This window comes from Gossypium hirsutum, chromosome D07 (assembly GCF_007990345.1).
Source record: "Gossypium hirsutum isolate 1008001.06 chromosome D07, Gossypium_hirsutum_v2.1, whole genome shotgun sequence".
NCBI classification, from domain to species: Eukaryota; Viridiplantae; Streptophyta; class Magnoliopsida; order Malvales; family Malvaceae; genus Gossypium; species Gossypium hirsutum.
Genome location: NC_053443.1, coordinates 18271221 through 18343309, shown reverse-complemented (window position 1 = coordinate 18343309; position 72089 = coordinate 18271221). Strand labels below are relative to the sequence as shown.

The 72089-nt window shown below is 32.9% G+C and overlaps 2 protein-coding genes and 2 long non-coding RNA genes across 4 annotated transcripts; all 4 read left to right on the top strand.

The window, feature by feature from the left end:
• Positions 1-26140: 26140 nt before the first annotated feature.
• Positions 26141-30185, top strand: LOC107954333 (ABC transporter F family member 4). Its single transcript, XM_016889869.2, has 2 exons — positions 26141-26389; positions 27768-30185. Exon 2 carries the CDS (start codon positions 27779-27781, stop codon positions 29927-29929), a length of 2151 nt encoding a protein of 716 aa, XP_016745358.2. The 5' UTR covers positions 26141-26389; positions 27768-27778; the 3' UTR covers positions 29930-30185.
• Positions 30186-35510: 5325 nt separating this feature from the next.
• LOC107954334 (uncharacterized) lies at positions 35511-38072 on the top strand. Its single transcript, XR_001699503.2, has 4 exons — positions 35511-36094; positions 36363-36428; positions 36523-36890; positions 37000-38072. It is a non-coding gene; the product is annotated as an uncharacterized lncRNA (long non-coding RNA).
• A 7541-nt stretch (positions 38073-45613) lies between these two features.
• LOC107954335 (dihydropyrimidinase) lies at positions 45614-56403 on the top strand. Its single transcript, XM_016889870.2, has 13 exons — positions 45614-45887; positions 46220-46387; positions 46704-46755; positions 47464-47733; positions 47880-48091; positions 48816-48936; positions 53410-53497; positions 53584-53662; positions 53925-54012; positions 54096-54136; positions 54240-54292; positions 54457-54613; positions 55994-56403. Exons 1-13 carry the CDS (start codon positions 45810-45812, stop codon positions 56183-56185), a joined length of 1599 nt encoding a protein of 532 aa, XP_016745359.2. The 5' UTR covers positions 45614-45809; the 3' UTR covers positions 56186-56403.
• A 3471-nt stretch (positions 56404-59874) lies between these two features.
• LOC121219452 (uncharacterized) lies at positions 59875-61394 on the top strand. The gene is made up of 3 exons (XR_005916216.1): positions 59875-59952; positions 60425-60509; positions 61144-61394. It is a non-coding gene; the product is annotated as an uncharacterized lncRNA (long non-coding RNA).
• Positions 61395-72089: the final 10695 nt, after the last annotated feature.

Genomic DNA, 72089 nt, shown 5'->3' with positions numbered 1-72089 from the left:
GGGAACACCCTTTTTGCTTCATCTCTTCCTGACTTGACCCTTCTATTGTGCCAAGGCTTCTTGCCTTTTGCACTCACACTCGAGCCTTCACTGGCTTTAGCCTGGAAAGCAGCTTCAGGATTCTCCTCCTGCCTATTTGCCCTCCTTTGCTCAAGTGCATACAGGGAGTTTATCAGCTCAGACAATGAAATGGCTGATAAGTCCCTCGAGTCCTCAAGTGAAGAGATTTTAGACTCAAATTTCTCAGGGAGAGTTGTAATAACCTTTTCAACAACTCTACTCTCTGTGAAGTCCACTCCCAGGAGCCTAATGCTGTTGACAATGGCCATTATCCTGTCTGAGTACTGCTTGATGGTCTCAGACTCCTTCATCCTCAAATTTTCAAAGTCTCTCCTAAGATTGATCACTTGCTGTTGCCTTGTCTTATCAGTCCCCATGAACTCCTCCTTCAGCTTCTCCCAAGCCTGCTTTGGTGAGTCACAGGCCATGATGTGAGTAAATATCACATCAGAGACTCCATTTTGCAAGCAGGCCATAGCCTTATGCTTCTTGGCTCGCTCCTCAGTATGTTGCCTCATCTTTGCAATGGTGGGATTGGCTCTCAATGGAGGTGGTTCAGCATCATTCTCGATCACACTCCAAAGATCATGTGCCTGGAGATAAGTCTTCATTTTAACTATCCAAATGTGATAGTTTTCTCCAGTGAACACTGGTGGAGGTGGTGGAGTGAAACTCATTCTGCTAAACTGATTTTAAGTGCTTCAATCTTACCAAATTTTGAACTTGCTGTTGGTTTTGATTCGAACACAACAGATTGCATACAAAGGCCCCTCAAAGACTCGGGCTCATGATACCATTTGTAGGAACAATGGCAGCAGCAAACATCAAACAAAGTTACAACACAGTGTTTGCAAGACTGAAGCAAGAAGAATCGAAGCAAAGAAAGAGCAAAGCAAAGCAAATATTTGATCAAAATTGAATACTCAGCAAAGTTGGAACTGAACATTACCCATTTTTCATTCAATATTTAAAATATAAAAGAGTTACAATGTACATTGACAGTTACCTAATGTATTTAACTGCCCCAACTAATACAAACCTAATCACTAGCCAAAAATAATCAAATATAGCTGACCAATCAGCCATTACATCAAAAGATCTTTTCATTAACTTAAGTTTAACTAGTATTACAAACAAACTCAAATTGAACTGAACCAAATTACATCAAAACAAAACAGCAAAGTTGGTTGCTTCATTCGGTTCAAAAAACCATTCGTGCGCACCAAGCAAAATGAGCTGAGCTCGATAGCTGCTGGTCTCGATAGTAGCAAGCTTCTGGCTCCATGTTGCATTGCAGTCCAGCTTTCAACAGCCTTGTACACTAATGGTGTTCATCTCACTTGGCCACAAGCAACTGAACTATAAGCCTCCACTTTGGAGCCTACATATGCTGGCATGTTTGCCATTGCTACCGAGAATTGGATTCCCAACATCTAGAGGAATATAATCACCAAGAAGATGGTCACTCTCCTACGAAAGATTTGTGATGTGATTCAGTTCAATTTGGGGAACTTACCTTTTAGGAGATCATCAAGCATGCAAACTGAGTGTACCCAGGCTACATCTTCCTTTCCCTTTTTCATACCCAATGTGTGAAGCAGTTCGCACTAGTAAGCATTGTTTTTGGCATTGCTCAAATTTTCTTGCAAATATCAATTTTCTTTTAATATCATTTTTTATTAAATAAATATAAAATTCACTAAAACAAACCATTGATGAACCATATATAAATAAATTATTGTAATAAGATTCAATTGTTCGTAAAAAAAGGTTCAATAGTTGTTCAATATGTTAGATCTAAGGTATAATAAAAATGAATTTATCATAATTTTACTAAAAATGAGAGTAAAAAATATTAAAGTAACTAACCTAGTAAAAAAAATTTCTATGAGGATGATAATTTAGTATATTGTAAAATTTGTTTAGAGGAGAATTAAGATATAATTTATTGTTTGCTTATCTCGATTTGCAAAGCAAATTCAATATTTTGAGTATTTATATATTGTTTTGCATTTATGCATTATTTTGCAACTATTTCACTTGATTCGTATGCCGTATTTGTTATTTTTTTAATGGATTAAGCTTTTTTAATAGAGGGAACAAATCAAGTTCCATCTTGATTTGGCATATTAGAAGATAAACAAGTTACTGTTATCGACTTAAAGAGTGAGGAAGAGAAATTGAACCATAAATAATGAGAACGGCCAAATAATTTGATTATTATATTTTTGTGAATGACTACTATCCACTACAGTTTCACAAACTAAAACTGTAAAAGAATATCTTATTCTGCAGTGATTGTTCTCTACTCATTTCTTCTTTCCTACCTACATCTTGATATCTTCGGTTTATCTATTTCAAAATCACATGCTTTTTCACTAGACAACAGCAATTTAATTAGGTTCGTTTTGTTATCCCATTACCTTGCCATCACTTGTTTGCCTTTCTTTTAGTTTTGTCTTAATAAATAGATGAAGTGTTACTGAATTTCGAAATTTAGGATATATTCCAATTTGATTTACTCTCCATGGTTATACTTTCTTTTGATCTTATATGATTCCATTATATGACCATGTCAGTGTTTTTTTTTTCATAGCATTATTGTTACTTCCTCAACTTCCGAATTTGAAAGAAATCTTTGAAACTATTTATTTCACACCATTCTTTATAGTTTAATTTACTCGTAGCCAACCATGAGTTATGAATCCTTCAAAATAACTGTCACACCCCAATCTAAAAATAAAATCTGGATAATTGAAGTTCCTGGGTTACTTAGTTTCTTTTTATTATTATTTTACTTTCCCTATGGCAATTATTTAGTATCAAGTTGTAAATATTTGGGTTGAAGTGGCCTTAGAGTAATCAGAGGATACTTATGTGGCTGGTTGGGGAATATTTGAAGTGGAATCGAATGGTTGAGATGTAACTACACGATTTTCTAATGGAAAACATAATGGTGAAGTTATAAAATTTTATAATGTTTACTGGGTTCTAGAGAGGAAGGCAGAAGGAGGGGTATAAAACGGGGACTCTTTCATTCTCTTAGGGAGGATTCACGATCCTTCTTCCATTTCTTCTCTAGTTTGTTTTGCAAGCGATAGAAAAGGGAATAGATGAACAGTCTGCATGTGGGTAGAAACAAACATTTTAGCTTGAGTAATGGAGATTTTGGCAAGCCGCTGATAACAAAGGAGACGGATCGAGCGACAAAGGAGAAACTAAACAGGGGAAGGTGGTATCCACTTCCAGGTATTCTTGTTGGTGAGTTCCTAAACTCAAATATTTAGTGTTTGTCTTACATGCTTTGTATTGTGATGTTTAGGTTGGGTGTTATGCTTATGAAGAAGTGTTACCTTGTCGTGGGAATCACACGGTAGCATATTAAGTTCATTTCAGTCTATGAGTAGCATCCTCATTTGGTTGATCGTTCGGCTAAAAAATTGAGGTGTTACATGTGGCATCCTATAACTCGGGCCCAATGATCGAGTCGAGCGAGCGGTGTTACAATAACCAAAACAAATCAAAATTATAGTGGTCATGCTTTGGGAGAAATACAATCCTTCCAAACCAAACAAAATACTCAGTGTGAATTTGTAGGTATTAACACATAGGTATTTCAAGGTTATGAAAATAAAAATTATTTCTATATTATTAAACTTATAAAATAATTTTTGAAATAATTATTATTAATTTTCACTTGTATATCTTTAATGCTTCATTGCAAAACAATGACATGCATTTCTATATTAAAGGTTTTGATGCACTTATATTTGCCCCACTAATAAAAGAAGGTTGTATCCAGTTTATTAGTAGATTCCAAGTGAAAAACAAGTTCAACTATAATGCATTCATCAGAGATTACAACATACATCTAACTAGAGCAACCCAACTTCACAAACTTCATAAAGATACAAGTTTGTTCTCTCAACACTATTTTTACTTTACCTCATAGCTCTATGTATGAACGTATTAAGTATGACAAGTATTTAACAAGTTTTCTTCAACAACATTCATTACCCTCCCTTATATAATATTGGTAACATAATTCAAGTAATATAATTAATTTTTTTATATAGATGTTATTAAGATCATTTCGTCCATTACACTTGTTACAAAAATCAGATTTGAGTAACAAAGCTAATGATGTAGGGAAACATGACATTTTTTCATTCAAGATGGGAGGTATGAGACAAACAAAATTAAAATTAACATTTTAGAAAAACAATTTCCGAATATTCCAACTAATACTCTACCTTACTTATCAATGACTTGAAGCCTCAAGTTGTTAAAGTTGTGTGGCCCAAATTCTTGTTAAAATAAAATACAAATGACAAGATAGGGGGATTTGCGAGGGTGAAGGCCGCAGCCCATCGTAGATCCCCCAATAAGTAAAATATTGGATTGGGGTCGCAACCAGGAGTGTTTTAACCTTAGTATATTACTTCTATTAGACTTTGATTAGAATATGGTTTTACAAACCTATAAATAGGCATAGTCTATACTCCCCTTGTATCATTCGAATTCGACATAGTGAATTTTCTTCTCCTCTACTCGTGGTTTTTTTTTCGAAAGGGTTTTCAAGTAAAATTTTGTGTGTTCTATTTTCTCTTTTTCTTTGCGTTTCATTTTCATTATCGATGTTCAATTTTCACACAAGTCCTTATATGTGCAAGGTTATTGGTGAAAAAGTACATGAGTACATTTTGTTCAATTTCATTATTTTACATTTTCTAACCACATCCAACTTTATATACTAAATAATTATTCAATGAAATTAGGTGACAAACATTGCCCCAAACTCAACCTCTAAAGTTTACCTAGACCATGATATTCTTGAATTAAATAAGCTCAAACAACGATATATTTTAAAAAAAATTTTACAAATTATTTCACCTTTATATGTTGTTATTCATAACTTTACCTTGCCATCATCAAATTAGTTTAAAAGATGATCCAATTGAAGTGAAATTCGTTCCTCAAAAAGAAAATCATCAACAAGCGTGGACTTAACAAATGCGAAAAAAATTTGTAATAATAGTTGAGTTACTCAATGTACAAACCAACAATAACAAGGTGCACTTCCTAATATTTGATTACTTGAATTCAAATCTTACTCATAAATCACTCATGATAACAAAAAAAAAATCAAAGATAAGCTAAGTTTGTCTTTAAATTTTGCCAAACCTAATTGTGTTACATTGCATTAAAATAACATTACTAAATCTCAATTAGTTATATATGTTTCCAACATTTAGTAGTTCCTTACCATTTCTATAACAATCTTTTTCATTCTTGGTTTAATAGAACCTGATATTCTAGGTAGGTATCATATTTACTAAGAACTAATAATATACTCGCTACTTCATCAACTTCATCCATATTACTAGCAATGTTTATTGTAAACTTATTGTGTTACCATATTGATTACTCCTTTTCACTAGAGCTCTTCTTACCTTTTTACTTGGGCATACTTTACTATTTCTATCCTTCAATATACCCTTTACTATCTATTACATTGCATAGCCTGCAAAAGTATTCCAAAAAAGGAAAAAAAGTCATGTTCACTTTAGAGTTTTTTTTGACACATTGAAGTTTTCATTTGAAGCACTTATTTACAATTTGGGTAAATTACTCTTTCACTTCTTGCCTTTTTGTGATAACTCAATTTTTAGTGGTGCTAGAAAAGGTGATTTTGGAACCCCATTTTCGTAAATTGAGTTTGTAAATATTAACTATGAATATTTACAGAGTTTTTATAACAATATATTAGAGTTTGGTCTAATAATTTTGTTGAGTTAATAATTAATTTAGGTGTAGGGACTAAATTGTAAAAGTCCAATTGTTATAGGTTTTTAATTGGTCAAAGACATAGGGACTTAAATTGAAATTATTCAATGGCTCAAAATGGTAAATAAGCCATTTTGTTACATCAAATAGTGGATGATGATGTTAACTTCCACTATTTTTTATTAATGGTGATTACGGTTTAATTAATTAATTTAGGTTAATTAAGATTTAATCCAAGTATAAAAAGGTGAATTAGTGCAAATTTGTCATGTTTCTTTCTTCTTTTCCATCATTTAAGCTTAAAAACCTAAGTAAAAATCATTTTTGAAGCTCAAAGCATTTGACCCTTGATTTGTAAGCAATTTTAAGTCTTTTTCTTATATTTTTTTTATGTTTTTGAGGTCATGTGAGCTTGATTTAACTAGCCCATATACCAATTTGTAAAACTGTTAAATTTTTTAAAAGTTTTCATTGTTGATTTCTTAAATAATTTGGTGTTAAATTGATAGATTTAATCTTAAATTATGAAAAAAAGATTAGATTGTAACATTTATTTGTTAGTTTTTTACATAAGAACTAAAGTGAATAAAATGCAAAATTGTTGTGAAATTTTAGTATAAATAGAAAGTATAGGGTCCCTGATGAATGAAATTGAAGTTGATTTTTAAATCGAGGCTCAAAATTGAAAGTTATGACTATTTCGAATTTAGAGACTAAATTAAATAAAATGCAAAACTTTAGGGGTATTGAAAACTGAGATTTCATAGGTCCATAGATGTCATGGCATAATATCTAAATGTTTGGTATTGATGGATTGTATGGAACAATTGTATAGATCAAGAATTGGATCAAACTGGAGGTAATCGAGAAAAAGCCAAAATTGTTGATTAGTCCCTAAAGAATCAACTTGTTTGGTGTTTTGATCAGGTAAGTTCATATGGTATTTATTTGCGTAGTTTGTTATGTGTTTTAATTGTATGTGTGTGTGTGTGTGTGTGTGTGTGTGTGTGTGTGTGTGTGTGTGTGTGTGTGTGTGTGTGTGTGTGTGTGTGTATGTGTGTGTGTGTGTGTGTGTGTTTGGTTGTGAATTGGTACAATCAGGCTAGAATTGGACTAAATTGAAAAGTGATATTTATATGTGTAAAAGATGCCCATGTGAACTTAGTAAATGTTAGGATACCATTGGCATGCCAATAGGGTCTAGTGCGCGCTTGTATGAGATTGATTACATGTGTTACCAAGATCCATCATTTGTTGAGGATTCTCAGATATGTGTGACACATGTTTAGCTCGGACGAGTAACCTGATGAGTCATTTTAAAGGTTTAGCCCAAATGGGTAACTTGACATGTATATATATTCAGCTCGGACGAGCAACTGGTGTAGTGTAGATACCTTTGTATCCAAGCTCATTTACTAGGGTTCATTGGGCAAATCAGTTTACATGAAATTGAGAAATTGAAATGGGATGAAATGAACTTGATATTCAAATGGGATGTTATTGAATGAATTGTGTAAGAAAAATTGATTGGAGTATTGCCTTTGATATATATACATGTGACTGTAACATCCTTTGATTGAGTATGAATTTGAGATTATTACCTAATGTGACATGAAATGGCATGTTAAGTACTTGTGATACCATATGATTTGATTATAAGTTAATGATCACCTTGTTGATGTTTTGAATTGTGATGTCTAGCCAAACTATGCCAAGTTATGGTAGCTTGTTGTATTTAGATAAAATATAAGCTAAGTTTTGTTTAATACCTATGAACTTACTAAGAATCTTATATGATTACCTAGTTTGTTTTCCCTTTTCCTTGTATATCGTCACCTTGCAAAACACGTCAAGTCGGGCTGTCTCGAAGCTTACACTATTATTAAATCGATAGTTATTTTTGATCATTTTGAGTCAAGGATTGTGACATGTATATAAGTTTCTTAGTTTTACCTTAATTTCTAAAAGTCTTGATGATTTGAACTTGTAATGAATATGGTATATTATGATGATTTTGAATGTTGGTTATAACATGTGAATGAATTAAGTTAATGCCTAGTTGAAAATAGTATGTTTGATTTTCATGCTTGAGATTTGTGTTGGTGAATGCTTAATTTAGTCCATTGACAAGGTTATGAAGGTTTGATGATTGAATTGTATATGTATGCAATAGTTGAGTATGGCTAAAGATGGTTGACAAAGTTGGATGGTAAATGAGATCAAATAGACTTAAATGTTGAATAGACGAGATATGTGATTTATTATTGATTGTTTAAGCTTATGCTTAAGACATATAAGCCATAGGTGTGTATATTACATAAGTGTTTTTAATGAAAGTGTAATGGCATGTTTCAATATGTTTTGGCGTAGGTGAAGTTTGGTAATTGAATGACTTGGTTGGTGTTTGGTTCGTGACTTTGTAAAGTTTAAATCTAATTGAATAATAAGTATTATATGTTGGATAAGAAGTTGAATGTGAATATTTGAACTTGATTGGTGTGTTTTTGTAGGTTTTGAGTCAAATGGAAGTGAAAATTTGATGAACATATTGATAGGTATGGTTGGAAGCTTTGATTTAGGTACCAAATTGTGCATTTTTGCCAAAAATAGGGGTCACATCTTGACGACCAACCTTCCTCGTCTCAACATCAACCAAAAGTAAGTGATGTCGCGATGTCGAGTAGCCTAAGGTCGTGACGTGGCTCACTATTTGAAAATGTTACGACGTCAACCCTAAATTTCTTAAACTTTGCAATTTGGTCCTAATTCATGATTGGGTTGACAAAAGAGCTTTCATAAGCTTGATTAAAACTCAAAATTGATTGTTAAGCGTAAATTGAATATGAATAATGTTTAATCGCATGGATGATTGATTGATTTCTGTATATTTGACTGTTGTTGCTCCAACAACGAATGTAGCATTTCATAGCTTGAACCTGGCGATCAGGTCGAGCAAGGGATGTTACACTTTTAATTATTTTAAGTTATTCCATGCCTTTTTGTTTAACTTTTTCCTTCATAATTTTTTATATGTTAAATAAAAAGTTGATTTTAAATAAATTATCTCTCTATTTTAAGATTTTACTTAATTGAATTAACTTTTAGGGTAAATTACACCAACAGTCACTCAACTTTGGGGTAGCTGACAAAACAGTCACTTAGTTTTCAATTCAGTCACTCAACTTTCGAAAAATAGCAAAATAGTCACCTCTAACCATTTTCCATTACGTCTGTAACGGAGCTACCATTTTCCATTATAAACTTAATAGAAATACCATTTTCCATCCCTCTCTCTTTTCCCCACCATCCCTCCCTCTATCACAAGCCCCTTTACATTTTTGCAGACCTTCCCACCCTTGCCCTCTCCCCCTTTTCCCCTATTCCTTCTTCACCATCATCCCTAAGGAAAATGAACCACAAGAAGGTAGCAATATAAAGCATGGCCACGAAGATGCTTAAGGGTTTAAATGTGGCCACAAAGACCGACCCTTTACGTCGTATGCACCATGCTTGCACGCCGAATGTTACCACATTTCCAACTAAAGCCTGAAACAAAATTGGTTTTAGTTACTAAGCTTTAATTTTCCAAAATGAAAAAGCTAACATGGGGAGTTGCAGTCTACTTACTGAGTAGACTATAGAAATGAGCTCAATATCATGACTCAACATCCAAGCGTTTGGGTCTCTTTCAATAATCAAAGTAACCAATGTAGATTGAATGGTCCCAAAAAGGCAATATAAGGAAACCAATGTTATCTCCGATGGATACCCTTTCAGAATCACGGAAAATGGTAGCTCCGTTACCTATGTAATAAAAAATGATTAATGGTGACTATTTTGTTATTGTTCGAAAGTTAAGTGATTGAATTGAAACCTAAGTAACTGTTTTGTCAGCTACCCCAAAGTTGAGTGACTATTGGTGTAATTTACCCTAACTTTTAATGTTATTATATTAAAATTAATGAATATTACACTACAACAAATTTATTAATTAGTGACAAATTTTCTATGTGACACTTAAAATAACGTCATAGAATATACTATAAGCGTAACAAAAACATATAATCATCGTGTTTAATAATTGATGATACATCTTATATGAAAATTTTTAAAAACGTCGTAGGTTTATGTCACTATATGTTTGGCGCAAAAATTTACATCTAAAAATATTTGGTGAAAAATGTTTTCGTGACACCTTAATAAAATAAATTCTCATTGTGACAAATTATTATTAAAATAATTTTTTCATCATTATATCATTATTACTAATAGGTTTTATTTTTGACAAGTATATTTGTCATATTTATAATATATAAAAGTTTACATATTATTTGTCACAAAAAATAAATTTAAATGGCAAACATAGTTTTTTTATCACTCTTTGTTATTTTTCTTATATTTTATATGACAATTTTATATACGAAAAAATATATAATATGCATGTATAATATATTAAGAAACTAAAAATTAGACTATAAATATGTATATATAATATATCAAGAAATTAAAAATTAGACTATAAACATATATATACGCAAAAATATTTAAAAACATCGATAAACTCAAAACAATATACCACATGTTGGTACTTGTATGTACCAATACCAAGACAAAAATAGTACACCCATCAGTACGATACTGTCTACCTTGCTAAAAATGTTGATCTCGCTTTGTTAAATGCTTTTTATAGTAACATGATTGTTACCTCTAGGGCTAAAATTGTCATGGGTACATTGCTAATGCATTTTGGAGTGACGAGGTAACTATAGCAACATGAAAATATGACCTACAGTGACAAGAATTCTTATTGACAAATAATTAAATCACCGTAAAACGGTAATTGTAGCAACAAAAAAATTAAAAAAATAGAAATATGTTGTTATAAATATTAGCTATAGTAATGTGACATTAACCTATTCTAAAACTATTGTAGTGACAAATTTTAAGTTAAAAAGTAGAATTCATATGTTCTTAAATTGTAATTGTTACTTTTAAGTCTACTAAATTTTAGCATTAGTGTACGAACCTTTTTTACTTAAAATTTGTCACTACAATAGTTTTTAGATCAGGTTAATGGCACATCAATATAGCTAATATTTATAGCAACAAATTTCTACTTTTAACTAGAATTTTTTTGCTGCTACAGTTACCTTTTAAGTGACTATTCATCGATATGAATTCCTATCACCCTAAGTAACATTTTCATGTTGCTATAGTTACCTCGTCACTGTAGAATGCATTAACAATGAACCTATGACAATTTTAGTTCTAGAGATGACATTTCCATCATTGTTAGGATCTTTTAGGAGCTATAGGTTTTTTGTTGGTTCAATTGTCATGTCACTATAAAAAGCATTTTTAGCAAGGTAGACAGTATCGTACCGATGGGTGTACTATTTTTGTCTTGGTATTGATATATACCGATACTAACATGTTTCGATATACCATTTTGGGATTACAAATTCCAAACTCTTTAATTGCAATGAAACAAAGCTCAAAAGAGAAGCCAACAAACAAAATGGTCCTACAATAAAAATGATAGAAGACCAAACAAAACCTTTACCCACACCCACAACAACTCAAGAACAAGATGAAGTGAATCCTAAATAGAAAATGTACACTTATAAGCAAAGCACCAATGTTGCTCAAGAGCAAGATGAAAAGAATATTGAATAAAAAATGCACACATCTAAACAAAATACTAATGTTGCATCCAAATAAGGTAAAACTCCTATTGTTCCAAGTTTCACACACTTTTTTCCATCCATTTGCTTGCACTTGGTCTTACTTTCTTTATCACCATCAAAATTGCTTACACTTGATGCCGTCTTAATATTAGTAGGGACTTTGGTATCCATTCACTTATCTTAAACTTTCCAATAACTCATTCATTCAAAAAAGGCTAATAAAAAAAATTAAACATGCTTAAATTTCAAAATACCTGGGGATGTAGGAAATCTTGGACTACACTTTTTGTCAAAATACAAGAAGAATACTTACAAGAAGCATATACAACAAAGTTTGAACTGTGAAGGATATATAACCTATTTCCTTAATCATCATAAAAAAACTAAAGCTTTACTCCTAATCACTTTTTGAAGTCTTTGTTGCATGGTATATGTAAATAACTACAATGCCTATTTTTTTTCAATGTTTCTTCTCCTTTTGTCAACAACGGCTATAAAACATTATGTAGTGCAATATGGCTATTGTTTCCCTAGCTTTAAAACTTTATTTCTAATATAACATGACTATTATTTTCCTTTTATAGTTCTTTCTTTTATTCTTCTACTTTCAATTTCTTTTAAATACAAAATATATCAACTATTATTAGAGCAATGCAATGGGTCAATACTAGTTTCATATAATACAAGAATAATCAATCATTTATTATTAAACCATTTTTTAGAATAACCCAAGTTGTAATTAATATATTTTAAGATTAAAAAATTTAAGTTTTCAATAACTTTCATATATACTTTTTTTTTCAAATTCTTTAACTTTGCTCATAATGCCACATGTAAAATTTCAAGATCATGATATTATGTAAACCAAAATAAAAACAAATACATAAATGATAATTCAAGATCTTTAGAATAATATGATTTTCACAAATATATAGAATTACTTGATGCGAAATTGGAACTAGTCATTGGATTTGACAAAAAAGATAGTGTAACACTAATAGATAAAAAGAGGATGAATTTATAATGGTCAATTTATAACGATATGACTTTTAGAGTAAATAACATAAAAGTGAAGTTATGGTACATATATATAATGATAAAGATGATGAAATGGGTTAACTCTTGAAAAAAAGAACATCAATGAGTTGTTCAAAAGGCAATAGAAGGTGATTATATTTCATGTTTTTTTTTTGGATCAGACCGGAGGCGTAGCTAGATGGGGCAACAGTGGCTTTGGCCCCCTTTAACTAAGTGGCATATTTATAGTTAAAATCATTTTAACTTTTTTTAAACAAACTTTTACCTTTGGCCCCTCCAATATTAAATTTGGCTTCCCCTTGAATCAAACTATGCAAAAAATTTCAATGTGAATTTCAGTATCACTATCGAGCGAAAGATACATATTTTATAGTCCACTTACTAGTATCTGAAACATTATTGAAGGTGATTTGGTGTTACATATAAGAGAATTTAAGTTTTAGGTTAAATTACACCAACAATCACTCAATTTGGGGTAGCTGACAAAACAATCACTCAGGTTTCAATTCAGTCACTCAACTTTTAAAAAATAACAAAACAGTCACCACTATCCATTTTCTGTTACGTTTGTAATGAAGCTACCATTTTCCTTTACAAACTTAACAAAAAATGCCATTTTCCATCCCTCTCCCTCTTCTCCACCATCCCTCCTTTTACCACAAGCCTCTTTACTTTTTTGCAGACCTCCCCACCTTCGCCCTCCCCCCTCTTCCCCTTATTACTTCTTCACCATCATCCCTCTCACCCTCAGCAAAGCTGCCATGTCCGAAGGAATGAGCCACTTTGTCCTTGTCGTATACTCAAATGCTCTAGCTTCTCTCATTCTTCTTCCAGCAGCTTTTTTCTTCACAAGGTTCTCATCTATCTATTAATTAGATCCATGGATGAGCAATTAATTATATTTATTTCTATTTTGGGACTTCCTTATATGTAGGAAAAAGCAGCCACCAATTACTTTATCTTTTTTGTGCAAAATTTTCTACTTAAGCATTGCTGGGTATGCAATTAAATCTAAACAGAGTTCAATAATTCCTTTATTGGTGAAAAAATTGCGTTATAAAACTGGGTTTTTTGCAAGACCACTTTCATGCTATTTCATAATCGACAATGCTTTGACTACTTCAAACTGATACTTTCCCTACTAAATTTGAAGGTTGCGGTTCTAAAAGGGTATCCATCGGAGATAACGCTGGTTTTCTTATAATGCCTCTTTGGGAACATTCAATCTGCATTGGTTACTTTGATTTTTGAAAGAGACCCAAAAGCTTGGATGTTGAGTCCTGATCTCGAGCTCATTTCTATAGTCTACTCAGTAAGAAGACTTCAACTCCCCATGTTACCTTTTTCATTTTGGCAAATTAAAGCTTAGTAACTGAAACCAATTTCGTTTTAGGCTTTATTTGGAATTCAGTGTGCAAGCATGGTGCATACGATGTAAAGGGTCGATCTTTGTGGCCATGTTCAATCCCTTAAGTATTTTTGTGGCCACGCTTTATATTGTTGCCTTCTTGGGGTTCATTTTCCTTGGGGATGATGGTGAAGAAGGAATAAAGGGAAAAGGGGGAGAGGGTAAGGGTGGGAGGTTTGCAAAAATGTAAAGGAGCTTGTGATAAGGGGAGGGATGGTGGGGAAGAGGGAGAGGGATGGAAAATGGCATTTCCATTAAGTTTGTAATAGAAAATGGTAGCTCCGTTATAGTCGTAACAGAAAATGGTTAGTAGTGACTGTTTTGTTATTTTTCGAAAGTTGAGTGACTAAATTGAAACATGAGTGACTGTTTTTTCAGCTACCCCAAAGTTGAGTAACTGTTGGTGTAATTTACCCTAAGTTTTATAATGGCTTGGTCTTACCCAAAAGAGAAAACAATAGATCTTAAAAGGTTAAATTATGTTATTAGTCTCTATACTTTACAAAAGTTATGGATTTAGTCCCTATACTTTAGTGAATTTTGAAATTTTAGTCTTGAACCAAATATTAGTTGTAATACCCAATTTTGGCTCACATATGGAAACATAATTTTTGAGGATATGCAATCTTAAATATGATATGCAATCCAAGATATGATATATGCAATCTTAGTTATGATATGCAATCTTAGAGATGAAAAAAAAAGAGAAAATGGAGGGAGGAGAAATAATAAAAAAAGAGAACGATTGACAGTTTTTTAAAGGTGGCTTACTATTTTTTTCGTTCGATTATTTTTTACTTATTTACGATTTAAAAAAAAGGAGAAGGTGATACCACTGCGAATTTTATTTATCTATTTATATTTAGCCCCTCCGCCTTTTAATGTTTTTGTAATTAAGTTTTTTTATTTTTTTAATTTACCCTTTTATTTATTTTAAATTCCAATTTAATCCTTTTGAACGGCGCCGTTTTAGAGGAGAAGGGAAAATTTCCCTTCCAGCCCCTCTATGTAACTCGCGCGTTCAAATTAGTCCTTTTACTTTTATTTATTTGTGGATTTACCCCAGATTTTTTAATTGCAATTCAATTTAGTTTTTTATGTTCTTTTTATTTATTTTATTAATTAATAGTGTAATTATTATTTTTATTCTAATTTTTTTTATTTATATATATTCCTTTTACATGTACACATATATATATATTTTTAAAACGAATATTTTCTTTTTTTTAAATGAATATTTTCATATATATATGTATATATTTACGTTTTTAAGTGATTAAATACTCACCTTTTTTTCCTTTTTTAAAACATACTTTTTTTTCCTTATTTTCATAAGTATATTATGTGTTGTATTTATATATAAATTCTATAATGTAAAATTTTATTTGTAAATTATATGTATATTTTTAATCTTCATAATTTCCATGTGTACATCTTTTGATCCTTATTTATTTGTTTGCTATCCCATCCATTGTATAATTGTGTTTACATTTAATATTTTGCATGTCATGGATTATCCTTTTTTTATTTCGTTTTATTCATTTGCTTATATTATTTTTATGTCGATGATGTATTTATTATTGTTATTATTATTATAGCATTTGTATGTATAAAATCACGTTACATCAATTTTTACTCAAATTTAAAGATAGAAATTTTTTTAAAAATTGAGATAATGTTCGTATTTAGGATTTTCAAGGGAATTGAGCCCTAGCGTATTGGGTTCCGATTTTCTTCGTTAAATCCGACAATCGAGCATTTCTCTTCAATCAAAAAAAATAAAAACTCATTATTGGGAATTCAACACGTTGTGTCCTAACGTATTAGATGTGATTGATTTCTTGAAATGAAGATTTTTTTTAAAAATAATAAAGGAAATATTCCGAGTTTGGGATTTTAAAGGAATTGTGCCCTAACGTATTGGGTGTGATTTCTTAAATCTTGGATAAGTGGATGTTCTTTTAAAGTAAAGGAAATATTCCGAGTTTGGGATTCTAGAGGAATCGTGCCCTAACGTATTGGGTGTGATTTCTTAAATCTTGGATGAGTGGATGTTCTTTTAAAGTTTTATTGTATAAGTATTTTGGCCCAATTCATTTTGGGGAAAATTAGAATGCTGTGCCCTAACGCATTGGGTCTGGTATCTTCTTTCTCTGAAATAATAAGGGTCTTAATACGTAGCCTTTTAAGTTTTGCTAAGGATTACGATTTTTCCAAATTCTCGACCTTAAGATACTAATTAATTAACTAGGTACCAATTTTGGGCGTTACGAGGGTGCTAATCCTTCCTCGTTCGTAACTAACTCCCGGATCCGTTTTTTTAAAACTCGTAGACCAAAGCCGTTTTTTTAGGTGATCCAATCACACCTCAATAAAAGATTGGTGGTGACTCCCAAATTTTCATTTTTTTAGAGTCGACAACCTAAATTTTTTGTTTTCAAAAAATGGTTTCGACAGCTTGGCGACTCCACTAGGGAAAATTTTTTTTAAAAGAAGAGAGTCGAGCCACAAAGTTGATTAATTTTTGTCTTACGGTCGAGAAAAATATTTTTTTTAAAAAAAATCATAACATCATTTCACATTCATTATCTGATTCCTTAAATATTGTTTGCATTATACATTTCATGAGTTGAACATTTTTACCCTTTTAAGTGGGAGTGAGAAGTTATGCCTTCATGAGGTTTTCACCTCCGTGTAGGGTAGTGGATTGTTTCCGGGATACATCCGTACCTATGTCTTCGTGAGATTTTCATCCCCGTGCAGCCATAGGGAAATGTATTCCCCTGAACCAAACTCGATCCATATGAGCCTATAATGGGTGAGAATGGAGGAATCTGCTGGTTCGGGTACCTTTACCCTAGAAGCCAAACTTTATATAATGAACCTTAGGAATCCACCCTAGGTAGAACTATACTGAACCCTAGTAGACATCCGATTAGGTGTTTTACTGTTTCTTGATTATATTTTATATTATTATATGACACTGACCTTTTGTGTTTTATTTTGTTTGCATGACATGGCATTTCATTTCATCATAAAAGGCGTCAGTTCAGATTCAGTTGCTAGATAGAAAGCTTGACATGGAAAAAGGGTTTCTTAATAAAGTGGAGGACAATGCGGCTGTCCGAACTTGGTCTGAAACAACGCAGCAAGATAAGGGTGATAGCCTGGCCGATGGGTATGTATCGAAATTATGGGATTTTACTCGCATCAGTGTAACTCAAAACGATTTGCAGGAGTTGAAAAAAATTTGGAATCAATGGAATAATGAGGTTAGGCAGTTATTTTACGACAATTATGGGGACTTACCTTATTTGCTTGATGAGAAGGTAGACAAACATTTGTTTCAAGCCCTCACCCAGTTTTGGAATCCTACTTACAGTTGCTTCACGTTTGGGAATGTTGATTTGGTACCTACGATAGAAAAATATGTGGCTTTACTCCGATGTTCAAAGTTTCAAGTGGATAGAGTTTACTCGAGAACGATAAATGTGTCAACCTTTTCAAAGAAGCTGATAGGTATAATAGGGATGAGTGAGTAGTGGGTCGCTGTACGATTTAAGCAAAAGAGGGACAGCAAGTGCATTCCTTGGAAGAGCTAGAAACGGTGCTGCAAAATTGTGAGATCCAGATCAAGTACTTGAACGCAAACGAAAGTAGTAATAATGAACAGCTCCACCACTTTCAGAGTCAAGTTAGGAGCAGAGATCATCTTATGAAGGAAACTGTGGTCTAGATTCGAGAAGTAGTTGATTACGTATAAATTTTAGCAGTACAGGCTGACATGCTGAGTATGAAGTATGAATTAGAATCGGATCGGGGGCAAGAATTAGTTTTGTTACTTAGGAAGATCAAAGTTCTGGGTACTAGGGCAAAGTCTTACTTGTAATTCGCTTTATGTAAAGAAATTTGCTTTCTAGTAAGGTTTTCTTATATGGAATTGAATCAAAATTGACGTCTTTTTGCATTCATGCATTGCATTACTTCATATGCATTTAAAAACATTAAAAGATTCTAATTAATTTACATCATTCCTCAGTTAATCTGGAAACCAACCATTCAACCAAACACCGTTATAGTACCCGAGCAAAGTCAGGAGGCATGGACCAAAGATTGGAGAGAATAGAGCAAATGCAAATACAGATGCAAGAGCAATTGACTGAATTTCAACAAGAAATGAGGAATCAGATGCTAGAATTCCAAATAAATATGAGTCAGCTAACCCAGTTATTGGGTAAAGGGAAAAGCCCAGAGGCTCACTTTGGGGATGATAATGAGGACTCTATATATTCTCCAGATTTTACCTTGATAAGTGTCCAGGCCCAACCAGACGCATGTCCACAAGAGGCACTCTTTACTATCAGATCCCGACAATATCTGACTGGTACATCGACACCAGTATATCGCCTGACAAACTCAAAATCCAATCTTGTTGCTCTTGGCAATTCATTAGAAATAAAACAGGTGAAGGTAGAGCACCCAGATACTATAAAAGCCTCAAGGAAGAAAGGGAATAAGAGGAAAAATGAAGGCAGATATAACAAGGGCCACTCAAGACCAATCGCTGTGGGCCGGTTAAAGACAGAAACCACCAGCCATCAGGTTCCTTTAAAGCAAGAATCATATGTGAAGCTAGGTACTGAAAAGCTCCAGTTCACGCCAATTTCAATGTCGTACAAGGAGCTGTATCAAAGTTTATTCAATACGCATGTTGTTGCTCATTTACATGTGAAACATCCACAGCCCCCGTATCCCAAATGGTACGACACAGGTGCACAATGCGATTATCATGCGGGAATTACGGGACACTCAATAGAGAATTGCATTGCCTTCAAAAAGCTAGTTGAAAAATTCATCAACATAGGTATTGTCAAGTTGGATGACTCATCTAATGCAGGAAATTCGCTACCCAATCATGCTTGATAATGGTATGAATGCAATATATGAAGAGGTGTTGAGAAGTGTTCACATACGGAGACACAATTGAAAAGGGACATTGTTAGATGTCTGCCCTTATAAAATTTGAGAGTGTTCTAAGTAATTGGATTGCGGAAAAAATCTTTGTAGTCTTTAGAAGTTGTTTAGAGTAATGTTCAGAACATTCTTGTTGCTTTTAGCCTAAAAACGATAGGAATTCCTTTGTGAAATAGGCTCATGTCTGAACATCATTATTCTAATAACATACATCTTTGCATTTGAGCCAATATTTTTCATTCTTTGCGAGTAATTATTCTTTCATTCTTTTGGATTTTCTTCCACATCATTCTTTCGTTCATAATTATATTGTATAAATAATCATTCGTAAATTCACACATTCTTTTGTATATTCTTTTGCAATTACTATGGGTCCTCAGATATCAATGACATGAGTGACGCTGCTACTGACTCAGAATCTCCTTCTGAGCGAGACATGTGTTTAGAGGGATCTCATAACTTTGAAGATGTCATAGATCGTAGCCTATTTCTGGACCTGTTAAGGATGGTAGAACAAGTCGAAAAATGGATCTCACCCTACAAAGAATTATCAGGGTACATGACTTCTCCTTATGTGGGGCATGGAATTCATTTGGTCGATCTCGCCAAAAGAGTCTGACGGTCATCAATTCATCTTTGTGATCGTCAATTACTTTATTAAATGTGTGGAAGATGCTTCGTATGTCAATTCTTGAAGAATCATATAGAACGCCAAAAGGATCATATCTGACAATGTACTAAATTTGAACAACAGCACAATATCAAAAGTTTGTAGTCTGTTCACGATTAATGTTATATTGCCCAAAGAAAAGATGGCAAAAAAAAAGAACTTTGCTGGGGCAATGACTTTCTCTTAGGCCTATCGTGGTTTTGCCTATTGAAGGCAAGATTCTTTCACTCTGAGTTTTAAGATCTAATTGAAGAGGAATGTTCAAAGTTATCCATCATGGTCAAATGCACCAAAAGAAAATGATGCGAGCTCACAAAAAAGGGTCCGTACTAGAGAACTCCTTGAGAGGGACCTGGTATTGAAGAGGATCTTTCCCATACAAAAAGAATTTTATCCAAGTTGAGAAGGACCTTATATTGAGGGCCTTATCTAGAAAAGCGTCGATCAGAAGGGATAACAAGGACATGCCTAATCCTATGAGTTCAGATTCAATCAAAAAATATTTCAAAAAAAAGAGGAAAAAGGAAAGGAAAAAGGAAAAAAGTAAAAGAAAAAATAAAAGGAGAGGCCAAGGTGAAAAACTGCAAAGGACGCCTTAAGACCAAAGGGGATTTGAGTTGAAAACCCGAAAAGGGCGGCTCAAATATTGATCAAAATAGGGCATGAGGTGATCAAAGCAGTTCAAATTTTAATCAGATTGGGGCATATGATGATCTTGCTATACTTGAATCAACAAGAAAGGGTAGACGACATCTTGAGGCATTGACAGAGTACTGTAGATCTCTCAAACACATGTCAAACTCATGAGGGTCTTTAGAAAGTTTGTACAGAGAAGTTCAAGCTGCGATATCTGGGGCATCCAATTTTTTTTATATTGAATTTGTTATTCTTGGAATACTTCATTCTTTTCCAAGATACACATTCCCAATCAATTTATTTGCTATCCTTATCTACTTTTGTTGATAATTTATTCCTTTCGAGCTATGCTCAGAACCAATTGTATTCTCATCCATTGTTATACCTTTTTAGCAAACATGTTGCATTGGAATAATGATTAATGGACTAATAAAACTTTCAAAAGGGAGGTTTTGCATATTACTTTAGAAGTTTCTAAATAATACAGAAACCTGAAACAGGACTATTGTTTAGAACGCACCAAGTTTTAAAAAGGTTAAAAATTTGATAAGGAAGAGTCTAAATGAAGACTATCTCTTTGGATTTTGTTGTCAAAAAACATTGATCGAACAAAATGAAAAGACGTCAGGTGGGTGACAAAGTAATGATCACCGGGCAATAGAAATAGGTTACCTCAGGGAAGAGAGCCTTCATTTGCGCATGAGCCTTTGGTACGACACCCTGGGAATGGTGTAAGAGACCAGAAAGATTTAGATCCTGTATCCGTGAGTTGTGATAGGAGAGGATTGAAGAAAAGCCACATACCCTTGGGTTACAGTAGGAGAACAATGGTATGAATTTTTGCGCCCCAATGGATTAAACTTTGAGGTTTACAGTGGGGGCAACCTGACTAAATATTTCTTCAGAAAAGCCAGCCAAGCAAGAAAGCGTTGTAGCACGTCAGTGTTAAAGCTTTAATAACCTTCGAACAATGACAACCCAGGTGGGATCATTCTCTTAAAAAAACATTCATGCAAACATCATTCGCACATGTCTAGTTAGGAGCATTTGACGCATTTGGATCATGCCATCCTAATCTTAAGCATAATATAGGTTCATTATACAGGTCATGTTCCCCAGAGAACATATCAGTGAAAATTGTAGATCTTATCTCCCTAAACAGTAGTGGAGCAGATCAAAGACGGTGAATCTTATCTTTCCAAGATAGTGGGAAGCAGATTTAAGCCACCAAGCCTCGTCTCCCTGAGCAGCAGCGGAGAAGGTTAAAGATTGTAGATCTTATCTCCCTAAACAGTAGTGGAGCAGATCGAAGACGGCGAATCTTATCTTTCTAAGATAGTGGGAAGCAGATTTAAGCCACCAAGCCTTGTCTCCCTGAGCAGCAGCGGAGAAGGTTGAAGATTGTAGATCTTATCTCCCTAAGCAGTAGTGGAGCAGATCGAAGACAGCGAATCTTATCTTTCCAAGATAATGGGAAGCAGATTTAAGCCACCAAGTCTTGTCTCCCTGAGCAGCAGCGGAGAAGGTTAAAAATTGTAGATCTTATCTCCCTAAGCAGTAGTAGAGCAGATCGAAGACGGCGAATCTTATATTTCCAAGATAGTGGGAAGCAGATTTAAGCCACCAAGCCTTGTCTCCCTGAGCAGCAGGGGAGAAGGTTGAAGATTGTAGATCTTATCTCCCTAAGCAATAGTGGAGCAGATCGAAGACGACGAATCTTATCTTTCCAAGATAGTGGGAAGCAGATTTAAGCCACCAAGCCTTGTTTCCCTGAGCAGCAGCGGAGTAGGTTGAAGATTGTAGATCTTATCTCCCTAAGCAGTAGTGGAGCAGATCGAAAATGGCAAATCTTATCTTCCTGAAGTTGCAGTGGAGCAGATTAAAGCTGACAATCCTATCTCCCTGAAGTTGCAGTGGAGCGGATTAAAATTACAGATCTTATCTATCTAAAGTTACAGAGAGCAGATCGCATCTAGTCTTATCTCCCTGAAGTTGCGGTGGACAAGACTAAGTAAGCAAGTCTTATCCTCCTGAAGTTACAGTGAGGCAGACTGAAGATGGCAAATCTTATCTCCCTGAAGTTGCAGTGGATCAGATTAAAGCCGATAATCCTATCTCCCTGAAGTTGCAGTAGAGCGGATTAAAATCACAGATCTTATCTCTCTGAAGTTGTAGAGAGCAGATCGCATCTAGTCTTATCTCGCTGAAGTTGCAGAGGAGCAGACTAAGGAAGCAAGTCTTATCCTCCTGAAGTTGCAGTGAGGCAGACTGAAGATGGCAAGTCTTATCTCCCTGAAGTTGCAGTGGAGTAGATTGAAGCACTAATTCCTATACCTCTGAAGATGCAGTAGGAAGGAATGAGGCTACTTAAAGAAGAAGAGTACCAAGATCCAGCAGGACCGGACAAAATCGGGCATTTTTAAAGTCTTTGCTTCGTCCCTGTTACATAAGAACGAGCAAAGAGGGGCAGCTGTAATACCCAATTTTAGCCCGGGCTCACATATGGAAACATAATTTTTGAGGATATGCAATCTTAGATATGATATGCAATCTTAGAGATGAAAAAAAAAGAGAAAAGGGAGGGAGGAGAAATAATAAAAAAAAAGAACGATTGGCAGTTTTTTAAAGGTGGCTTACTATTTTTTTTGTTCGATTATTTTTTACTTATTTACGATTTAAAAAAAAAGGAGAAGGTGATACCACTGCGAATTTTATTTATCTATTTTTATTTAGCCCCTCCGCCTTTTAATGTTTTTGTAATTAAGTTTTTTTTTTATTTTTTAATTTACCCTTTTATTTATTTTAAATTCCAATTTAATCCTTTTGAACGGCGCCGTTTTAGAGAAGGTAAAATTTCCCTTCCAGCCCCTCTATGTAACTCGCGCGTTCAAATTAGTCCTTTTACTTTTATTTATTTGTGGATTTACCCCAGATTTTTTAATTGCAATTCAATTTAGTATTTTATGTTCTTTTTATTTATTTTATTAATTAATAGTGTAATTATTATTTTTATTCTAATTTTTTTATTTATATATATTCCTTTTATATGTACACATATATATATTTTTTAAAACGAATATTTTCCTTTTTTTAAATGAATATTTTCATATATATATGTATATATTTACGTTTTTAAGTGATTATGATACGAAGGCGCGCGCGGACCAAGATCGAGTTGCCAAGTCACAAGAAACTCCTACGAAAACCCTAAACAATTAGATCTGAAACGAAACAGAAAATTAAAAGATTAGATTTTTGAATTTTCAGATCTGAAATAAAATCCCCAAATCAGCAAAGAATCAAATTGAGAATAGAAATAAGTGTTAGGGTTCTTGAAACCCTGAAGGAGATTGTGATTCTGCCCAATTGAACACCAAGATAGTTTTCCCCAAATTTCGACAATCTAATTTCACCCAAAAAGAGTATGGAAAAACCCTAGAAATTGGGGATTTTTGGGCTGATTCCTTAAGATAGAAAAAGGCTGAAAACACAATAAGAACAGAAAATAGATTAGATAATGATTCAGCACAAGTAGAAATAAAGAAAGAATTGACAGTAAGAAATTAAAAGATAAGTCCTAGGAAGCCTTGAAATCTCGAAAGATCTCACAACTCCCTTCAAACGGCTCTAATCTCCCCTCCAAAGAATATCAATGGCAAGAAGAAGGTTGAAGATGGCTCCCACAATCAAAAAGATTGTTAAAACAACTTCTAAAGAAAACTCAAGAGAGAAATCTTGGAGAAAACTCAAAGAAAATTCTGCTCTCAACAAATCTGAAATTTTAATAATAATGATAAGTGTTTTACAAGGTGGACAGCCATGCCTTTAAATAGGCCTTATAACTAGTCCTAATCTAATTAGAAAACTAAAATAAAAAAAACTCCTAATTATTTTAATATGGAAATTCGGTCAAAGGTCATTTTATCTTGGACTCTTGGACTGAATATTGACATAAAAATTTAAACTAAGTAAATAAATAAATAAATAAATAAATAAAAGTAAAAATAAAAATTTACAACTTGGGCCACTTTGACAATTTGGCCTAATTTTCAACTAAGTATGGATGGATTTCTTGATTGGGCTGGGAATTTGCTTATTGGGCCTCGCCTTCAAGAATTTGGGCTTTTGTGACTCGTATCAGATAAAATACTCACCTTTTTTTTCTTTTTTAAAACATACTTATTTTTTTTCCTTATTTTCATAAGTATATTATGTGTTGTATTTATATATAAATTCTATAACCTAAAATTTTATTTGTAAATTATATGTATATTTTTAATCTTCATAATTTCCATGTGTACATCTTTTGATCATTATTTATTTGTTTGCTATCCCATCCATTGTATAATTGTGTTTACATTTAATATTTTGCATGTCATGGATTACCCTTTTTTATTTCGTTTTATTCATTTGCTTATATTATTTTTATGTCGATGATGTATTTATTATTGTTATTATTATTATAGCATTTGTATGTATAAAATCACGTTACATCAATTTTTACTCAAATTTAAAGATAGAAATTTTTTTAAAAAATTGAGATAATGTTCGTATTTAGGATTTTCAAGGGAATTAGCCCTAGCGTATTGGGTTCCGATTTTCTTCGTTAAATCCGACAATCGAGCATTTCTCTTCAATCAAAAAAAAATAAAAACTCATTATTGGGAATTCAACACGTTGTGTCCTAACGTATTGGATGTGACGCATTGATTTCTCGAAATGAAGATTTTTTTTAAAAATAATAAAGGAAATATTCCGAGTTTGGGATTTTAAAGGAATTGTGCCCTAACGTATTGGGTGTGATTTCTTAAATCTTGGATAAGTGGATGTTCTTTTAAAGTAAAAGAAATATTCCGAGTTTGGGATTCTAGAGGAATCATGCCCTAACGTATTGGGTGTGATTTCTTAAATCTTGGATGAGTGGATGTTCTTTTAAAGTTTTATTGTATAAGTATTTTGGCCCAATTCATTTTGGGGAAAATTAGAATGCTGTGCCCTAACGCATTGGGTCTGGTATCTTCTTTCTCTGAAATAATAAGGGTCTTAATACGTAGCCTTTTAAGTTTTGCTAAGGATTACGTTTTTTTCCAAATTCTCGACCTTAAGATACTAATTAATTAACTAGGTACCAATTTTGGGCGTTACGAGGGTGCTAATCCTTCCTCGTACGTAACTGACTCCCGGATCTGTTTTTCTAAAACTCGTAGACCAAAGCCCTTTTTTTAGGTGATCCAATCACACCTCAATAAAAGATTGGTGGCGACTCCCAAATTTTCATTTTTTAGAGTCGACAACCTAAATTTTTTGTTTTCAAAAAATGGTTTCGACATTAGTAATTAGATACGTTTGATTAAATTCAGTTATTAGTCTTGTACTTTGCATATAGTTGTAGATTTAATCCAATTCTCCAATTGGATCCTTCTAAGTCCTTACGTTTTTTGAATTTTGAAATTTTGGTCTTGATGCAAATGACAATTTTTAATCCATTAATTGAATTTTTAAAGAGTAACATGTGGAAATAACAAGTTGACATGGCATTATACATAATATGTTTACTGAATTAGATTTTGGAGTTAGTAGAACTTAATGAATTTAATAACTATCGTTTGGTAAATATTAACATTTTAAAATTTAAAAAATAAATAAACTAAAAATGACAAAATTTAAATATAGGGATTAAATCCACAACTCTCACAAAGTACATAGATTAATGGCAGAATTTAACCATCTTAAAAGGCGCAAAAGAACAACAAAAAGTACTAAAAGAGAGAAATTTAAATTTGGGCCTAACTGTCAACTAAACTTATCAAGTTTGGGCCTCACTTTTTAGATTTTCTGTTCGATACAAATTTTTACTTTTTTATTTTTATCCATTTATCATTTATTTTTTGGCTGAAAACCGAAAGGGCGGCTACGATTTTATTTAAGTGGGCAAAAAAGAAGAGAGAAGAAAAGAAATTCTCTTTCTCCTACAGAGAAACCCTATTATCGATCAATTTTTTCCCACTGCTTTCATTCTATTATTTTCAAAGCTCTCTTGGCATCTCTTTTGATTTTTAATCACTTTCGATTTTGAAGATTCAATTTCTGTTTTCCTTCTTCGGTTCAGCTAATAGATATTTAATTCAGGTGATTTTTTTCTCTGTATTCATTCATATATTTTCTTTTGTTTATGCATGAGATTTTCTGCGTTAATCGAAATTTCTAATTCATATTCTTGAATCGATTCATTTTTTTAATTATGTTGATTGAAAATTTGTTTGGGTTGCTCAGAAAAAAAATATTATAGTTTGAGATAATGTGGTATAATCGTTTCTAGTACTTCCTAAACTATGATCAATTCTGAAAGGTTTGAATCTAAGCTGACTTTGATTTTAGATTAGTTTTTTGTAGTCCGTAATTGTTCTTTTTCTTTCCCCTTCTTAATTGTGCGATCTAATACTTTGACACTTTGATTTTAACCTTTAGATGTACGTTTCCTGTTTGTGGTTCATCTTCAAGAAAATTTAATTAATCCGTTCGCATCAGTGAGGATGTTTTGCAATTGTTGATGCTAATTAGGATTTACGAATTCCTATAGATACTTATTAATCAACCTTCTGGAACCAAAAAAGGGGATTACCCATAAGTTATGTAGGGCTTATGATTCTTATAGCAACTTAACAGTAATTAATAAGATTAAATTATAGCAAGGTACAACAATCTCAATAGAATCAATCATTATAAGCACTGAACTGAATAAATAACAAAACAACTTACTCAATTCAAACTAACTAGAATAAATTTGATCAGAGAGTGAAACTCGAACCTGAGACCTCAAAGCTCCCAAGGTCTTAATTTTGCCATTGAGCCAAGGCCTCATTGACAAGATTATAGACATTGAATGATGAAAAGAAAATACTATTTATACTAGTTACCAGTATAACGATTTTAAAGAATTTTTTAAAATTAACCTGCACAAAAATAAAGATTACCATTAACAAGAGTTTTGAAGGACCTCTGATTCTATATTAGCTCAATTGTAAATAAGAAGATTAAGATTATACAATTTGAATGATTCAAATCTGATTTATAATTATTATAGGAATAAATATTTTAGAGAAATTTTTTTTCAACCTGCTAGAACATAAAAGAAAAAAATTACTCATTAAGTTTTGAAGGACCTATGATTCCTTTAGTAACTCGATAATAAATGACAGGATCTAGTTCATAGTGTTTGAATTATGAAAATCCAATTTTGGCCATTGTACTTCTATTGAAGCATCATAAGTCATACTAGTAAGAAAGAGAATAGCAACCCCACAATAATAAATTACGATATGATGCTGGATTCATATGTATAGAAACATTTTATTCAGTTCTAATCTAATATGATTTCATTTGTTATTAATTGCTTTTCCTTTTCACCAACTTCTGAGGCACAAAAAGCCAATAAGATGTGTTAAAACAACAACAAAGCAACTAATGGAGTTTAAATGGTTTTTTTTAATTCATTTTATATGAGCAGAGTTTATTGCAATGGGAAAGAAAAAGCAAGAGGAGAGTGGTGCTGCCGCAAAAGTTAAGGGTGGCAGCAAAGATGTGAAGAAAGAGAAACTTTCTGTTTCAGCTATGCTTGCTAGCATGGACCAGAAACCTGAGAAACCAAAAAAGGCTACTTCTACTAAACCCAAGGCAAAGGGTCCAAAGGTTTCATCTTACACTGATGGGATCGATCTCCCACCATCAGATGAGGAGGATGAGTACCCCTCTGGGGAAGAACAAACTCAATCTAACAGGCAAGAAAGGCTGAGCTTGAAGCCACTTGATACCTCCATAAGTGAAAAGGAGTTGAAGAAGCGTGAGAAAAAGGAAATGCTTGCTACCCAAGCTGCTGAGCTGGCAAAACAAGAGGCCCTTAAAGATGATCATGATGCTTTCACTGTGGTTATTGGTAGTCGGGCTTCTGTCCTTGATGGTGAGGATGATGCAGATGCTAATGTCAAAGATATAACCATAGACAATTTCTCTGTATCAGCTCGTGGGAAAGAACTTCTTAAGAATGCCTCGGTTAAGATATCCCATGGTAAAAGATATGGTTTGGTTGGACCAAATGGGATGGGGAAGTCTACCTTGTTAAAGCTTCTTGCTTGGAGGAAGATTCCAGTTCCAAAAAATATTGATGTGCTCTTGGTTGAACAGGAAGTGGTTGGTGATGATAGAACTGCCCTCCAGGCTGTTGTTTCTGCGAATGAAGAGTTATTTAGGCTACGGGAAGAAGTTGCAGCTTTGCAAAATTCTTCTGCTTCTAATGGAGAGGATGAAAATGACCTCAATGGAGATGATGCAGGAGAAAGGCTCGCAGAACTGTACGAAAAGTTGCAGATTTTGGGTTCAGATGCTGCTGAAGCTCAGGCATCTAAGATTCTTGCTGGGTTGGGTTTCACCAAAGCAATGCAAGGTCGTCCGACACGATCATTTAGTGGTGGATGGAGGATGAGAATATCTTTGGCCAGGGCACTTTTTGTACAACCAACACTTCTGTTGTTGGATGAGCCCACTAACCATCTTGACCTTAGGGCTGTACTTTGGCTGGAGGAATATTTATATCGGTGGAAGAAAACATTGGTGGTTGTTTCTCATGATCGAGATTTTCTCAATACAGTTTGCACTGAAATTATTCATCTCCATGATATGAAGCTCCAGTTCTACCGTGGAAACTTTGATGACTTTGAATCAGGGTATGAGCAGCGTCGTAAAGAGATGAATAAGAAGTTTGAAATTTATGAGAAGCAGGTAAAAGCTGCTAAAAGGTCAGGGAATCGAGTTCAGCAGGAGAAGGTAAAAGATCGAGCTAAGTTTGCGGCAGCAAAAGAAGCAGCAAAGAACAAGGGAAAGGGCAAGATCGATGAGGATGATCGTCCAGCTGAGGCCCCGAAGAAGTGGAGGGATTACAGTGTGGAGTTCCACTTCCCTGAGCCTACGGAACTGACGCCGCCTCTTTTGCAGATAATGAATGTAAGCTTCAGTTATCCTAATCGGGAGGATTTCAGGCTCTCAGACGTTGATTTGGGTATTGATATGGGAACTCGGGTTGCCATTGTTGGGCCTAATGGAGCTGGTAAATCTACTCTCTTGAATCTTATTGCTGGTGATTTAGTTCCAACAGAGGGTGAAGTGCGAAGGAGTCAGAAGTTGAGGATTGGGAGGTATTCTCAACACTTTGTTGATCTGCTAACAATGGAGGAGACACCTGTGCAGTATCTTCTTCGTCTTCATCCAGATCAAGAGGGACTCAGCAAGCAGGAGGCTGTTCGGGCCAAGCTGGGGAAATTTGGACTTCCCAGCCATAATCACCTCACTCCAATTGCAAAATTATCTGGAGGCCAGAAAGCTCGAGTTGTTTTCACTTCGATTTCCATGTCAAAACCTCATATATTGCTATTGGATGAGCCCACAAACCATTTGGATATGCAAAGCATAGATGCCCTGGCTGATGCATTGGATGAGTTTACTGGTGGAGTTGTCCTCGTAAGTCATGACTCTAGGCTGATATCACGTGTCTGCGAGGATGAAGAGAAGAGTCAAATTTGGGTGGTAGATAATGGGACGGTGAACACTTTCCCTGGTACTTTCGAAGACTACAAAGACGAGCTCCAAAGAGAGATTAGAGCGGAGGTTGATGAATGATGCGGCAGTTGAATTAGGTATCGAGTTCCCCCATAATATTTTTTTATATATTAAGACTTATAAATGCATTGAAACCTGCACATTTTCTTTATATTTCTTTTTCTAGAAAAACATGTGAGTGTACCTCTCTGTATTGCGGATTTATTTGAAATTCCAAGCTTGTTTACCTATGAATATGACATTGTACACTAGGAAAAGTGCAAGCTTGGTAGCAGTTACAAAATTTTATTGGACTATATAGTTGATGTTGCTCTGAGATTCCTTTTTGGGATGTTAGAACCGTATTTTTTTGCAGACAATGTAGCACAATTTACTGTCTTGTCATTTCCTGTTCTATAAGTTTGTAGGTCAAAATTCGTTGTCTGATGTTGGGATGGAGGTTCATTATTCTGGTTACCTATTTTGCATTTTGTGGGTAAAGAATGGAGTGGCAATGCATATTTAGGATGCTTGAATTTTTGTCATAGAATGCTTTGAATCTGTAACATGCATGTTCAACTAGGCTCAACAGCTTCTTGACAAGGAGAAGCTCGAACTGGTATAGAAAGTTTGCGCTGCATTTGCATGCCATTTTGGTTACACTAGGTTTTTCAGATTTGTTTCAAAAGAAAAAAGCCGAATTTGGGTAGGTTACACTGAATATAGATACATAGATCTGGGGTTAAAATACTTGTATTACAACTATAACTCTCACAGTTCCTGCTTACTGCTTATCAATTCTAAGAGCCCCTTTGGATACCAACGCACAGCAGCGCGTTGAATTTTTTCCTCTTTATTATCAACTTGACTGCACTGGGGTGGACTGAGACAGCCTTTGGATGCCAAGGCTTCCAGCACAGTGAGGGAATTCTACTGCACTGGACAGCCTTAAGCTGACTGGTGATAAAAGCATCAGTTGGGTGTAGCTGGGGCAATAGATATTTTTAGAAGACAATAACACCCTTGTTGCTGTTTCTGTTGTTACTGCTGCTGCTGTTGGTATTGTTGATAATGGGAAATGGGAATGGGAGGAGGGAACGGTGGAAGAGGGGAGATGGAAATGGGAGGAGGGCACGGTGGAATGGGAAATGGGAATGGGAAATGGGAGAAGGATACGGTGGAAGAGGGGAATGATGGAAGAGGGGAGATGGGATTTCATTGTATTTAAAATTTTAAAAATAAAAAAATATATGTAATGGATTTTAAAAATAAAAAAATACATGTAGTGTATTTTAAAAATAAAAAAAATATATGTATTGTATTTTCAAAATAAAAAATATATGTAGTGTATTCTAGAAATAAAAAAATATATGTAGTGTATTTTATTAAATGAATTTATAAATTCACATATTTTAATAATTTAAAAAAAGTAAAATAATTTAAATAACATTTATTATATATTAATTCTAATCTGATGTCTTTAATAGTCATTTCTTATTCTCACCTCACAGCTACAGCTGCGTTTGAATCTAAACACACACTCCACTATTGTTTCTAATCTCATCGTTACAGTATCCAATCTCACTGCTACAGTAACTAATCTCACCGCCACCGCTATTTTTAGCCTCACCGGAGGTAAACACACCGCCCATCCAAATTAGCCATAAACCTTCTATTGGCTTTGATTTTCATTCACGATAAAACAATAAAGTACTGCCTTATGTCATACTCACTAAACCACCAACATAACTAGAGGTGAGCAAAACTTGATTCGATTCGAAAAAATTAAAAAAAAAATTTGAATTTTGAGTTAAACGAATTGAGTTATTCGAGTTAATCGAGTTATTCGAATCAACTCGAATTTTTTTTTCAAATTTCGAGTTCAAATCGAGTTGAGTTTTCGAATTCGAATAACTCGAATAATTCGAATATCAAACTATAATATTTTACATTTTTACCCCAAACTTTCAAACCTTTTTACTTTTCCTTCAAAACTTTTACTCCTTCTCACTTTTTCCCAAAACTTTTACTCCCCTTCCCTTTCAATCCCTCAGTCTACCCAAAATCTATTTTTCACCAAAATTTTACTCTCCCATTTACTTTTTCTCAAAATTTTACTCTCAAAAACCTTCAAAACTTTTTATTTTTCTCCAAAATTTTTACTTCCTCTCACTTTTCCCCTAAAACTTTTATTTCCTTCCCATCCTACCTCCCATCTATCCCAAACCCTCTCCCCTCCAATTTTTTTTTAATATTTTCCCTTCAAAATTTTACTCCCCCTATTTACTTTTCCTCCAACTTTTATTCTCCAAAACTTTTTATTTTTCCCCTAAACTTTTACTTCTCACCCTTTGCTCTCAAATAAAAAAATCAAAATTATCCCCAAAAAAATCACTAAACATAAATAGTAATAATTTTATTTATATCTACTATTTATATTATTAAATTAAATTTCACATTTTATATTATTTATATTATTGAATTGTTTAGTCATATTGAATATTTATATTAAAATTGAATTATTAATTATGCCATAAAATATTCGTGTTAAAATTTTATATTGGTATCAATTTCACATTTTATTTTTAAAATAATTTTTATTAAAAAATTATATTTTTATATTTAATATATTTTTTAATTCCAAAATATATAGTGACAAGAATCTGAAGATAATTGAAACAACTAAGCAAGCAAAGAAGCTAACTAGTATATAAAAAATTAATAAATAAATTATGAGGTGATGAAAGTTAATAAAAATTTTGATTAAGGTGGATAAATTTTATTACGATGGGTGGCAATGGTTACAAGGACCCAAAATTATTTTTTAAAATTTAACTTGAACAAATATATTCGATTCGATTTGAATTCCATCTCACTCGACTCGATTCGAAAAAACTTCAAATAAAGTTAGGATGATAAAATGAGATTCGAAAACTCGATTAACTCGAAAATTTTCGATTCGATTCGATCGAATGCTCACCCCTAAACATAACCATTTTCTTTTGGCAAAATAATAAATAATAAAAATTAATGATTTTTTTCTAAAATAACTATTAATCCAATTATTAGTGTGTATCTGTTTTGGTCACTTAAGTTTTAGTGATTAATGTTATTGAAATTTACAATACTTTTGGTTGGTATGAGTAGTCAATTCATCCTGAGGGAATTATTATTTTGTAATTTGACTCAATGAATTCTTTAATTGATATTCATATTATTCCATTCAATAACAAATAACATATAATTCCTTTTCAATTTTACCCCATCATTTAAAACCAAATCAAGATAAATTTCGTACAACATAGAAAATAGGAAAGCGGAGGTTATGAGAAATTTGTGGATGAAATTCCATGAAGCCCTAACAATGATTGACAATGACAATTAAAAAATGGTCCTGGTTAGAAATTTGTGGATGAAATAGAATCTAGGACTTTGTATTAAAAAATGGTCCTGGTTAGAAGTTTTGTACAAAGAAAAGAAATAAATTAAGCCTACAAAAATTTGATCTACTATTCCTAAGAAAAATCATTCCTAATGTAACACCCCTAACCTAAATCCGTCGCTAGAATAAGGTTACGGAGTATTACTGGAGTTTACAAAACAAATAGACAAAAATTTCAAACATTTCACATCATATAATGTTCATATCAAACACACATTAAATATGTTACAAAACACATCAAAATATATTAAACACAAGACATTCAAATGGTTTGTCTCAACGAAACATTCATATATCAACATTGGCTAAAATATCCTATACATGTCATTATAACCGGAATTAATTTATTGAAAGTACCAAAAGAGCCGATGGATAGTGTAAAATAGCACCGGCCAGCTTCTAACCAAAATGAGCTTCCGAATTACTATAAAACATGGAAAATAACACAGGGTAAACATTTAAGCTTAGTAAGTTCGTATAATACAGAATTTAACTTACCATATATCCATGTAATTGGAAAGTAAACATAGCATATCTCAGACAATTTGGCCAAAAGCCTAAACACATGATCACCAACATATTAGCCATGAAAATCACATATAAAATCCAACACACATGGTTGAATTCATCAAATAATCATGTTTCATTTATATACTGGTAATAGTTTATATCAAACTCATATGATTTCATAACAGAACTGTGCCCGTTGAACCATTTAGAATATCGTTGGATACACGGGTTATACACACAACGTGTACTGAACTGTAATCCGTCAATTCATATTCATGTATGCTTATACGAGCTGTAAACGGGAAGCTCTTCCGAGCTGAATAACGAGAAGCTCATGTGAGCTAAATAATGGGAAGCTCATGCGAGTTGTATAACGGGAAGCTCATATGAGCTTTGGTGTGTCCGCAACACATGCAAGACCCCAACCAAATCGGTAACCCTAATGACATGTCATTTGTATCCTACGAATTTCATAAGGTTCACACGGGACTCAGTAATCATCAAATATACAAACGGTATTTATTCATGGCAATTGTACAATTCACAAATAATAATTCAATTTAACACTTATTAATATACAATTTAATTACACGAACTTACCTTGACAAGTTTATGTAGATACGAAGGCGACTGATCCGATATTTTTCCTTTGCTTCGATCTAACTCCGTATTAGGTCTAACCGGATCTATACGAATGAATTTAACTCAATTCAATATAATTCATATTCAATTTAGTCCAACACACATTTTTGAAAAATTACTATTTTGCCCTTATACTTTTAATTTATTACAATTTAGTCCATAGGCTCGGAAAATGACTTCCATGCAATTTAATCCTTACACAAGCCTAGTCAATTTTTATACATATTAATAGCAGCCCACATAATTCATAATTTCACAATTTTACCATAAATTTATCATCTTTTTCAATTTAATCCCTAATTGATAATTTCATCAAAATTCTCTTTACAAAAATTGTTTATCTAATAACAACCTTTCATTTTCTATCATAAAGCTTCAAAATTCAAGCATAATCATTAATGGAAATACCCTAATACTTTATCAGTTTTACAAATTAATCCCCGAGCTAGCTAAATTAAGCTACTACGATCTTGGAAACATAGAAATCATCAAAAACGGGACAAGAATACATACCTAATTAAGCAAAAAAAAAGTTTGCTAATATCTCAAGCTTCCATGGCTAGGTTTTCTCTTTTTTTTTGGGTGGTAGATGATGATAATAGATTTTATTTTATTTTATTTAATATCACTTTAATTGATAATTTCCAAAATTAACCTTAATGTTTCATGAAATTTCCAATGATGACTATTCATGCTTAACCACTAAGCAATTTAATGGTCTATTTACTATAGAAGGACCTCCAATTTAAAATTCTATAGCTATTTAATACCTTTAGCTATTAGAACTCAACTTTTGCACTTAATGCAATTTAGTCCTTTTCATCAAATTAGGTATGTAAACGGTGAAATTTCTTAACGAAATTTTTATACTATATTTCTATCATATATTAGAACATAAAATAATAATAAAAATAAATTTTTTCGACTTCAGATTTGTGGTCCAAAAATTATTGTTCTGATTTTACAGTAAACAGGCTCTTACACCTAACCTGACCCAATAACTAGAAATCAGCTAAACCCACCAGGCCCCATTTCGTTACCCCCAATGCCCAAAATCTTACCTGAGGTAGCCTCTACCATTTTCTAGATACTTGATTACCCACTATCAGTTCCCAAGACTCTTACATTGACTACCTCTTCCTTCTTCAGTATCCCTTTCAAGTTCCTCTCTTTTGTCATTTCACATGCCCTATTTTTCATAATACCCCTTCAACAACCACTCTTTCGGTGAATATTTTCTTCGATTGCTCCTTGGTATTTCATTTTTTCGTGTCCATGCCTTTCAGGCCTTTCTTCTCTTTCAAGCGTTGCCAGTTTCCTCTTATCTTCCTCCAGTGCCAGTAGCGCCTTCCTTGATAATCAGTTCTCTAGATCAGTGTTCCTTAGACTCTCCATTGTTACTCTTGTAAGTTCATGTGCAACTCCGTTACCAGATCTAGAGATTTTCTGAAACTGACACTCTTTAAATCTTCTGCTTAGTATTTGTATATCTTGTATGTATGAACACAACACTGACTGATCCTCTTTTGATGCCTGAACTCATTGTACAATACTGAGTGCATCTCCTTCGATGACTACTTGTCGGAGTCTTAGATCTAATCCCACCTGTACTACTTGCAAAAGGGCTAGCACCTCTGCGGCGAAGGGTGTAGGTACTCGTTCATTAACTGTCATTTTGACGCCCAAATTTTTACCTTTTGAGTTTCTGCAAATTATGCTCGTTATGATCTTTTCCTTTATTTATTATAGGCCTTATCAAAGTTTATTTTGGTAATACTATGGTCCTATAGTTTCCAGCATTCACTGTCACTTTTCTACCCTAGAATGTTATTTTGTACTAACGACCATTCTTTTATATACTTTTTAATAAATCGTACTGTTTTTATGGCTGACTGTTGTATTTTTTCATGCAAAACTCAGTTTTATCCCATCCAAATCTCCCATATGGCACCAAAAAGGAGTTGTTTTTGCTGGGTTGTCATTCTAGTAAGTTGATTCCTTATCTATGTCTGTAAATTCTCATTCAGTGCTTCCCCCAGCATCCTAAACCCTAGTTCTGACCAAATTTTCTTTATTGCAGAATAGTCTCTAATCACATGTTCCAAAGCCTCTGTTCCCTCCCTGCGTCTCGGACACAACGCCGAATTACTGACTCTTCTAAAGCATAGAATTCCAAACGTAGGGATATAATTGTTGTATATTCTCCAATTTGTAATTTTAATCTTTTTTGGCAAATCTGTCTGCCAAAGATTGTTATAATATGCTCTGCTTGTATCTTCATTGTTGGTCATTTCTGGGTTTTTATTTTTCTTCAATAAACTTTTGTATCCACTTCATGTTGTGTATTCCCCGGTTGGTTCACCACTCCAAACTCTTCTGTCTTCACGCGGGTGTTTTGCCAAATGGATGACTAGGATTGCCTCTGCCTCATTATTAATGAATAGTCTGGTAATAATTTCGTCCTTCTATTGACTTGAATTCAAATAAATTAAATTTGCCACTCTGATTACATTATTATCCCTGAATGATTCCTAAATTCTTTGCTTTTCCAATCCAGGGACCTAGGCATCATGCCAAATTGATATGCTTTCACTATTACCAACTTTACAAGTCATTCCATCATGCAAGACTTTCCTCGTTGCCTAAATACTCCTCCAGGTATACGAAGGGTAATTTCCTAACTCTGCTTACATGAAGTCTGTGCTTGGATAATATTTAGCCTTTAAAGTCTTTGCTAATAATGAATCTAGATACTCCAATAAACGCCAGCTTCGTTTTAGGCTGTTTTACCCAAATAACCCCAAAAAATATTATATTTACAAAAATAACCTAAGTTTAAAAACAATCACTAAAATAATCTAAAATTAACAGTATCCACTCTTTTTTTGCACCAATGATTGGCTAATCATTTTGTTAGACTTAAAAACATTATTTTTTTGGGTTCTGGCCTGTCAATGGTCGGAACTCATGTATTTTTTTAAAAAAATTGTGTAATACTGAAATACGGATGTACGAAAAAGAAAAAAACAAAAAAAAATTTTTGGTGCTGGCCTGTCAATGGCCGGCACCCAGTACACAGTACAAAAAAAAATTAATTTTTTTTTCGTGTCAGAATCAGATAAAAAAATACGAAAAAAATAAAAAAAAAATTTGGGTGCTGGCCTGTCAATGGCCGGCACCCAGTACACAGTACAAAGAAATTTTTTTTTTTCGTGTCAGAATCAGATAGATTTTTTTTCGTGTCAATGGCCGTCAACATCCGACACGATCCGGATCGTCATCCTCATACCACCCAGACTTCCAACCCGAAGCACATACGCCCACCACTGAGGATATTTTTCCATCGGCACCTCCGGTCACGCAATACTAATTAAGTCCCGATTATGGTGAATATAATTATTCCACGTTTTTTACTACACCGGAAGTGACACAGGACTCTGGACCGAGCCATTATCAAACGCCTCAGCAAGATGCACGGCATCGCCGATGGAGGCAACCGGATCGTTACACGCCAGCGCCGGGCACGTCCCCAGGATCGCGACAATTTTAAATTTTTTATGTTAATTTGTACTTTCTTATAATTTATTATGTAAATATTCTTTTTATTTTTACATTTTTATTTTTTAATATTTATTTAATGAATCTAACATAATTATTTGTTTGAATATATGACTTCCTAATATTTAAAAATATTAGGACTAAATTCTTAGAAATAGAAATATACAAACTAAATTTTAAATTTACAAAAAATATATACGACTTGGGGGATTTTAATTTTGTAATAGTAAATAGGAGGAAATAGAAAAAAAAAACAAGGCAATTAATATGTGAACAAAATCTAAATGTTTGCAATTTCTAGATAATTGTGTGATTAATAGCGCATATTTTTCGATACATTAAGGATAAACTTTTTTCAGAATTTCTATGACAGAATTTAAAACTTATTTCTTTAATTCTTGCATCTTTGATTAAAGTCCACTTAGTGTATCCTCTAAGAACTCGATCTATCTATTAATAGCGCATATTTTTTGTAAATTTATATATGACTCTGACACGAATTTTTTTTTTAAATTTGTACTGGGTGCCGGCCATTGACAGGCCAGCACCCAAAATTTTTTTATTTATTTTTTTTGTATTTTTTTATCTGATTCTGACACGAAAAAAAAATAAATTTTGTTTTCTTTGTACTGTGTACTGGGTGCCAGCCATTGACAGGCCAGCACCCAAAATTTTTTTTTAATTTTTTCGTATTTTTTTATCTGATTCTGACACGAAAAAAAATAATTTTTTTCTTTGTACTGTGTACTGGGTGCCGGCCATTGACAGGCCAACACCCAAAATTTTTTTTTTATTTTTTTTTGTATTTTTTTATCTGATTCTGACACGAAAAAAAATAAAATTTTTTTTGTACTGTGTACTGGGTGCCGGCCATTGAGAGGCCAGCACCCAAATTTTTTTTTTGTTTTTTCTTTTTCGTATATCCGTATTTCAGTATTACACAATTTTTAAAAAAAAATACATGGGTTCCGGCCATTGACAGGCCAGAACCCAAAAAAATAATTTTTTTAAGTCTGACACAATGATTAGCCAACATTGGTGCAAAAAAAGAGTGGGTACTGTTCATTTTAAGTTATTTTGGTGATTATTTTTAAACTTGGGTTATTTTTGTAAATATAATATTTTTTTGGGTTATTTGGGTAAAACAGCCTTTCCTCGTTGCCTAAATACTCCTCCCAAGTATACGAAGGGTAATTTCCTAACTCTGCTTGCATGAAGTCTGTGCTTGGATAATATTTAGCCTTTAAAGTCTTTGCTAATAATGAATCTAGATACTCCAATAAACGCCAGCTTCGTTTTACGAGAAAAGCCATATTAAATTCAGACAAATTTCAGAAATCCATCCCACTGTCCTCCTTTAACGTGCTTAATTTACTCCAACTGCACTAATGCATTCCTCTATTGCCTTTCTATTTTTGCCACCAAAATTTACTAATAATCTGCCCCATTTCTCTACATAATGAATTAGGTAACAGGAACATGACATAGCATAGGTTGGGATTGACTGTAACACGTTTTTAATAAATACCTCTTTTCCACCTTGCAACAATGTTTTAACGCACTAGTTATTCAGACGTTTAGCCATCATGTCCTTTAGGCCCTAGAAACTCCTCTTCTGTATCGCATCGTAGCCTCTCTGAACAAAATACAATCATTCGCAAATAGCAGATGTGTTATCTCCGAGTCTCTTTTGCTTACTTTCACTCATTTTATTTTTCCTTCATTATTCGCCATTCTCATTAACGCTGATAGTCCCTCCCCACAAATTAGAAATGGATAAGGGCTAAAAGGGTTTATTTTATCCCTCTATTTGGCCTAAACTTCTCACCTCTTTCTCCAGTTAAACAAATTGAGTAAGAAACGATATTAATACACCTCATTATGAAATTAATCCACTTCACATCAAAGCCCATTCTCACCATCATCTCTTCTGTGAATCTCTATTCCACCTGGTCATATGCCTTGCTCATATCGAGCTTAAGTGCAAAAGAGCATTTCTTCCTCAATGTCTTTTGTTTTAACATATGTAAAATCTCATAAGCGAGGAGTACATTATCAGTGACCATTCTTCCTGGTACAAACGTACTCTGTGCTTTATCTGTGCAATCATCAAACACTTTCTAAAAGCAATTACCCACCTCTTTGATATAATTTTATGTAAGACTGAACAAAGGCTAATAGGTCTAAAGTCTTTTAAATTATTTGGCCTAGAAATTTTCGAAATTAACACAATGAGAGTAAAATTAATACCTTCCAAAGACTTCTCTTTGTTGAGGATGCTGAGGCGGAATTCCTCCACATTTTTTCCAATAATATGCCAAAATTTTTGAAAAAATAGAGTAAGGAATCCATCATCCTCTATGGGGCCATCTCTTTCAATGTTGGTAAGACCTCCTCAATTTTGTATTCCGTTGTTAACTTCCTATTTATTGCTTCTGTTATGCATTTCCCAACGCCCCTAAGACCACCCATCACTTCTCCCATTCCTTCCGATATGAATAGATTAGAAAAGTGCTTCTTCGCTATTTCGACCATTTTCTTTTTATTTGTCGCAAGCGAACCATCCTCCTGTTCAAGTTCCTTGATATGGTTTATTCTACCTCTGTGAAGTAAACCTATGTAAGAATATTGTATTTCGGTCTCCATTTTTTAGCCAATTTTCCCTTGCCCTTTGCTCCTAATATAACTCCGTCTTATCAATTTCCATGTTGAATTTTAGCTTTGTTTCAATTAGATCACCAAGAATAGTGTTCGTTCATTCCTCCTCATTGAGCTTATCCAACTTTTCCTCCAAGTCCTTTATCTTTCCAATTTTTTTCCTTCTTAGCTTACCCGCCCACCGCATTAGGCCATTCCCTAACGTTTCAAGCCACTTTGAGACATTCATATCATTTCCCTCTCATAAGCCTCGTATATTTTTTTGCATGATTCCTCTAATAACCACCACTGTTCAAATCAGAAATATTTTACTTGGGACCTCTGATCATCAAGCTCCTTTTTCAATAGCAAAAGAAAATGATCCAAAAATGAATGTCCCAAATACTTGACCCTATATTTAAGAAATAACTCCCACCATTCCATATTAGCCACAAAGCGATCAAGCCTCTCCCTTATATTGTTATTCTCAAAGTTACCTCTCCCAAGTATACCAAGGACTAACGAATCCTACATCTTCTAATTAACATTGATCCAACGCTCCTCTGAAAGGCTCTCATTCGCTCCCCATCTCTTGCCACTCCTCCTTTCTTCTCAAATGAATATAAAATTTTATTGAAATCCCCACCCACTATCCATGGGAGCCTCGAATCCTGCCCTAATGACTTTAATAGGTTCCAAGTCGTCTCTTAAGCCGAATATCGGTAGAATCATAAAAATTTGTAAATTTTCATTTTCTTCTTACTGACTCATCATCCATCTCAACATCAATATGAGTATTAGAAAAACTTCTTAAACTAACTTTATTTCTTTCCATCCATCCTAAACTCAACCCGCCTCTGGTACTCTCTGTCGGTATATCAATCCCATTACAATAATCACAACTTCGCTTAACACGCTCCATCCTTCTACAATTTAGCTTGGTCTCCATCAAGAAGACTATGTGGGGATGATTGGCTTTCAGCACATGCTGAAAACTCTTACGAGTCCGAGGACCCCCTAATCCTCGGACATTCTAACAGAAGATTTTCATTGTTGATGGTCAGTCGACCTCTTGGCGACTACCGATCTCTTTTTTTGGTTGACTAGCCCTTGACCCCTCAAGCAATCCATTGAATCTGTCCTATCCTCCGAATCTGGACGTCCCATTAACACTCTATCTCTTCTTCCTTTCCATCTCCTCTAATATCCTATCCTCTTCCTCTTGCGTTCTCAATCTCTCCTTTGGATCTTCTATATACTGATTCTCACCCCCCAAAGCTCATTTTGTTCTTCATTCTAATTTAAAACCTAGGATTGGGTTCACGTGCCGCCCCCTCTCAAATTGTGGGTTCACATGTTCACTCTTCCTTCTTCTTCTGCTTTGCTTTATTCTGCCAAACCTGCTTCCTCTCAATCTACTCCCAACATCCTTCCTTAGCTATACACTTATGGGTAAATTTAATCTCCTTTCTTGCATCTTCAAGGAAATATCCCATCTTAATTTGAGTTCCTGCCCTTTACTTTTAATTAGTAGCAGACAAAAATTATCCTCATGGCCCAGTCGACTACATAAGAAGCAAAATAAGGTCAATCTCTCATATTGGAATTTAGCATAGAACTATTTTCCACTCGGTGTCATTAATTTCTTCATTTTTTTCAAGGAGACCCTTACATCCACTAATGCTCGTATTCTTATATAATTTTGATATCCCTTCCTTATTTACTTCATATCATATTCAATAAAGGATCCAATAAAATCACCAAATTGCTTGGCTACTACCTTCGACATCATCTCCGGCAACAAATCGTGAACTTGAACCCAGAAAAAGGAATAAGTCAATGGCACCTCCATCGGGTCCTCTTCTTCACTAGCCTTGAAAACCCAACAGATGATCATTAAAAATCCATGATGCTCCCTTTATCACCCTCTCAATGTCCACCTCATGAAATAATTTAAACAGAAATCTCTTCTCTCCCAAATATGAGATAACTATGCCTCCAATCAGATGTTAAACATTAGCCAACATATCCTTCATGGCCTGAAAATTTACCACCAATGCTGTCAAGAAACACCCCACCAGGTATCTTCAGATTTGCTAAACCGTCCTCCATCAATCTGATTCGGCGGTTAGTCAAAATAAAGCTTCTACTTCTCAATCAATCAAGGTTGTACTACCCAAACGTCGGATATCCAGTCCCTAAAAAACCTAGAAAAATAAGAGTTCTAATCGAAACCTGCTACCCTAGCAGATCGATTTAGAGAGAAACTACCATTGTGGCAGAGAGAATAAACAACCCTTAAATTTTTCCTCTCGTTTTCAAAATTTGAGACTTCTATTGGTAAGTTTTTAATAATATTTCTAAATATTTAGATATAATAAAATAATTTCAAATATTAATTTTAGATTTATTTTTAAATTGAAAAAACTAAATTTATTGTTAAACAATGCTTTTTATTATTAAATATAAATTGTTAAACTATTTATCTTCAAATATTATTTTTGATATAATACTCATAAAGTTATTATTATATAAATCATATTTTTATAAATAATATATTATACTATTATACTATTAAATATATTATAATGTATATTACTAAATTATATTTTTAATTGTAATATTAAATTTATATTGTTTTTTATGAATTATATTATATTAATTTATATAAATATTTAATAATATAATAATAAAAATATTATTATTTAATTTAAAGGTAATAATGTCATTTAACACATTATTGATCTATTCCATAACATCATTTAACCAACGAAACTATGTACTATCTATTACTTCCATATACTATCTATTACTTCCATATTCCATTCTTACTTTTTTTTTATCATTCATTCGTTAAATCACTAATGAACTGCCGACATTACTATTTTTTCTTTGGCATAATAACAAATATATCTTTTCAATTTTTTTAGATTTTACCGATTTGGTCTTAACTCTAAAAAACTCAACAAATTTAACTATCAACTTTATACATTTTATCACTTTAATCTTGATTCTTAAAAATTAAAAATTATTCAAAATTTTATTTTCTCAAATAAAAGTATACAATATTTCATAAAAATACATATAAAATTATAAAGGATTGAATACACTTTTTTTAACTTGAATTTATTTATTAAAACAATAATTTAATAAATAAAATATTTAAAAAAACCCACAAACAATATTCAAACTTTTCCTTTTTCTTAGTTTTATTTTGTAATAATAAATTATTTATTATATGTTTAACATTGTTCCTTAGTCCTAGTCAAATTTTTTGAGCACCAGACGCCATCTTTACCTATAACCATGGGCATTAATAACCCTTATTCTGAACTTTTAGATTTTCATATTTCCCATCATTGTGTCATCGAATTAGGAATAAGTTGTGGAGCTATCAACGATTCAACATGGCTTTCCATGAGTCTCTAAAACATCATTCTTACCTATATATCCCCCAATCAACCTAAAAATATTAATTATTATCTTTTTTGACCTTAGGCTATAGTTTTTTACTCAACCTGAAGTAGTGGTCATTAATGTTTAAAAAAAATTGAATTTGGTTAAGTTTTCTTCATGCTTTTTTTATCCTTTAATTGTTTTATTTATAAAATTATTATTTTAATTAATACATGCCATGTTAGAGAATGAAAAAAAATTCATTTATTGATAAATATTTTTATAATTTTGTATGTATTTTTATAAAATCTCGTATGTTTTTTTCTTGAAAAGTGAATTTTTAAATATTTTTATAAGTTGTTTATTTTTTGTTTTGAAATTTTAAGAATTAAGATTAAATTGACCTAATGTGTAAAGTTGAATGTTAAATTAATTAAATTGATGGAATTAGAACTAAATTTTTAGAATTAAATTAAATGGCTAAATTTATTATTATCCCAATGAAAAGACAACTATCACTTTATTAGTGATTTAATATATTAATTTTTATTAACGTGAATGGTTAACTATTTATATAGTTTCCCAACTTAAAATTCCTTAAGTTTAAGTCTTTCGGTTTTCTTGAATAAATTTGGATCAATAATCATATTATGTCATTCACTGTTATTATGAATTTATTTCATACGAAGCTTGTTTTTAAAGAGAATTAATGGAATATGTTCTAATCTTAGTTGTACATTTATGTTGAATATTCTAATTTTTTTATGTTTAATATTTCAATATACATTTGAGATAAAAATGTAATTAACAACTAATGCTGCTTTAAAACATGTGTTTTTCCACCCACAATATAATAATAATTAATGGATTAACATAGAATTATCAATCCAAATTTGTTAAAAGAAAAGAAAGAGCAAGACCAAAAAGAATGTTTTATCGTTTACAATATTCATAATAATTGATAGATTAAAAATTAGCATTAAAAACTGAAATGGAAATTGAGAAGAAAGAAAAAGAAAGTTTTATGCACAAAATAACAAAAAAAAAACACTTATGTAAATAAATTCCTCATATAAATAATATAGATAATAATAATTGTGACATAAAATTTGGATCCCTAATGAAACAAGTAGATTTGTTTGTAGATTTAAAAAAACTCCTCCTGTTATTAAACTATTAATAAATTTATATTTTTGTCATTTAATTTAAAAATATTGTAAAATGATCGCTAAACTATTTAAAACTTCACTTAAGTCATTAAATTATTAGAAAAATTTTATTTAAATAATTGGTTTGTTAAATTTTTAAAAAAAAATAAGGTCTAACTAATGAGCTCCAAGTTACAATTCGATAATCAGTATGGTAAATTAGTACCAATCGTTGAGTAAAAAAATATACTTTAGGTCCAAATTGATTTGACGACTAGCGTTGGACATTAAAGAATAAACTTATCTAGATTTTGATTCTCATATCCGTGATATTTAAAGTTACTTTATGAAAAAAAGAATGTACTAAGACGAAATAGAGCTTTTGATTAGTACTTACGATACAAATACCATTTATGATCGGATGACTTAAATGAAAACTTTCGATAATTTAACACTCCTTTTGTAATTTTAGTACTTTACCAAACAAAATCATTGTGGATTTGAAAAAACGAAAACAGTGACGATGAACGGAATGTGACTCACTTAAAGTCAAGCAAGCCGATGATATTTATATACAACTTCCAAACTGAACTTATCTTTGCCTTTGCTCCATATAGATTTCGTTTCCATGGCTCATTTCTTAACTTATCTTTTACTCTCGTTTCTTATAATCTACGACTCTCTTGGCCTCTCGCAATCCAACCAGGTACTTCCAAAATTTCTCATCATTTCATACAATTTCCGTCCCAAATGAATGAGATTGAATTGTTTGAGTTGCTATACAATTCAAAACGTTTTTATTTCTTCTGATCACGTTGAGGAAATAACTGATATGTAAATCTTCAAGCAAGAACTTTTATAATTGAATCTGTGATTATGTTGAAAAAAGAAAGAAATTTTGATTCAGGTTAAAGTTTTGCCGACAGTCTTTACCCTTGAATTGGTCTACTTTAGATTTCTTAGTATTTAACTGAAAAATAAGTTTAAAATGTGATAAAATTGATTAAAGTGACGGTATTCTTGTTGAACTTGTTGCAGTTTTGTGATGCTGGGGTTGGATATCCTGAGTCAACGTGTGGGTTTTCGTCATCATCGTCGTCAAAGCTGTTGATTAAGGGAGGAACTGTGTTGAATGCTCACCAGCAGGAGGTAGCTGATGTTTATGTTGAAGATGGCATTATTGTTGCTGTTAAGCCTAATATAAAGGTAAGTTGATACCAAACTCAGATTTGTGATATACCCAATAATGAGGTTGGTCGTGTCATTATTAATTGAACCTTCTCTTTTGAAGTCTTTACAAGGGAAACTCATTGCTTGTGATTTTTGTTGTTTTAAGTTGTAACATCTTCTAAGTGATTCCTAAACCGTTGGGTATTTTGTCAAATTGAACCCTGCGTTTTTGTTGTATAAATATGTGACAATCATCTCTTATGCTGTTGTTTGCTCTTGATTTTAAATTTTATGATTTTAATTTAATGTTTGTTTTATATGATCCTATAAATATGCTGAACTGTTTTATCAGGTTGATGAGGATGTCACCTTGCTTGATGCCACTGGAAAATATGTCATGCCAGGTTGCTTTCTCTTACTATGAGCATATGGTAGAATGGAATTTTAACCATGAATATAACTGAAGCAATTAGCTAGAAACATGCTCCTAACAGTTTTAAGAGGATAACTTGAAAAGAATAATTATGTATCATCAGTCCTTTTACATTTATGCCATTAATTTATTATAGTGAATTGAATTTTCTGGGATCCATATGCAAGGTACAGCCTATTCCTGCTCTTGTCTAGCTATTTCATTCATATTTCTTAAAAAAAAAAGATTCTATTAAATCTATAAAACATGAATCTATAATTTGAATAATTTCATAAATGGCTAGAGGTGTTAATTTTAGAGTTATACTTATGGAGGATTTGGGCCTATTTATGTGAAGACTCTCATATATTATATATATATATATAGCAATTAACAGTTTAGCATATAAGTCTTCTTATTCATTACATGGCTCCTTTTGGTGGAATAGATCTTTGCCAGCTTATATGTTGAATTCTGGCCTCTTATTACATTTGTTGTTTCTGCCTATATATTCCTTTATTTCTGACATAATATCTATATGAATTTATAATTTCACACTGATATACATAATTGCATTTTGTTGTTTAATTATAACCACATCAATAACATTTTCAAGTTGTTTCCATTTTCTCTAAAAACCATATTAGCTAAATATGGCTTATTTGTTCTATCAATTCACTTGCTCTTTTAACTTTGACAGGAGGAATTGATCCTCACACACACCTGGCTATGGAGTTCATGGGTACTGAGACTATTGATGACTTCTTTAGCGGTCAGGCAGCAGCATTAGCAGGTGGAACAACAATGCATATTGACTTTGTTATACCTGTTAATGGTAGCTTGGTAACAGGATTTGAAGCCTATAAAAAGAAAGCAAAGAAGTCTTGTATGAATTATGGTTTCCATATGGCAATCACAAAATGGGATGAATCAGTTTCAAGGGAAATGGAAATAATGGTTAAGGAGAAAGGTAAGCCTCTTTTTCTTTGAGTTTGTTGTAATACCTGTGGTGCAAGCTTCTTTTACATTCCAGACTTTTTAATTTGTATTTATTACCAAATTTGAATTATATACTTGAATGAAATCTAATACTAATGCAACTTTACAAATTTGTAGGTATTAACTCTTTTAAATTTTTCATGGCATACAAGGGGTCTCTTATGATCAGTGATGAGCTTCTACTGCAAGGATTAGAGAGATGTAAGTCTCTCGGTGCCCTGGCTATGGTCCATGCTGAAAATGGAGATGCTGTGTTTGAAGGACAGAAAAGAATGATTGATCTTGGTATTACTGGTCCAGAAGGGCATGCTCTTTCTAGGCCTCCTGTGGTAAGTTTTCAAATGTGCTTCCTAATTTTGTATAATTTGTAATTTTTACTATTTTCTGCTAATAATGGTTGCTCTTGGTTTTGTATTCTATGTTACCAGTCATAGTGTTTCCTTTACTTATTCTATTTGTTTATTCAATGTGATTGATTGATCTCTTTTAATCATTCAATGTATCTGCTTGTATGCGTAATTCTTGTGTCAGTTACTTTACTCTGTTTTTTGAATCTCAGTACAATTTCCAATTATAGATAGGGAAGGTTTCTGTTTTTCCAATCTTGTTCGCTAAAGCAAAGATTAACAGAGACTAGGATGTCCAAGGGTAGAATATCAAATGATATGCTAGTTTGAGATCAAATGTTTTCATTATATTTCTCTCATTTATCCTTTAATTTAGACATGTACTAATTGGAATCAATCTCCTAGGTTGCAGTTAAAGATATTTGTATCTGTGAAGTAGTAGTAGTAGTAGTAGTAGTAGTAGTAGTAGTACTTTTCTACTCGATGCTCCCTATTCCCTTCAAAAAGGGAGCTTAAATGTCTGAGAAAGGATAAATTATGACTCAATATTAACTATTTAGTAGATTGCATCGAGCTATCTGTTTATAATCAGCAAAGCAATTACTGTAGATATTTTGTCTTCATGTTCTTATCAAGAGTTTTTTTGGGGGTATAGTCAAGCATATTTTCTAGTCATGGCTTAGCTTCCAATTTAATTTCCATGCAGCTAGAAGGTGAGGCAACTGCACGAGCAATTCGTTTGGCAAAGTTTGTGAATACGCCTCTATATGTTGTCCATGTGATGAGCATTGATGCCATGGAAGAAATAGCTAGAGCTAGAAAATCAGGTTTTGAAGTTATCTGATATCTTAATTTATTTTCATTTTTGTGAATACTCCTTTTATATTACCTATATGGTGAGCAATTTGTTTGGCAAGGTTTGTGCACGAACCATGCATGCGTTATGTTATTGCTTGATATCACTTTCAGGTTTGCTGTCATTAAGGTATTTATACAAGTTTAGGATTTGTATACATGGAAAAATGTAACACAATTACTCCTAATGATTCCAAAAAACCCCTTAAGATTGTGTCTAGCATCTGTGTATAATTTACATCTAATACTAGCTATGGATAGCTAACACTCTCCCTCAAGCATTGATATTAATCATGCCCAACTTGTTACATAGATAGTCAACCTGACTCCCATTTAATGCCTTCGTGAAAAAATCAGCAAGTTTTTCTCATGTCTTCACATAGTTAGTAGGGACTAAGTTACCTAGAATCTTCTCACAGATGAAGTGACAGTCAACTTCTATATGTTTGATTCTTTCATGATAAACTGGATTTGAAGTGATATGAAAAGCAATTTGATTATCACACTAGAGTTTTGTTGGTGACATGTTCTAACCCAATCTCAGTTAGAATATTATATATCCATATGATCTCACAAGTAGACTGTGCCATAGTTCTGCATTGGATCGAGATACAACATTTTGCTTTTTACTTCTCCATGATACTAAGCCTCTACCAACAAAGACACAATAATCGGTAGTAGTCCTATCAATCTTAGATCCAACTCTATAGCATCTACAAAACACTCAATGCGATTAGTCATATGATTGTTGTATGATATTCCCAGCCCTAAAGCTCCTTTTGGGTAACATAGAATCTATTCAACAATCGCCCAATGTTTAACTGTAGGTGGAATGAGTATTTCTATGATTTTTGTATGATATTCCCAATCCTAAAGCTCTTTTTAAGTAACATAGAATTTGTTCAACAATAACCCAATGTTTAACTGTAGGTGCAGACGTGAATAAGCTGACAATACTCACTGCAAATATAATGTTTGGACCAGTCCTGTAAGATAGTTTAATTTCCCAACTTTCATCTTATATCTCTCGAGATTGGAATGACTATTCCTATGATTGTTTGTTGTATGATATTCCCAATCCTAAAGCTCCTTTTAAGTAACATAGAATTTGTTCAACAATAACCCAATGTCTAACTATAAGTGCAGACATGAATAAGCTGACAATACTCACTGCAAATATAATGTTTGGACCAGTCACAGTAAGATAGTTTAGTTTCCCAATCATCTTATATCTCTCGAGATCATCAAAGGGATCTTCATCTTTTGTAAGATGCTCAATAGGAATCTGTGGAGTACTAAGGCTTTGCTATCAACTTCTCAGTTTCTATAAGCAAATGAAAAACATGCTTTCTTCGAGACAGAAAAATTCCTTTTTTGCTTTTTGTTACTTCTATCCCACAAAGTATTTCAATTAACCTAAGTCTTTCATTTTTGAAATCTAGTATGCAAGGACTTTGCTTTAATCCACACAAAGATTTCTTTAGTGTGATCTCCTGTAATGACAATATCATCGGCATACACAATAAGAGGAATAATGCCAAAAAAAGAAGAAGGATATAGTTAGATATGGTCAAGACATGCATGGACATGTGATTTTATAATCTTTTTGAGACCGCAGATGACAGCCAAAGCAGCCATTGGCTGTGATAGCGGTGTTGCATTACCTTTCCTGATTTTGGGTTGAAGAAGGGAAAAGAGTAGGTATTTTAACAAAGAAACGAAAAGAAGAGAAAGGGAACAACTTTTATTTTTTGTATATAAAGAACAACTTTTTTAAGTGTAAATAAAATAAAAATCAAGCCATAAAGTTGACCCATTTTTTGAGATTTTCCTATGCTATTTTCTGAATATTTGCTTTTATCAGTTCAACAATTAATAATGTTACTATGCCAAAAAAAGTAATAAATAATGTTTTTATCTTTTTCTTATATTTAAGAATGATAAAATTTTTACAGACTTTGATTATATTTAAATTTAGTGATATAAACTGAATTTAAAATTGAATTTAATTATGAAATTTTGTTTAATAATAAAATATATTTTTATAATATAGTTGTAAAAGTATTAATATTTTATATTTATATTAAATATTAATACATATAAAAATATATAAATTATTATTTTATTCATGTGTCTTGCCGTGTTTGTGTCCTTTATTTCTTAAAAATTATCGGGTCCTTGTGTCCATAATGTGTCATACCCATATAAGTGTTTGTATCCATGCTTCATAGCTGAATAATCTAATCCATAAGTCTGAGCAGAACCTTTCACTACAAGTTTGGCTTTAAGTCTAACCATAAAGCTATCTGGATAAACTTTGACAGTAAAAGTCCATTTGCATCTTAGTGCTTTCTTGCCTTTAGACTAACTGACTAGCTCCCATGTATGGTTGTCATTGAAAGCTTTTACCTCAAACATAGCATCACACCATCCAGAATTAGATAAGGCTTCTTAAGAATCTGAAACAAAGTTTAAAGAGGCAATAAAATATCTACAGGATGAGGATAAGTGATTATAGGAAACAGAATCGGTAATACGATAAGTAGAGTTAGGACGGATGCACTGACGTTTACCTTTGTGGAAACGACTTGGTAGATGAAGGTTATGTAGGGAAGGGTCCAATGATGAAAGGAGGCGGTGCATGACATGTATAACCGGTCTCTTTCCTGTTATGTGGGGTATAATTGTTTGGACGGTGTGTGAGCTTCATGCGGTGGCTTTTTGGTCGCTGAAAAGTGCAGATCGGCTGAAGATGTGGTGGCGCTCCTCCTTGTGCCTACGTGCACACTAACGATCACCTTAAAAGCGACCCACGAAAATACCCAATCGTTTTGCAATTTAAGTGATGAAGCATGAAACACAAAAATTCAAGCCGAAAAGTTCTAATACCATGAAATCCTTGAAATCAAAATTTTGTAGAAAGACTAAAGAGAATAGATGGATTTGAGTGAAAAGATGTTTTTTAATTCTACCTTGATATACATATTTATACATGCTACAACTTAACAAAAAAGGAAAGAGGACACAATAAAATCTCAAAAAAATCTACTATATGTTTTCAACTATACACATTTTTTCTAACATAAAACTAACATAATTTATCCTTAAACCTACGAGATTGGAGCTCTCTCTAATAAGGTCTGAGGTGTCAACTCCCTTTGACGAGTTGAATCTTCTTACAGAATAGTCTGTTAAAGAATATTCAAAATAAGGGAATCAATCCATCATTCTAGCGTGACACAATTATGCACCGTTTGTGACTTGATCCTTGTCTAGGGAACATAACATTGTGCCTAAATCTTCATTGCATGACTTGTTAATTTTTGATTGGCTTTTACATTGGGATTTGGATTATTCCTTAGACAGTGATCTAGGATCTCCTAGATCTTATCAAACATGATGATCAACCGACTGTCGAGCATGTTGCATTTAAATTTGGGGCGATTGCCTCTTGATAGACACTACTTATATTTTTAAGTGATGTGGCTAAATGAATTAGGGTTTGACAAAAACAAGAAGAAACGTGCAGAAAGGAAATTATTCACTCATTAGCCAAATTCCGCTTAATTAAGCAGATAGAACTATTTCTTATACTTTAGGTTGGTGTAAAAATTCTTATCATGCTCAAATAGTGGTATTTTGGAGACTGAACATCCTTCTAGTAGTAGTTTTTCCCTGTATAAGTATGAAAACTTTTATCTGTTCAAAGGTATCATTTTTTTTTTATTTAGTTGACATGCTATTTTGTGGCACATGAATTCATGGAGATTGACATCTAATAATTATTTATTGGGCTGTATACTAATATTCAATAATTGAGGTTGGTCATAGGAGATCATAACCCTTTTATGACAGGCTTTAACTGTTTTTCAACTCCAAATAGGCTAGTTACTGAAAGCACGAAATAGAAGGATCCATGGTGAGAATGTTGCTACATGTTCTAGTTCTTCTGGAATCTAGGGCTTCTCTAGGTATTGCAATTTATTTAGCTTTTGCACACTGTTTAGTACCACAAAATGGACTGAGAGTGTTTCACTGCTACTTATAATTCCTTCTGATGTTCCGGTTAATAAACTGTCCATTTTTATTTCAACACTGATATCTTCCCTAGTGACTCTTGGAACCACTTTGTGCTCTTCATAATTTGTCTGAATATTGTTATCTAGATGAAAGTCAAAATGTATTATATCCTATATGTCCTGATTGAAATTTCTTGAAGTCACTCCATTTGCTGTGGAAAATTATATATAGATCAATGGTTTTCATTCAGGGATTTTTTCCCAAGTTTTGAGAGTGGCCCCTTTTTTGGAAAGTGAACAGGACCGTTTCAGTTGACCCCTTTAGAGTTAGTGGTTATATCTTTGAGGGATCATAGCTGGGTAATAACCTTTGTGGGAGGTATATTTCTGGACTGGGAATGGTTTATAACTTAGTTTCTGTTACAGGGCAGAAGGTTATTGGAGAGCCCGTGGTTTCTGGATTGGTCCTCAATGATTCTGGGCTTTGGGATCCTGACTTCGTCACTGCAGCAAAGCAAGAATCTTCCATCACCATTTCTCTTCAATCACATTCTATCAATTATACAAGTATATTGAGATGTTATACTCTATACATTTCAGGTATGTCATGAGTCCTCCTATAAGGGAATCAGGACATGACAAGGCTCTGCAAGCTGCCCTTTCAACTGGAGTTCTGCAGGTTTATGCTTCATCATTGATTTACATAGTTAAAACATAAATATCAGAGTTCAGGGACATTAGGGATCTTATAAACTCCTGGATTCTAGGTTCTTTGACCTTCAAATAAAAGGTTTGCAGGGTCTGCTGATATGAGCTATAGTATTTATTAAGCTACTATAAGTTTCATGAGATGACATTTAAATTACTTTTTCCTACTTAAAGAGACATAATAGCTGCATTAAAAAGTTTTAATTTCTGAAGGTTTTCTTCACAAATTGCAGCTGGTAGGAACTGATCATTGTACTTTTAATTCTACTCAAAAAGCTTTTGGCATTGATGATTTCCGGAAAATTCCCAATGGTGTCAATGGTAATACCCTGACATTTTTGAATTTCCATTCTTTTATTGATGCTGTTTAACCCATGTCTCGTTCTGATACTATTGAAAATCAGGGATTGAGGAGAGGATGCACCTAGTTTGGGATACAATGGTGGTAAGTTTTACTAGACTTTTAACTCATTCTCTTTTAAAAGTAAAATCAAATCATTGGATCTAGATATGACTGATCTTTTCCTCTAATATGACTGCATTTTCAGGAATCTGGCCAAATTTCCGTCACTGATTTTGTCCGGATTACAAGCACTGAATGGTATAATTTCATTGGGACAGTTTTGTTTATAGTAACATTTTTCTGTTTTCAAATTTACAGCATTTGAAAGGACGTGCTAATTCTGTTTTCAAGAATTTAGTTTCTGCTTTTAGCTGCTTGTATTGAAGCATATAAAACCAATTATAATCGACAAGATTTTCCAGTGCCAGAATCTTCAATATTTATCCAAGAAAAGGAGCAATTCTTGTTGGATCAGATGCAGATATTATTATATTTAATCCCAACTCTAGCTTTGAAATAAGTGCGAGCATGCACCACTCTAGAACTGACACAAATGTCTATGATGGTAGGAAAGGAAAGGTAATGTCAATCTTTCTATTTGTTCCATATGCTTAGGCTAATAACACATTTTTTTGTTTCCCATATAAATGCTAGAGGAGTTTAGGCTGGTTCCATGGAATTTATTCTTGCATGTCTAAAGCCAAAGCTGGTTAATTCATGTGGTGGTAATTAATTTATGCTTCCTGTCCTTGGTGTTTTAGCTCCCTTTTGAACCTAATCTTTAAATTCTCCAAGCAAATTCTATTCTTTCAATAACTAGTGTCCCTGGTCTTCTCTAGTTCGTTGTTTTTAAAAAAAAAAGAAAAGAAAAGTAATTTATGGTCTTTTCTGGTTTTAAAAACTTAAAGTAGATGTTCATTCAAAGTTTGTAAAAGTGCATATAGTTCTTATGATGTAGGGCAACGTAAAAGGGGAAGTAATGAATTCTAAATCAGCAACTTATGTAGGGTACTGTGGACACTACTCATATTTTGAATGCTAATTCTGGGGCGCATTATATCGGTTATGCCAGGGATTTGGTAGTTGAATTTTCCATGGTTCAAAGGGAATTATTTATGGCCTATTTTCCATCTGGAATAGTTGGTGTTTAGTAAAATGAAAATTTAGGAAAGAACATATAGGAGCAGTACCTATCAAATGGGTAGGGCATAGTACAATGCTAAAGAAAGCATGATTACTGGAAACTCTGTTTCAAGTTCTCTTCATTAATTGAAATAATTTTAGTGCTCATAAATAGAGCTCTAGTAATTATAGTTTTATGAGGACCTGGGACTGAAAATATGAAATATAGGAGACTTAAATTAAAGATTAATAAGCTAATGAAGTTAAAGAATTCGTGATCTAATGAAAGCTTAATAAAACGTAGTAAGAGATCCAATCAGAGACTCGTACACATTGCACAATCTCCAAAATTAAGGCTCTTACATGGCTAAATGTCCTGCTAATCAAGTGAAAGATTGTCTCCAAAATGGAACCAAAGAAATATATGCTTAATTGATAAAATATTCTACCTAGGTCAGGTCCTAAATTGGTTCAGCATCAGATAATAACCATCAAATTAAGATTGTGTTGACATCTTGGTTGAAAACATAGGCTTAGCAGAATGATACAACCAACTGCAACTTTTTAGTTGTTGCAAGTTGAAAGAGGGTTCCACATGCCACCCAGGATTTTTACTTGAGAACTAAGATAGATTCTTTCTCTCTCTCTTAGCAATGTTGGTGGTCTTATCTGATTGCTTTAGTCCCCATCAAAATTTCCCATTTCTTCATATTTAAAACTTTCGGATTAACTAAATTCCTGGATCCTACTCACATGCCTTCGAGCACGCATTCATGTGTGCATTTTTAACCTTGTCAGCCATGTTAGGTATTGAATGATTTTGATATTGTTTCTCAGGGAAAGGTTGAAGTGACAATAGTTGGAGGAAGAGTTGTTTGGCAAGATAACGAGCTAAAAGTTGTCCCTGGTTCTGGAAAGTATATTGAAATGCCTCCCTTCAGCTATCTTTTCAATGGAATTGACAAGGCTGACGCTAAGTACTTATCTTCTCTCCAAGCTCCAGTGAAGCGCTACTTTACGGCATCTTAAATGGCAGGTACAAGTATTTTAGGGTATTTGTAAATGAACTTAGGTGAAAATTTACTCATCCTTAGTTTGAACAAAGAAAATCAATAAGATCCTGTAAGATGTGCTTGATTTATGCTTTCCATGCCACTCTAGAAAAGGAAAATCTGCATGGGAAAAAAAATGCACCAAGACCATTTACATACTAATCAAACTTATATATTAAAGCCTTCTCTACTTCATCACCGAGTCTAACCTTATAGCATAATGTTTAAAGGTTTGGAGAATGGCTGGTTTACTAGGGCATCACGGCCCTAGTTCAGCAATCATTTCAAGTATTTATCGCTATTTTTAAAAAAGATTTGAATATGTATAAAAAAGTATTTATAAATAGCAAATGAGATTAAATAAGTCTCAAATATAAAATCCTCATCAATTATAAAAAATATTTATTTAATAAGTTTCACAAATACAATTCATCATTAAACAAACACAAAATGGACAAACAAAAAAAAAATTATAAATTAAATAATAAGATTATATCATACTATGCATATAATAATTTATTATTCAACAAATTCAAAATAAGTAATAAAAAAATTAAATTTAAATTAAAAACTATATTTTAAAAATCAATTTTTTGCACCAACTGGTACACATTCCAATTGGTATGGGCGAAATTAGTGCCGTGGTTGGTATTGGTTGAAATTTGTACCAAAATAGAACCTAGAGTTTATTATTTCAATTTATTACCGGAACAGAGTATTTTGGCAGCTAATGGGTGGTATTGAAACGAAATTGATTACCTTGGTAGTAATGCCATAAATAATACTATGAAAAGTTAAATTGTTTATTTTAAACAATATTTAAATTTGACAATATTATGATGTACAAAATATAAAATTTAAATACATTTTGAATAATTAATATAAGTTGTTTGTAAAATTTAATTTATATATATCTCATATAATAGATATTAAAATAACGCACAAGCATACCCTTTCAAATTTAAATCTAATACTATATATTCAATAAAAATCTCAAAAAAGATAATTAATTGTATGCTTGTTATATCCCTCCACTACTCGACACGTGTTAGTAGGGCAAAAGGTATTGACTCCCTCTTTGACTCCACTCGATATAATACCTTAGTTGACCACTCCCGTTATCAAGCCTAGGCGTTAGGTGGGAATACTCCTTAAGTGCAATAACTACCTTGTATTAATTGAATTAATAACAAATTAGATCACAAGAATATGTTTTTTATGCTCATGGATATCCTTTACGCATTTGACGAGATTGAATATTTATCTTACCACGTCATGCCAATGGACAAAAGAATCTTTCTTATAAATATCTTTCCAATGACGAAGAATGGATTGACTTTTGAGACCCTAAAGGTACTCTGAGCAATTACTCTCTCAAACAATTAGCCTATCCTATTGTTCCTTTTTTGGCTCTCCGCCTCTTTAGGTGAACCGGTCTCTATATAACCACCAGTCTCTCCTCTTTATTTCCTCCCTTGTTGAACTTTGTATCAACAATGTTCCATATAAATTGCATAAAAGAGAGAGCATATATTTAATATTTGTAACTTAGAGCAAATTTTACTCCAATATAATTGTATATCCAATATAATTGAACAACGTAGTGTATAATTTCACATCAAAGTTAACTTTCCAAAAATTTTTAAAAAAACTCTCAATTCCAACTTTAAAACCAATTTAAAAGTAAAAGTTGGTTCGTCGTTTAGGATTGCTTTTGTCATCGAGATGTGTTTTTGAACAACTAAAAGTAAAAATGATCTAAAATGTAAGTTATTCCATACTTAAATAAATAATGTTCCTATTCAAGGTTGTTAATTTCATTTCGGTACTATCCGTATCGGTTGGAATGCTCTTTGGTAGTAAATAAGAAGTTCCATCCTGACAAAAATTTTGATCGGTTTTAGTTGTACCAATGTGTACTAGTTTATTTTGTCCGTATTAACTGAAATATGATGTGTTGGCTGGTAAAAAGATAAATTTTAAATTACAATTACAATTTTAATTATTATTATTATTATTTTGAATTTGTTGAATAACAAATTGATATATGCATGGTTTTATTATTTAATTTATGAAATAAATATTTTTTGGTTGTTTGTTTTAAGATGGATTGTATTTGTGAAAAAGAAATGAAAGAAGTGCAACAGAACTTGAGGATGGAAAACCAGAAGAAGAAGAAATGATAAAAAAGTTTACAAGAAAAAAAATGTGAAAATTAGAGAGTCTAACTGACCAAAATTAATGTCATGTTATTATTATTATTATTATTATTACATGTCATCTTTATTTTTTTATCATTTGAAATATAAGACACTATATATAATGAATGAAAATAAATCTTTCTAATTAAATCCATCAGATACTTAAGGGATAAGGGCAAGAAATACCCCTTTACTTTAATAAAATTTTCAATGTAGTACCTATAGTTTTAATTTGTCCAATTTGACATTTGTACTTTTGTTTCGTTTATATTTTGGTACTCTAATCTAGAAGTATTAATTTTTGTTAGAAATTGACACATGGGCCATATCTAAAAAGGAGGAAGGACTTGCAAATAAAATTTTCTTTTCTTTTCTTAAGAAAATATTAAATAAAAAAGTTTCGTTTTATCCCAATAAAAAGTATTTATTTATTTACTTTTCCTTTAATTTTTTCATTATTTCTTATTCAACTTAAACAAGAAACCTTTCTCGATCTCCCCTTTTTTTTTATGATTTAAGAAAATTTGTTCAAGATTGTTAAATCTTTTTCCCCTTTTTCTTCTACAATTCTCGAAATTAAATCTAGCAAACAGAAAAAAAAGAATTAATATCACAAACAAAAACCTAACAATTTCGTCTTCAAAGAAATCTTCATCCATAGCCATCGCTTAGTCTGTTATGGAACAAAATGCTGCAATCTAGATTTCTGTTAGTTTCTTTTTTTTTTTTAAATTTTCGAGTTGGTGAAAACGCTGTGTCTCACCTTAGTTAAACGATGCGTAGAAGCAAAGTTTTAAATGAGTCGTTTTGAGTTAAATCCATTTAATGAAACGATGTGGATTAGTGGCAGCAATTATGACAGTTGCCAATCTGTTATTTGATCCATTGTTCATTTCTATTTGAGCACCAATCAGGTCTCAAGCAACACTTATGGAATGACAATCACAATTTTGTGATTTTTCTCTCATCTTCTTCCTCTAAACTTCTACTGTTCTCTTCTTCTTCTTTTTTTAAAAAATTCTCTTTTCTTATCCGTCCCTTATCAAAGGTACCAGATCTCCGCGATCTTCATGTCTAACAGCCAGGTTTAGACCCTAGTCGGACACGGTTTCAGGACCACAAATCCAAATTAGAATAATATTTTAATATTATTTTCCGTGCTTATAGTATGTGAATTGACATGTGTGAAATTTTCGTGAATTAATTTTATCGTTTGTGCGCCGATTTGTGAAAATAGACTTAATTGCAGAAAATGCAAAAGTTGTGTGCCATTTGTTAAAGTGCCGAATTGACATGGCTTTTTAAGTATGAGGTCCTTAAGATGCAATTGGACCATTGAATTAATGCATGGACAAGTATGGACATTAGTTAGTGGATTTTTAATGTTATATGCTAAGGTTAAAATAGTAATTGTTTTGTTATTATTAATTAAATAAAAACAAACATGCAAATGGCCATTATCATCTTTGTTTTTGCCGAAACACAAAAGAAAAAGAAATGTTTGAAGCTTCATTAGCTTCGACACTTGTTTAGCTAGATTAAGGTATGTTATTTGCTCGATTTTTGATAATTTTTACGTTTTTGAGATTGTTGCTTTGTATATTACCTAGCCCATGTTTTAATTTTTGGAATTGATGATGATTTTGAGAAGTGTCTTTGTTGATAATGTGGTGAAATTGTTGTTGATGATGAAAAATAAATATTTGTTGATAGATTATTAAATTTTGTTAAGTAATTTTTGATAAAAATTTAAATTAGGGATTTATTTGTGAAAATAAAAAATTGAGGGGCAAAAATATGAAATAAATGAAATATGTGGGCTTATATGAGCTATAGGAACATTCGGCCAAGCTAGGATATTGTTAAATTATGTGTATTTTGTGTTTTGTGAAATAAAGACTAAATTGTGAAAAATGTAAAATGTTAGGGGCTAAATGCAAATTTCCCATTTATGTGTTTTTGGAATAAATTTGTATGAAATGTGTTATTAAATAGCCGAATTTGAATTTATATAGATCAAGAACAAAAGAAAACGAAATTAGATCGGGGAATGTCGAAAGTGGTCGAGTAGTCGATTCCATCCGCTTGTCTTCATCCGAGGTAAGTTCGTAAGTGAATAAATGATGTTAAATTGAATGCATTTTTTTATACACTGTCGAATTAAATTCAGCACAATTAATTAGTTACGAGCTTAATTCGATTGAATTACGACATTCGAAAGCCCTTACGAATCATAGGATTCCGATATGTGATTTCGTGTAAGACCACGTCTGGGACGATGGCATCGATTTGAGATTTACGTGTAAGACCATGTCTAGGACATTGGCATCATATATGATTATGTGTAAGACCCTGTCTGGGACAGTGGCATCGTTATTTGATTACATGTAAGACCACGTTTGGGACGTTGGCATTGTACGAGCTTTTTGAGCTATCCGAGTATCCTTTTGATCCCGAATGGTCCAACGAAAAATGTTACAAAACTGAATGTGAGTTTGAATTAAACGATTCAGGTATATTTGAGTTATAGAAAGTTTGGAAGTAAAGGTAAGTATTGTAGTATAACATGATAATGTGAATTAATCGCTTAAATATGTTTATATTTATGTGTGTTCAAGATTGAGAGTTTTTGGTCTACTTGTATAAATTATATATGTTCTTTGTTAAACTATTTGCTTATGACTTACTAAACTATTTAAGCTTACTGTGTGTTCATTCGTTCGCTGTTTTATAGATTTTTGGAAGCTAGTTACGAGCTTGGGGATCGTTAAGGAAATCCGTCACACTATTGAACGTTATTTTGGTATTTTTTTTAGAAGCTTGAATTTTGAACTTATGGCATGTATAGGCTAGTATTTGTTTTGGTTGGTCTTGAAATTTGTATATGTTTAGCCATGCGAAAATGACTTGATCTTAAAGCTAATGATCAATGTTTAAGTAAATTTGGTCATGGTATATGTGTGTGGTAACTTTGATATATGGATGTGTTTTGGTTATGGATTGTTAATGATGCTAAAGATAGTGATATTCGGTCATGTGTTAGCTTAAATCGCAAATATAGATGATGGTTTTAATCTAATTTATGGTTCGACAATGGTAATTTATTCATGTAGTTAATTGTTTAGTTATATGTTGGTGTTGAAAATTGGTTGTATTCGTTATGTGGGAACTATGCTATACTTGGATAGTTGACAATTTGAATTGGTATGATTGCATTAGTAAAATGGATAGAAATGTTGAATAAAGTGTATATGTATATTCGGCTAAAATATTAAACTCATATTATTGAGTATGTGATATGGTTATGTTATGTATTGAAGTCATATTGGATGTCCGAATATGCAGATAAGTGATTACTTATGTGTGTATGTTAAGCATGCGAATTAGGTGTATTTTTGGTGTTATATGTGTTTAAAATGGTTTAAATTAATATGTTCACATACGCATAAACTTGTCTCAAGAGAATAAGTATATTTGGTCTTGAAATAATGCTTGTTTAAAAAAGTATATGCAAAGTGATATGTTTAGTATGGGTGTTTGGAAATGATTCAATTAATGTATGTTTATATGTATAAACTTGTAATGAGAAAATATGTATGTTTTGGTCTTATAAATTGATGTATAATTGTCTTGTAAATAGGTCTAGAGTTAGTAATATTGCACATGCAAAATCGGTTAAAGTTAGGCAAAATTGAATGTGTATCTATATACGCATATATGTGTCTTGGATGCTAATGTTTGGATTGTTGACTATTATTAATTAAATGAGTTGTGCATGATTTGAGTATATTTTTATATGGAAATTGTTAATTGAGTAGAGGAAAGAATAAATGGCATGGTGTGCACATGATTTTGCTTGAATGATTCAATTTAATATAGTTATATGCGCATGAGTATTTTCTTATATTTGATATTCAGCTTATGAAATGTATGTTTTGAAATTTTATAAGCTTAAAAAGTAAGTTTTAATATACGAACGTTAAGCGTATAGTAGATTAAGCTTCGAAATTTAAGTAGGGTTAGTGAATTAAAATGATTGCTTTACAGAGCATGAAATGAAATGAATACATGTTTTGAGCCGTGTTCTGTTCTGTAATGCCTCTCAACCCTAAACTGGTGACGGATACGGGTTAGGAGTGTTACATCATGGCCAACAAAGGGGTTACCATACGTTAAATGAAGGAAATGAGCCAACTGCAATTGGATTTTTCACAGCTTGATGCCCGTTTCAAGGAGATGCATATCGAATTGAAAGGGGAGATTCATTCAAAGTTACAATCCATATTGGGTCAATACTTGGGACAACCTTCTCTAGTATTGACTCTTGGTTTACCTCAAGACAAAGGTAAAGGGATTTTGGGGGGACAACCCCTTGGTTTCCTTCCTAATAAAGCTTTTATGGTGTCCCCTATGTCAAAAGTTGAGCATTTTGGCACATCTTCTAGAACTAGTAACCTGGAGGAAATGGGGAGAAATTTTAAGATGGATTGCCCTCGATTTAGTGGAATGGATTTCGGGAGTTGGTGGTAAAGCTTGAGCAAATTTTTGAAGCTGAGATAGTTCTTGACCATGCCAAGGTTCGTGTGGTGATGTTGCATCTTGAGGGAAAAGTCATAGATTAACATCACTTTTTCTCCTAGAGGCAGGGTGGTCTTCATTAGTTGACATGGGATATTTATGCAAGGGGCCTCCAAGAAAATTTTGGATCTGGGGTATTTTTGGATCCAATGGTTGAGTTGGTGTCTCTCAAACAATAGGGGACTATTGAGCAATATCATGATATATTTGTAAGTCTCCTCAACCAGCTGCAGTTACCTGAGTGCTATGCTTTAAGCATATTCATTAGTAATCTAAAAGGAGAAATAGGCCAGTACTTGAGATTATTCAAGCTACAAACCTTGGTGGAAGGCTACCAAAAAGCTAGATAAGTAGAGGTTATTATGTCCAAATCTCACAAAAAGACTCATCTGTTAGGAAGTGGTAGTGTAACCCCCTAACCCATATCTTTGCCGGATTAAGGTTACGAAGCATTACCGTGCAAATGAAACATTAAACATACATTTCATGCATAATTGAAAACATATTAAAATACATTCATTCCTTTACATCTCATCCCTTAATCGAGCCCTCGAGGCCCTAGAAACACCTTAGAAACAATTCGGGACCAAATTAGAAACATTTGGAAAGTTTAAGAAAAAGTTAGAAAAATTTGACTACAAGGGTCACATGGCTGTGTGCCTCACATGGCTGAGACACACGCTTGTGTCTCAGGCTGTGTAACAATCAAAATAGGGACACACGGTCGTGTCCCAGCCCATGTCTTCACCCATGTAACTCTCTGAGTAGGGTTACACGACCGTGTCACATGCCTGTATACTAGGTCGTGTAACTTTCGAAATAGCCCCACATGCCTGTATACTAGGTCGTGTAACTTTCGAAATAGCCCCACATGCCTGTGTGCTAGGCCGTGTGTTAGGCCATGTAACTGCCTGACTTGCATACAATAAAACCTACAAGGGACACACGGCCGTGTCGCTAGGCCGTGTGCCACATACGGCTAAGTCACACACTCGTGTGGACATAAATTTGCCCAAAATCAAGCCATTTCCAACACCAAAATATGCATACATATATGGGCCTTTTGTGCACATAATCAATGCACTAAAACCCTATCAAAACACACACAAAATAACCAATTCAAGAGTCCTAAATCCATCTAACCAATATGTCATACAAGGCACCTCAGTTGCAAACATCCAAACTTACCTAAACATACATACTTTACCACTTTTCATTCATCAACTATTAGTTTCAAAACTTACCAACTATTCCACTTTTTTTCCATTACCATTCCATCACAAAATCATGCCATTTAAGCCATTGAAAAACACAACAACATAACCACATTAACGAAAACTAGTAAGGCATCAAATGTACAAAACCAAACAACTTATACATACCAAATCAACATTTAAACATTCAACTAAACATCATTATAAGTCCACCTGTACATGCCATTATAACCTTGATCAAAACATCAAAAACTACCGAAGTTTATGCTGGATAGTGTGATAGATCTCTAACGAGCTTCCAAACCGATTGAACTTTTGATAATCTGTAAAGTAAAGGAAAATAACTACGTAAGCAATGAATGCTTAGTAAGCTCGTATAAAATTTAAAATAATATTTCATTTCAATAATGAACTTTATAGGATAAATATAAACCTATACTAATGTCATAAGATTTATAAAACTATATAACCATCAACTCACAAATGAGTAAGTCTGTCAACATCACATATATTTTTCGTTCATAACATAATAGGATTTTATAAGTCTTATTACACAATCATCAACCTTTTCATAAGATTATGAACCATTTTATTTACTTACTTTCCATTCCATTCCAAATGCGTAGCATAAGCTTAAACAACATTACCAATTCATGAGTTAGTGTATTTATTCATGATATAGGTAAATTCATCCATAGCAATAGTAGATTTCTCTTATATAAGTAGATCATTTAACTCATCAATCCTTTTATATCATCATATTACATCTCAATTATGAACTTACCGTTTCATTCCCTTTTATTACTCGCTTCATTTGCATAGTACAAAGTATAAGCATAACATCAACCATAATCACAAGCTTGGCACAAGCCTAAACTTCATCATCAATGCACAAGTTAGTGCATTTATACATAACTCTTTTGGGATCAACCATACGATAAGCCGTTTCATGAGAAAATATATCATTTGATTCATACAACCATTTAGAAACTTACCATTTCAATCCCTTTCCTTGCCCGTTGAACCAACTAGAATATCATCGGATACTTGGGAAAGATCACACGAAGTGTGCTTAAACATATAACTGTAACATTTCCTTTACATCGTTGCTTACACGAGCTGTGAAATGGGTCTGCTCACATGAGTTGTGGATCAGAATGTAAGCTACACGAAGCTGCTCATACAACCTGTAGAGTATCCGCAACAAATGTAGGACCTCGACCATCGGTAGGACATTCAAGACCAGCACCCAAAACATGAAATCCCTAATGACATGCCATTTATATCCTACGAATTCCTAAGGTTCAACCGGAACTCATTAACCGTCAATTTTTCAAACATTGATACATTTATATATACATTGATCCATTTTCATTAAGAGTAACATAGCATGAAATTCAATTTAAATAACAATAACACAGTAAAATTTCATACAAACTTACTTGGCTAAATTGCAACAATGACTAAATACAAGGGCTATTTGGTAATTTTCTTTTCTCCTCGATTTTTTACTCATTTTTGATCTAAATTAATAATTTCATTCAATTCATTAATTCAGACAGCAAAACCAATTCATTTTATGCAATTAAGTCATTTTTGATATTTTACAAAATTTCCTCCAACATTTTACTTTTATTCAATTTAATCCTTGAGCCTAAAACATGCAATTAACCATTTTTACTCCATTTCAAGCTTAGCCAATTTATTGGAACCTTACTATAGCCCATATTTGCTGTTATTACACATTAAATCCTTGTACTTTTACTATTTTCCCATTTTAGTCCTTAAACATTAAAATTAACAAAAATCACTTTACAAAATAATCTTATCTAGCAAGTTTATCCATGGTAAAATTCTAAACATTTAAAAATTTATTAAATTGGCCCCCGGGTTAGCTAGATTAAGCTAATACAATAACAAAAACATAAAAATCATTAAAAACGGGGTAAAAACACCATACCATGCATGAAAATTCGCCAAGGCCAAAAGCTTCCTTCCTATTTCCACTGTGTTTCGGTTGTGTTTGAGAAAAACCAAAAAGTGATAGCATTTAGGCCTTTTGTTTCTTTTAATTTCATTTAATTATAAAATTACAAATTTGTCCTTTAAAAAATCAACCAAATTTCAAGCTTTTAATTACCCAAAACCGTCCACCAACAATTCAATTGGTATAATTGCCAACTAAGTCTAACAATTCACCTTTTCATAGCTATTAGACACCTTTAATTACTAGAATTCAACTTTTGCATCTTTTACAATTTAGTCTTTTTCAATTAATTAACTAGTTAAACATTAAAATTTCTTAATGAAACTTTAATGCGATCTTAATAACACTCTATAAATATTTAATAAAATACTTACGGCTCGGTTTATAGAAATGAGGTCCCGATACATTATTTTCTAAAATCACTTGACTTTAAGGTCATACCACTTGAACCTAATTGTTCTCTCAAATAACATAAATTACCAATTCAAATTTTATTTTAATACCATATTTGAATCGTAATAATATTCACGAACTCGCTCATTGGATTTGTGTTCCTGAAACCACTATTTTCTACACCACTAAAAAACGGGTTGTTACAAGTAGTTACTCTAAACCTTCCTTTCTAATCCTAAAGATCACAACCTTACTGAGTTTCCAATAGATGCAAGGAAAACTTCCCCAACCATTATGGGGTATAGAACTCTCGCCAAGTCATTGTCCCAAATTGAATTGAAAGAAATAAGGAAAAAGAGACTGTGTTTTTGGTGTGCTTCTAAGCACACACCAAGTCATAAATGTATCAAATCCCAATTATATCACTTTTTGGTGGAGAATTCATTGGAGTCAAAAGTGGATACTAAGGCTCAACCAATAGAGGTCTTCTAGGACTACCTTGAGCAGTTAGAACGGGTAGATCCAGAAACTAAACCATCTTTACCAGTCTTGTCTATACATACTCTTAAGGGATTTTAGGGGCACAACACTATGCGTTTGGCTGCTCGAATTAATCAACAGGAGGTTATCATATTGGTTGATTCAGGAAGCACTCACAATTTTATTGACCATAAGTTGACCAAGAGGTTATATTTACTAGTAGAACCGTTTTTCCAGTTGAAGGTAATGATTACCAATGAAGGTAGTATGGCTACTTAAGGAGTGTGCAAGTTAGTGTTATGGGAATCTCAAGGGTATCAATTTGAAACTGATTTCATGGTGTTATTTATTAAAGGATGTGATTTGGTAGTCGAGATTCAGTGGCTTTTGTCCTTAGGCTCGAAGTGTGGAACTTTGTTGCCCCTACCATGTTGTTTGAGTATCAAGGTCGATCATGAACCTTGCAAGGGATATTATTTGGTGGCCTTAAACTAATGTTAGGTTCTCAAATGTCTAAATGTTTTACTATGATAGAGAAATGGCCTAGTCCTATGCTACTGACTTCTTGCAGTCAAACATAAGTTAATATGGATTCTCTACTACTTTTTAAAGATTTGAAGCAATTGTTGTCTGCGTTTGAAGATGTGTTTCAGGTGCAAAAGAGATTACCTCCCCATAGGCTGTATGGCCACAGAGATGAGACTAAAGTTGTGAAAGTCAGGCTTTACAAGTACCCTTGTTAGGAAATGTGCCCATATTGTAGTAAACATGTAATTATTTTCTATGTATTTGAACGATGAATAAATAAATAAAGTTAATTTCACATTTCACTATTATGTCTTTTGTGTTTTTATCTTTCATTTTTTGCATGCATAGAGAAATTGTGACAAGCAAATATTACCTCATTGATTGTCTAAGTTCAAACTGATGATAAGTGGCACTGTAACAACGTCTATATTGCGAGAAAGATAACTTACTTCAGCAGATAATCTAAATGAGTTCGTAATTCCATAAAAGAATGAAAGTGATATTTGATTCAAATACTTAGAAGGATTATTATGTCGTCTACAATTTCAATTGGGGAGATGGCTAGTCTTGGCTATCAGAGCAGTTGACTCCACGAGTAGAGACATAGATGTATTCATTGGAAGAATGATACATTGGACTAGACCCAAGATAAATTAATTATGAATTCATTTTTGAATTAATTCACTTGTGACGTTCATGGTGTGATTTACCTAAATCCTAACTTGTAACTCATGTGCTTTGATATAAGTGGAGGCTTATGCTCTACAGGTGATCGAGCCCATAGCCGGTATGTTGGGTACATGACTTGTGTATGACATAACTTTACTAGCAACAATGAAATTCATAGCTCGATTAAAGAGTTAACGATATCCTCTCATTGACATTTTATGGATTTATAAATATAGAACATGGCCATGGGTTACTTGTTATTGAACGATTTATCACAACCATTTGTTGACAATAATCATATTAATAATTAAGAAGACACAATAGTGACAATAAGATAAAATAAGATCGTTTTGAGTGAACGAATTTAACTCAAAGAATCAAGGGTATCATCTGAGGGTAACACACACATAACGAGGTCATTGGATAAAACAGTTGGATGAATAAAGAGTTTTCAATCATGGTACTTCTTGTGTACTGACTCCATGATTAAATAATTCTGAATTATTGAAACAATGCTTCTGGACATAATTGCAATTATTAGAGCCTAATTGTATATGTCCAATCGATCCCTCTACTAGCTCAACAAAAGCTCGATCAGACTGCATTTGAACCAGAAGAAAATTCTACGATGTTGAAAATAATTTAATTGAGTTGATTTATTCGATGTGGAATTAAATTAGGCGGCCGTGAGAATTGTTCAATTAGAAATTTTGATTAAAGAATTTTCTTGAAAACTTAATTTAGAAAATCTTTGTGATTTTTGAGAAAACTAATTTTGATAAAGTAAAATTAAATTAATCAAATTAATTAAAATTAATATGATAATTTTAAAAATTAATTTTCAAGGCGGACAATTGGCCCAATGGGTAATTAAACTTGAAAATTAGACTTGAGATCTAAAATTGTGCTTATGAATCAAAAATCGAGACCGAGACCCAAAAATTGGTCAAACCAGACCTAGTATGTGAAATCGGGCTGACAGTTCAATCGATGGCTGGATTGAACCTGTCGGGCTGTTACTGGTTTGGACCGAACCAGTAGCAGCTGAACTGGCTCGAGGTGCCGTGAGGGTGTCGCACTTGCGATGACATCACTGAACATGATGATGTCGGTGGTGGTGCCGACGGCATTTCGATGATCGACGGGTGGTCCTTCGGTGATTGAGTAGTGGACAAGTCACACTCCTACTAAGACTCTACTGGGTAATTTGATTTCAAATCAACTATTTCAAAAATAATATTATTTAAAAAATTAATATTAAATTTAATTTAATATTTATCTTATAGATAAATATTTTATTAATTTAATAGATTTAGTATTAAATTTAATCTAATATGTATCTTGATAAGTATTATATTAATTTAATGTTAAAGTGATTAGGTTTAATCATAGTTGAACTTTCTAAACTGTCCCTATATAAAGAGAGCCATGGGTCATTATTTTTCAAACACTTGAATTCAAGAGAAAGTTGTAGAGAGAAAATTCTTTGAAGAAATTATTTTAGAAGATTTCTAGAGATATTTTTCTTATTTATAACTTGACCCCAAAGATTAGAGTAATTGCAAAATTATCCTACTAGTAATTTTGTGAAAATCTTTTTGATTCGAAGCGAGCCCACACTCGACAGACGTGAGCTTGAGGATAACAGAGAAGACTACTCAGTCGAAGCATTCATCCTAAACGAATCGAAACTGTATAATTTTGATTCAGTGTTTATTACTTTAGATAACACAACCAAGTTCTAGTTTTGGAAAGAAAATTTAAAACTCTTTTTTTTCCTTAAACTTATTTTTCGTTGCATTTTCCAAACCCGATTTTCCAACACCCCTCCTCTTCAGAAGATAAAAATTAAGAGGCTCACCAGTGAAATGTTTCAAGCTAGTATCATCAGGGACAACAACTCTTTTGCTTCACCAGTGGTGATGGTAAAGAAGAAAGATAGGGTCGGAGGTTGTACATAGATCACAGGCAACTCAACCAACTCACCATCAAGGATCAATTTCCAATTCCCATCATTGAGGAGCTTTTAGATGAACTTGGAGCAACCACACACTTCTCTAAATTAGACTTGGGATCTGGTTGCCATCAGATCAGGATGTGGGGCCAAGATATCCACAAAACAACTTTTAAAACCTATGAAGGGCATTATGAATTTTTGGTCATACCATTTGGGCTGACCAATGCCTATTCCACTTTTCAATCACTGATGAATGCAGTGTTTAAAAAGCTTCTCAGAAAGTCAGTGATTGTGTTTTTTGATGACATTTTTGTATACTCTAGTGGCTAGAGTGAACACTCGTCTCATTTGAGGGAGGTTCTACAAATATTAAAGAGTAATCAGTTACTTGTAAAGATGAGTAAGTGTAGTTTTGGAACATCTCAAATAGAATATCTTGGTCATATCATTCACCAAAGATCAGTCTCTATGGATGTTTCCAAAGTTGAGGGAGTTTTGAGTTGGCTCATACCACAATCGGAGAAGGATCTAAGAGGATTCCTTGGTTTATCAGGATACTGTAGAATATTTATTAAGCTTTATGGAGTTTTGGCCAAATCCTTAACTATATTTTTGAAGAAGGATATAAAATGGCATTGGGGTGACGATGCTTAAACAGCTTTTAATCAACTTAAAAAAGTAGTTTGTCAGGCACCGATGTTAGCACTCCCAAATTTCCAAGAAGAATTTTGTGTAGATGTAGATGTAGATGTAGATGCATGTGGCTAGGGAATTGAGATAGTGTTGCAACAAAAATGGAGACCAATAACACTCTTTAGCAAGGGGTTGGGAGTCAGACATTAGGCTATGTCAATTTATGAAAAAGGAGATGTTGATTGTGTTGTTGGCAGTAAAAAAATGACATTCATATCTTGTTGGGAGGCCCTTCTTGATAAGAATAGATAATAAAATCCTTAGATTCTTATCTGATTGGCAGGCCATAACTCCTTACCAAAAATGTTGGGATACAATTATTCTATTTCCTACAGAAAAGGGACCTTGAATACTATGGTTGATGCTTTGTCTAGGAGGTCACATGAGCCTTGGGGGAAAGCTTCAACGTGTGGTTAGAACTTTTTGGTCTGATATGTGGGATAGGATTGTGAACTCAGGTTTTCTTGACACCAAGTTGGAGCATTTAATCCATAAAGTGCAACAACAACCTCATAAGCATTCAAAATATACTTGGGATGACACAATTTTAAAGAGGAAAGGTAAGATCATTATTGGTACAAAATGTCAGGGTTGCTTTATTGGAAGAGACTCTCTAGGGATGTAAAACAATGGGTGGCAGAATGTCTTACATGCCAAATGTGTAAAGCAGACTTGTCACCATCTCCTGATCTCTTACAACCCCTCCCCATCCCTGATAAAGTTTGGGTTGCTATTAGTACAGATTTTATTGAGGGGTTGCCAGCTTCCAAAGGAAAAAAAATACCATACTGGTTGTGGTTGATAAGTTAACCAAGTATGGACCTTTCTTGTTGCTCTTACATCCCTTTATTGCTGTGAACGTAGCCTAAGAATTTTTTACTCAAGTTTATAAACTACATAGAGCCCTTAAGTCTATTGTCTTAGATCGAGACAGGGTATTTATTAGTACTTTATGGTAGGAACTATTTAAACAAATGGGGACTAAGCTGCAACTGCAACTGCATACCATCCTCAAACATATGGTCAAACAAATGTGTTTAATAAGTGTTGGAGGGCAGTTGAGGTGTAAAACAGGTGAAAGACCGAGTGATTGGGTTAGTTGGATTCCTTTAGCCTAATGGCGGTATAACACCACATACCACTCAACAATACAAACCACTCTCTATGAGGCACTTTATGAC

What these genes read in the sequence shown, in the direction of transcription:
- LOC107954333 (XM_016889869.2), top strand. Translation starts at nt 27,779, where the DNA reads ATGGGAAAGAAAAAGCAAGAGGAGAGTGGTGCTGCCGCAAAAGTTAAG.
- LOC107954335 (XM_016889870.2), top strand. Translation starts at nt 45,810, where the DNA reads ATGGCTCATTTCTTAACTTATCTTTTACTCTCGTTTCTTATAATCTAC. An exon ending in AATAATGGTTAAGGAGAAAG is followed by an intron (nt 47,734 to 47,879) that starts GTAAGCCTCTTT and finishes ACAAATTTGTAG; the next exon opens with GTATTAACTCTTTTAAATTT. An exon ending in CGGATTACAAGCACTGAATG is followed by an intron (nt 54,293 to 54,456) that starts GTATAATTTCAT and finishes AAGATTTTCCAG; the next exon opens with TGCCAGAATCTTCAATATTT.